The 72,089-nt window shown below is 40.2% G+C and overlaps 5 protein-coding genes across 5 annotated transcripts; all 5 read right to left on the reverse strand.

Moving 5' to 3' along the window:
* Positions 1-175: 175 nt before the first annotated feature.
* Positions 176-2,503, reverse strand: LOC308413316 (PRAME family member 12-like; the record flags this gene model as incomplete). Its single annotated transcript, XM_080908243.1, has 3 exons — positions 176-749; positions 1,564-2,151; positions 2,475-2,503. The coding sequence occupies 3 exons, from the start codon at positions 2,501-2,503 to the stop codon at positions 176-178; spliced, it is 1,191 nt and encodes a 396-aa protein (XP_080764369.1).
* Positions 2,504-11,727: 9,224 nt separating this feature from the next.
* On the reverse strand, positions 11,728-14,051 carry LOC308413322 (PRAME family member 12-like; the record flags this gene model as incomplete). Its single annotated transcript, XM_080908251.1, has 3 exons — positions 11,728-12,301; positions 13,110-13,697; positions 14,023-14,051. The coding sequence occupies 3 exons, from the start codon at positions 14,049-14,051 to the stop codon at positions 11,728-11,730; spliced, it is 1,191 nt and encodes a 396-aa protein (XP_080764377.1).
* A 9,240-nt stretch (positions 14,052-23,291) lies between these two features.
* Positions 23,292-25,613, reverse strand: LOC308413323 (PRAME family member 12-like; the record flags this gene model as incomplete). The annotated part of the gene is made up of 3 exons (XM_080908252.1): positions 23,292-23,865; positions 24,674-25,261; positions 25,585-25,613. The coding sequence occupies 3 exons, from the start codon at positions 25,611-25,613 to the stop codon at positions 23,292-23,294; spliced, it is 1,191 nt and encodes a 396-aa protein (XP_080764378.1).
* A 9,222-nt stretch (positions 25,614-34,835) lies between these two features.
* Positions 34,836-37,157, reverse strand: LOC308413326 (PRAME family member 12-like; the record flags this gene model as incomplete). The annotated part of the gene is given in 4 exon segments (XM_080908259.1): positions 34,836-35,409; positions 36,218-36,316; positions 36,318-36,803; positions 37,129-37,157. Coding segments are annotated over 4 exon segments (1,188 nt in total).
* A 9,224-nt stretch (positions 37,158-46,381) lies between these two features.
* LOC308413328 (PRAME family member 12-like) lies at positions 46,382-48,704 on the reverse strand (the record flags this gene model as incomplete). Its single annotated transcript, XM_080908262.1, has 3 exons — positions 46,382-46,955; positions 47,764-48,351; positions 48,676-48,704. The coding sequence occupies 3 exons, from the start codon at positions 48,702-48,704 to the stop codon at positions 46,382-46,384; spliced, it is 1,191 nt and encodes a 396-aa protein (XP_080764388.1).
* Positions 48,705-72,089: the final 23,385 nt, after the last annotated feature.

Genomic DNA, 72,089 nt, shown 5'->3' on the forward strand with positions numbered 1-72,089 from the left:
AGTACTCAGTATTAAGAGGTCTCCATTAAGTCAGAAGAAGTTGATTGGAGATCAAATAGAAAGAAATAATCCTCTACCCATATACATCCAAAAAGTCCTGAATGCACATGGTGGATGCCTCTAATGAATCACATGAGGCCTACCTTCCATTAATAAGAGGCCAGAAATGCTCTCTTCATATTTCTTCCCAACAGTCACACAGTCTGGCCTTCAAATCATAGATAAAGTATTTACGACAATCTAAACATCTCTTACTCACAAAGTAGACCTGTTTTGGCTGCCTTATTTCCTTCAGTGTGTCCATAAGCTCAGAACAAAGTTGGACAAATCTCTGTGGAATAACATCACCAATGTCATCATAGACCTCGTCAGGGGCAGGGTACTTCTCCAGGGTCAGCTGTGTGAGGTTGGCTGTATGCTGCAACAGCTTCTTCAGGCTGCCCATGGATAAGAAGTTCTTCAGAAAATTGACTTCAGTGAGCTGAGAACACTGGCTGAGCCCAGGGAGGAAAGCACTGATTTGGAAGTCCATGATATCACAATGCTTCAATTTTAATGTCTGTAGGGTAGCTTTCAGTCTTTCTAGTAGGCTTCCTAGAAACGGATGACCTAAATTATTAAATGTGACACTACTCAGGTCCAGGTGTTTGAGCTGATGGATGCATGGACACTGGGACAAATACTCCATATCTGAGAGTGACAAAAGGCAGTCTGTTATAGCAAGGGTCTCTAATGGACTCTCCAAGCACCTAGAGAGAGAAATGAGAGAGAAAGTTACTTTAGTCAACTTCAATATTTATTTGAAGAGAAAGTCTGTAACTTCAAAGTAGCAGAGCGAACACTGGCCCAAGGTCATTTTCAAGTTATTATTTTGGTCAAGCCTTTGGTGCTCCCTATGGGAGACCTAACAATACCTATGGCTGCTACTGCCTAAGCTCTACAGTGCCCTCTGAACTAGTAAGCAGAAAACATATGGGGGGACACATACTGTATGGAGGGAAACCCAACAGGAACACTGCGAACCACTTAGGAACATTCCCAGGTCTGCCAACATTTAATTCAACAGGTTCCAGCTTCCACACATATCCACTCTTTTGAACATGAGACATCATTTTGACCACAAGCATCCACTCATATGTCATCTATTAAACCCCTTCATGTGCCTATATTTCCTTTGAACCACGGAAAGACAGAGGCAGATGGAACCTGCTTCCATAGTTGAGGTAAGTGTTGACATGAGATTATAGGTCCTGTAAGGTCTCACACACTCTGTACATTTATTTTCCCTTCATCTGGGTTTCTCAAGACACCTACTGTAAATCATGTAAGCATATGACAGTCTAAATTTACTAAGGTGACTAGTCATGGTGTCACAGCAGCATGAATTTCTCTAGTAATCAATCTATGCTCACATCTATGTAACATTAAAAATGGCTGGGAAATCACTGTATACACTAATACTTAATGCAAACCAGAACAAAAACTACAACAACAACAACAACAACAACAACAAACAAAAGGTTCTTTTCTCACTAATGGATAAAGATCTCTGTCCTTTCTTACCCCAGCACTTGTTCTAGGCTGTCCTCCACGAAGCAGACTCCATTCAAATAGAGATGCTGGAGCTTATGCAGTTTGGAGAAGTGGGGAAGAATCTTTGAATGAGACCAGGCTATAATCTCTTTGGTCCAACGCCATACCAAAGGTACAGAGATTTCTTTGAAAATGAGTTTCTCGAGGCTTTTCATCTGGCCCAGGCCTGGGGCTAGCCTTATAAGGGTAGGCATATCCCAGCATGTTTTGATTTCCAGTTCCTGGATTGAGCTTGGATCAAAAACCTCCAACAAATACAGGGGGTCATATGCAGGAACGGCATGAAAAGTCAACTTTGGAGAGATCACACGGATCACATCTTTTCGCTGCTTGGCCCAATGATAAAAATACCTTAGGTATTTGGAGGGCCTGTGGGACAAGATGGAAAGGTTTAACAATATAGTCAGGGCACCTTTCTCCTCAGGAATGGGGCAATTCTCCGATGGCTTGCTCATGCAGATGACATCCGGAGAGCAGACAACATGCTGCATTCCAGCACAGCCATTCCAGAAGTCATGGTAGACATCTCTTAAATCAAGCTCTTGTAGCTTCCAACTCCTGTGGGGAAACAGAAGGACATCTAGATGAGGAGATACAATTTGTAATCTGCATGACCTCACAATTCATCTTCCCTTCAGTCTATTCCTTGGACAAATCTTCCAATTTTAGTGACAGGCAAAAAAGCATGGACTGACTCAATGTATATGTACCCTTTCTGCTCTAAGCAATGCTAGACACAATACTGGACTGATTTTTTTTTTATTCTTGAAGACACTGAGCCATAAAATCAAAAGCCTCCTATTAACCTTGAAACCACTGTGGTTACTCGATTCACCAGTCCATCCACATACATTCCTCCAGGCTATCTTGGTCTAACTTACCTAGGTCTATTCTTCTTTGTCATCAGCATGTCAAGGCCATTTAGCACAGCTTTCAGGACTTTAAGGCTAAGAGATTGCCCCAGACCTCCCAGAGGAAGGCATGGGAAGGGCCATGCTGCTACCATGTGCCTAAGGAGGTTAAGTTGTTTGCTATTGAATGCATCTTTGAACAGTGGTGGAAAATTTTGCTTGGGCAGGTGTGGCAGAGCAGAGATGGTCAAGGCTTCATCTTTCAGCAGGCTTCTTCTTGCCAGTAGCTGGAGTGTGGGTGGGTTTTTCAAGTTCATCATGGCTTTTAGAGATGCAGATGCTCTAGGAATATCTAAAAAATGGAAATAATCCATTTAAGTTTATTTTAGCCCATCTCTTCAAGCTGCCAAACCGCACTAATCACATACACCAGACAGGGTCTCAATTACTGGTCTGGTGACATTGAAATATTTTTATATCTGGTGACATGGTTTCTGTCTCTCTCATTTCCATAGTTTATTCAAGTTCCTCCTTCAATTAAAGAGGGCCCATTTCAACAGACCTCCCCTATTACTTTGCCCAATCTGATCCAATTTAACCTGTGATTTCTACTCTTCTCACAAAGAAGAGCTTCAGATATAATTCAGACCAATTTGTGTGAAAACATTAAGCATATTCTACCATCAATGGAGCAACGTATTTCATGAAATAGATACAAATTTTACTTCTTTAAGGTTTAGAAGTAGGAGCAATGTTGAATTCTGTTCTTTAAGAGAGTGAATATATTAGGCCTGAGCAGCTTGTTATTGAAGGATTTTTTTTTATTCTTTCCAGAATCTTTCTATCCACCTTCCTCATATCTGCTGAGCCTGAACCATACAGACCACCTTTTATTCCCTACAGTTTTCCTGGTTCATTTAGTCCTGCCAGGCATACCAATGTGCCCCGTGGGCCTTGTATCCCCTTTCTAAATGCAATCTTCTTCACCCCTCAGCAGGTCTGTAGATCACTACAAGCTCCCAAAAAGAATAGAAGCTACACAGGAAAAACATCACAGTCAAGTAATATAAGCAATGGATATCTCAGAGACTGAACCATCATCAAAAGAAGATGGAATGAGTAGACCCAGGGCTCCCCCACACAATGTACCCTTGATGCAGCTTGGTTGCACATGGGCCAAAACAAACAGAGAAAGTGTCTATCCAAAAGCCATAGCCTGTGTGTGGGACAAGTCTTCTGCCTTGTAGGATTACAGTAGGGAAGGAAACACCTAATCATTCAGACTTTATGTACCAGAATGGGGAGATACACAGATGGCACACCCATTCTAAAAACAAAAAGGCAAAAGGAGTGGAAGAAAGCCTTTGGAATATGGTAAATGGGAGGAGAATTGAGCAGGTGTTAGTAAATAAAAAACCAATCAACAAATAAAACAGAAATCTGAATGCTCTGATTGTTTGAAGTTTCCTTGAACTCATACCCAAGAGTCCTCTACATACAATTTTCTTACTTGTCATTTTATAATTCTATATTCACTTTGAATTAAAATTTTAAGGTAGATTAGAGTATATAAGAATAAATCAAGTTCTTCAGTGTGCCCGAGTCCTTGAATATTTCCTTCATAGCCCACTGTAAACCAGCAGGGAAAGGCTGCTTCAGAACTAAGGAGGTAGAGACTGAATATTCAGTGTCTCATGACACTTGACCACCTATGGATTTCTGGCTAACTTGGGCTAAATGAAGTTTCCTGCTTCAAAATAACCAGGTTAAGAAATCAAGCAAGGAAGCAAGCAAAGAAACACCCACATACAAAAACAAATTAAGATTAAACGGATGCTGTCCAGCAAAGGATGAGAATAAATGACTTCCCTGTTTTGGACACTGCTCTCAGAAGTTTTATTCTCAGCATTCTAGTTACTCTCTTGAAACTCCAAGTCTCAGACTGTCTGTTATAGCCAATCCCTTCCTTTAATACTCTTTCACCATTACACATTCTCTTCCTAGCCACACCTCTCAGGCCAATAAGCTACCTCATAGGAACATGAATTCTTTCCCCATTTTATCCTGTTTAGACTTCCCTGTAGTCAATCCGATCCTCAATTGCAAATGTATAAACCATGGGATTATGGTCATGATTGAAACGCATCCATGATATTTCTCAAACTCTGAGTCCTGGCATGGTTTTATTCTTCCGTATTACTTTTCAGCCTATTTATCAGATTCCTCTGGTAAAATTAGAGAACCTGAGCTGACAGTTAGGTCTTGGGCATTAACTGAGTGTGCTTGAATGAGATAGGGTGTGTCTAGTATGATTTAATCTCCTGGCAGGAAAATGAGTATTCATAATTTTTTTTATTCTTAAAGCTTTTACCAGACCATACTCAACCCTGCTCCCCCTGTTTAACCTACCTCCCACATCTCATCCTCTGCCGCTCCTATATCTCTAATAGGATTTTATCATCCCTCTAACCCACAAGACTTTCCGACATTCTTATTCAAAAATTCTCTCAAATATTAGCTTCAGCTGTTCTGTTGTGGAGTCCTTTGTTTGGGAGCTCATTTCCTTTGTGCATGCTGCCTAATAGATACTCAGTGTCTGACAGATCCCAGGAGTCCAGGTTAGGTGAGGTTTCTGGTTTTCTTATAGTGTAGCACTTTGTATTAGTCAGGGTTCTCTAGAGTCACAGAATTTATGAATAGTCTCTATGTAGCAAGGAGGTACTTATGGGAGACTTACAGTCTGTAGTGCAATCCCTGAAAATGTCCGGCAGCAGCTGCGAAGTCAAAGATATAGCAGATGCTCAATCCCACAGGGCAAGTAGTCAGAGCTCCACTAGGCAGGCAGGAATAGTCCCTGTAGGCAGGCAGGCAGGAATACTCCCTGTAGGCAGGCAGGCAGGCAGGCAGGCTGAGAGTGAGCCTTCCTTATTCCAAAGTCCTTATATAGGTCTCCAACTGAAGGTGTGTCCCAGATTAAAGGTGTGTGCTACCACACCTGGATCTGGGATTTGCTTGTCCCAGATGACCTTCAGCTCAGTGATCCCCTTGCCTTAGTTTCCTAAGTTTCTTGGCCTCTATGCCTCAAGATCTCTGGCTCAAGATCTCTGCAGTGAGATTGTCAGTGGCTTCCTACCAGGTGTCATTTCATTTTATTGTCTTCATGGAGATCTAAACAAAGTGAGCAGAGTATTATATAACACTGTCTTAAGGCAGAAAAATTACTGAAACATACAGGTTTGCATAGGCTACAGGGTGAGTTGCAGATAGATCTAATGTATGCTGTTAGATTTTACATAGTGAAAAAAAGTCTAAAAGCAAACCTGGCTCAATGCAGCAGATGGGAAAGTTCAGTACAAGGCTGTTAACTACACACATGAAAATAAAAATGAATGATTCCACACCACTAAAATTTAATCACACATACACATGCTAGCACCAACAATGTACATTCTCCTGTGAACACAAATGTATTTCTGAAGTGGACTTGAGAGGGTCAGGATGTTAAGAATACATTCCTACTGTAACAATAAAGAAGAAAAAAAGATGACAGCAGATGTTGTCACGGTTGTGGAGAAAGAGGAACACTTCTCTACTCTTGGTGGGGTTGTAAACTGATACAACCACTCTGGAAATCAGTCTGGCCATTCCTCAGAAAATTGGACATAGTACTACCTGAAGATCCAGCTATTCCACTTCTGGGCATATAACCCAGAGACACTCCAATATACAACAAAGATACACGTACCACAATGTTCATAGCAGCTCTATTTATAATAGCCAGAAGCTGGAAAGAACCCAGATGTCCTTCAGTAGATGAATGGAACAAAACTTGTGGTACATTTACACAGTAGAGTACTACTCAGCTATCAGAAACAATGACTTAACCAAATTCTTATGAAAATGGTTGCAGCTAGAGAATATCATCCTGAGTGAGATAACACAATCACAAAAGCACAGACATAATATGCAGTCACTGACAGTGGGATGCTAACCCCAGAGGCTCGGACTGCCCCAGAAACAACTCACAGACTGTGTGAAGTTCAAGAAAAAAAAAAAAAAAGAAAAGAAAACAAACAAACAAAAAAAAAACAAAAACCCCATTATGCTCAATCCTTACACACCAAGAAAACGTTGACTAATTCCGGGTTACATCCTGTTTTACATGTACATTTGCTCATTGTAACTAGTAAGACCTTAATGCACAGTGTCAAACCTTAAAAAAAAAAAAAAAATAGCCAAGCAATGCAATTTCAAAAAGGTATTTGTATACAATTATGCAAAAATGTTTAAATTTTTTTCTTTTATCTTTGTTTTTTAAAATAAAGTTTAAAAAAACAAAAAAGAAAAAGAATATTTATTTATATGTTGTCACTAAATCTGTAATTTTTAATACCGAATAAAATTTCCTCAGCTGTTTAAATACAGAGAAAAACTTCACTTTAATAACAAACATCAGAGCTCAGGACAGGTAGAGAAAAAAAACAAACTCTAAAAAAGAACTTAATTAAATGGAACACAGAAACTTAGGGATGACATGATAACTCTACTCCCCTTCACTCTATACCCAAATCCGTATACCTCTTGACAGAAGTTATAACAAACGCAGATGACTGCTAATTATTTAAGAATTTTGAGGGTGTCGAACAGCTCACACATCGATTTGGGAAACATTATGCTTTCCAAAAATCATGTCAACCTCTAGGTCTCCACCAACCTTAAAGCAGAAATTGGGTGCTAGTCACAAGGGCTTCACTAAAGGGGTCCCTGTAGAATAGAGTGACAGCATGTTCAACCACACATCGATTTGCACTTGAAGATGACCATAGCCTGTAGGAGTAGAATTCAGCTTCAAGATTAACTCCTGTTTCCCAATGATGGGCCCCTAATCATGCATCAGTCACATCATAAAACATAGTCCTGTTTCTACCCATGTTCATGAAGCTAGAGGAATTCTAATTAGAGGTGGAAGAGGTGGTGGTAAGAGAGGAGATTCCAAAGCTTTTAGATCAGATCCATTTTAGATGAACTGTCCTACATTTGAAAACCTGTATACCAACAGGCTGGTAAGTAGCATTAGTTTCCAAGTTGCCCACCAACATAACCATAGCCTAGCTCCAGTCTCTAGGATAACTGCAAGAATACAAGGGTTACCATGTTACACCTTCAACAAGAACAGTGTTCCCAGGTTATTTTCTCAACAAACATTCATCCCCATGTTACAAGCCCATGCACTTTCTAATGACCATAATGCAGAGGAGAGCAGAAATTCCTTTATGATATGGTGTCTAACATTAGCTCATTGTGTTATAGGTTCCAGCAGCTTTCCAATTAGATGCTTGCACACATACACCCTGACTGATTCTCACAATAGTGCTTTTCTCCATAGACACTCAGGGCTGACAACCACCCAGAACTGTCCCTTGTCAAAGTGGTGCATGAGCAGAGAAAGAGGTATCTAAAATAAATTCACAACACTGTGGTGAGTTACATCTGATTTGCTCCTGTCCGTTTTGGGGAGATCACTAACATTATGCTGGCACAAATATCTGACCCAAAACACCATTGGATTAGCATTGTGCGTGGCACCACCCAAAGCCTCATTTAGTAGGGAAAGGAGCAGAATGGTATCAATGAAGGAGAGGTACTCATCAGATGGAACACAGATTCTTTGCAAGCCAGGACAACTCTGACTTCAGGCTTGCAGACAGTTTCTTCTCTGGCTCTACTGAAGCTTTAACAATTTACTACTCAGCCTCCCCTTCACAGCTGGAACTCTCCACATAAATTGCTATAGCTGAGGAAACATTTGAATCTCAACCAGGAAAACCTGGTCAGGAGGTTTTGTTTGCCTTGTGTTAAAAAACTAAAAGGGAAACAAAATATTCAAGAATAAATTTCAAGTTAATTTCAAAATGTTTGATAATTCAGGCCCCCAAACCTGACGCTTCTCAGGGAGTGGGCAATTCCTTAAATCCAAATGAAGGATGAAGCCACGGAAAGGATTTAGTCTGTTTTCCTTTCTGAGAAGAAAAACAAACAAAACAAAAAACAATAAACAAAATAAACCCTACTGTATCAGAAATACCAGATATGGTGGCACTTGCCTGTACCACAACACTTGGGATGAGAAAGGTAGAGGAGGAGAAGATTGAGAAGTGCCTGAGCTTCATGGTAAGAGGCCAGCCTTGGTAAATGCAAAGCTGTCTCAAATACTGATCCAATCAGATGGCATACTGGGTACATAAACTCTATGCATAGCCTAATTACTCAAGTTAGAGTCACATGGTTAAAAAGAGAAAAGACACACACAGAGAGACAAACACAAAACAAATGAAAAAAAAACTTACTTGCCTTTAATATCAATAGGGTTGAGTAATTTCTTGGAGTTTAATAGAACTTACTGCTCATGTATAAGACCCAGTTACAAATCCTACTACTCATCTGGCTACCTCTAGTTCCACAGGAACAATGCTCTCTTCTGTAGACACACACAAAACACACTCACACATCCATACACACGAAAAAAGACATACAAAATAAAATAAATCTAAATAACAATGATAATAACACTGCATTTTTCAATATTATTGTTTGATAAAATAGGAAAAAAATACTCCATAGAGGAACAGTTCTATGAAGAAAGCTATGACTTCATGGCTTCACTCCTCAGAAAGGTGTCCAGTAGCCAGTGTCAGCTGTATCATGGTTTTATTTTGTTCAGAAAGGACAATATTATATGCAGACTTGCATTTGTGGTTGGACCTAAGAAACTGTGACTGGGATGAGAATGTTTGTGTGTGGATCTCAAAGGTGTTGGCTTTTCTTTAGGACTAACCTATTAGTTTTGCAGGCATATTGGCTGGCACCGGAACAGAAGAGCTATTTCCAATTCTCTGTTATCTCATAGTATAGTATGACTATTTCTTAGGTGACAGTGTAAATGGTGTAGCTATCCCTAACATCTGATGCAGTTATTGCATTTTCTGACTTTGTCTTTATTTCTTTTTGTTTCAACTGTTCAGTGTAGAGCAGCATCACAGGCATTCCGATTGGACCAATCAGGGGGTTGGTTGATGTGTGAATTCAAGGCCACCCTAGTTATGTAGTCTATATAATAAATTCCAACCTGCCTACATAGTGATGCCATTCAGTGTCTGGCTTACCTCACTCACTATCATGCTTTACACTTGAATACTTTTACTTTCAAAATTCCTGGTATCAATGACTATTTGCTGGATATTAGTCTATTTTATGGATGTACAAAATTTTGCTTATCCATTTTACCTGAGGAAAATCTAGGTTGTTTTCAATTACTAATAGAAATAAACATGCTCAGAATATTGTTAGGATGCGTGCTTGTGGTGTAATGAGACATTTCTGGGAACAAGGCTCAGAAGTGAAATATCTGCACTTAGCATAGAAATCATCCAATTTTTCAATTTTTTCAAAAGTAATTAGTTTCTAACCCAATTATGTCTCAGAATGTTGATAAGCTTCAAACATACCTACTCATTGACATCCCCAAAAAAACGTTGGCTTCCACCTTGGGGACTTTTACACATTCTTTCTTTACTTTCCTGTTTCATAGTTCTGATCCAGCACCCAGGAATTAAAGTGGCCTAGGCAACATCTATTCTGCAATATGTATTAGTATATACCTTTAATCCCCATGCTCATATTGCTTGTGGATCTTATGACTTGGAAGCTAAACTTCGCACCACAGTGACTCCAAACAGCCAGAGATACATCCCTAACACTCACACAAACCGGCGAGTGCACACAGACACATGAACACAGTGAGGGAGTTGAATAGTTGAGAGGAGGAAGAGAAGAAGAAGAAAGAGGGAAAGGAGCTGGGAGAAGGAAAAAACCTAAGTGATAGAGAGAGAAAGACAGAGAAACAGAAAGTAAGAAGAAAACCTGCCCTGGAAGCTTTGTCTCCCCAGACACTCCAGATGGCAGGAACTGGGAAGAGAGTTCTGAGAATGAGCTGCCATTTCTCAAGAGTAAAACCTTGAATTCTGCATTCTAAAACCCCCAAAAGTATTCTTTCCTTATGGAGAACATCCTAAAATCCACAAAAACATTTTCCAGATATAGCAGAATCTTGGTATGAGAAGGCAAAAAGGCAAAGAGAGCCAGCCCTCCTTCTTCTGATGTCCTCAAGTAGGTCTCCACCTGAAGGTTTGTCCCAGATTAAAGGTGTTTAGCACCACACTTGGATCTTAGACTTGCTTTGTCCCAAATGAGCTTGAGCTCAGTGATCTCCTCGCCTTAGTGTCCTAAGATTCATAGCCACTATGTGTCAAGATCAGGATCAAAGATGGGTCTCCCAAATATGGATTGTGGTTTATTCCAGATATAGTCAACTGGACAAACAGAAATAGCCACTACACAATTCAACATGTGCACTGGCAATACAACAGCTCTCCTCAAGGTGAGTAGCAACCATTCTTAAACACTGGTTCATGTCACTAATGGAATCCATACAGCATTTTAATAGGGTCTCTTGAAGCATAAGATTATAAAGTTTCTGCAAGGAAATAACATGGTAAGGTTTAAAGGACTCTGAAAACTCTAGGAGGAGGAGGGGGAAGAGACAAGGGTACCCAATTCTATCGGTTTAGGATATGTTCAATGAACAAGTTTCACATAAGAGTATTCAGCAAAGAAGAAACAAAGCATGTTCTCATTCAAAAGTGATTTATTGGAACCTATGAGAAAGTATAATGCTACGTGATTACAGATGATAATATAAGGCTTCAGAGCCTTCCAATTAACAGATAGATACAAAATAACAGGGATAGGAGTCTCATACAGTACTTATGTTTTCAGCCAATCTTCTACTTCAAAAACAATTATATGTATACTGTACAGAACAGTATGTGAGGGGCAGCCAAAAGTGGATGTCATCCAGAGGACAAATGACACAGAGCCCTCCTAAACCAGTCCATTATCCTCTTCGTGATGTCGTGTCCCTTTCCTTCCTTCACATTCCCGATGGTTTCTCATACGTGAAGTTGGTGGGATGCAGGCTGTCAAATTGTCAAATATCACTGCTGTCCTAGGGTGTGTGTGCTATACACAATAGGATGAAATTAAGTTCATAGTACTCAGTATTAAGAGGTCTCCATTAAGTCAGAAGAAGTTGATTGGAGATCAAATAGAAAGAAATAATCCTCTACCCATATACATCCAAAAAGTCCTGAATGCACATGGTGGATGCCTCTAATGAATCACATGAGGCCTACCTTCCATTAATAAGAGGCCAGAAATGCTCTCTTCATATTTCTTCCCAACAGTCACACAGTCTGGCCTTCAAATCATAGATAAAGTATTTACGACAATCTAAACATCTCTTACTCACAAAGTAGACCTGTTTTGGCTGCCTTATTTCCTTCAGTGTGTCCATAAGCTCAGAACAAAGTTGGACAAATCTCTGTGGAATAACATCACCAATGTCATCATAGACCTCGTCAGGGGCAGGGTACTTCTCCAGGGTCAGCTGTGTGAGGTTGGCTGTATGCTGCAACAGCTTCTTCAGGCTGCCCATGGATAAGAAGTTCTTCAGAAAATTGACTTCAGTGAGCTGAGAACACTGGCTGAGCCCAGGGAGGAAAGCACTGATTTGGAAGTCCATGATATCACAATGCTTCAATTTTAATGTCTGTAGGGTAGCTTTCAGTCTTTCTAGTAGGCTTCCTAGAAACGGATGACCTAAATTATTAAATGTGACACTACTCAGGTCCAGGTGTTTGAGCTGATGGATGCATGGACACTGGGACAAATACTCCATATCTGAGAGTGACAAAAGGCAGTCTGTTATAGCAAGGGTCTCTAATGGACTCTCCAAGCACCTAGAGAGAGAAATGAGAGAGAAAGTTACTTTAGTCAACTTCAATATTTATTTGAAGAGAAAGTCTGTAACTTCAAAGTAGCAGAGCGAACACTGGCCCAAGGTCATTTTCAAGTTATTATTTTGGTCAAGCCTTTGGTGCTCCCTATGGGAGACCTAACAATACCTATGGCTGCTACTGCCTAAGCTCTACAGTGCCCTCTGAACTAGTAAGCAGAAAACATATGGGGGGACACATACTGTATGGAGGGAAACCCAACAGGAACACTGCGAACCACTTAGGAACATTCCCAGGTCTGCCAACATTTAATTCAACAGGTTCCAGCTTCCACACATATCCACTCTTTTGAACATGAGACATCATTTTGACCACAAGCATCCACTCATATGTCATCTATTAAACCCCTTCATGTGCCTATATTTCCTTTGAACCACGGAAAGACAGAGGCAGATGGAACCTGCTTCCATAGTTGAGGTAAGTGTTGACATGAGATTATAGGTCCTGTAAGGTCTCACACACTCTGTACATTTATTTTCCCTTCATCTGGGTTTCTCAAGACACCTACTGTAAATCATGTAAGCATATGACAGTCTAAATTTACTAAGGTGACTAGTCATGGTGTTACCTCAGCATGAATTTCACTAGTAATCAATCTATGCTCACATCTATGTAACATTAAAAATGGCTGGGAAATCACTGTATACACTAATACTTAATGCAAACCAGAACAAAAACTACAACAACAACAACAACAACAAACAAAAGGTTCTTTTCTCACTAATGGATAAAGATCTCTGTCCTTTCTTACCCCAGCACTTGTTCTAGGCTGTCCTCCACGAAGCAGACTCCATTCAAATAGAGATGCTGGAGCTTATGCAGTTTGGAGAAGTGGGGAAGAATCTTTGAATGAGACCAGGCTATAATCTCTTTGGTCCAACGCCATACCAAAGGTACAGAGATTTCTTTGAAAATGAGTTTCTCGAGGCTTTTCATCTGGCCCAGGCCTGGGGCTAGCCTTATAAGGGTAGGCATATCCCAGCATGTTTTGATTTCCAGTTCCTGGATTGAGCTTGGATCAAAAACCTCCAACAAATACAGGGGGTCATATGCAGGAACGGCATGAAAAGTCAACTTTGGAGAGATCACACGGATCACATCTTTTCGCTGCTTGGCCCAATGATAAAAATACCTTAGGTATTTGGAGGGCCTGTGGGACAAGATGGAAAGGTTTAACAATATAGTCAGGGCACCTTTCTCCTCAGGAATGGGGCAATTCTCCGATGGCTTGCTCATGCAGATGACATCCGGAGAGCAGACAACATGCTGCATTCCAGCACAGCCATTCCAGAAGTCATGGTAGACATCTCTTAAATCAAGCTCTTGTAGCTTCCAACTCCTGTGGGTAAAACAGAAGGACATCTAGATGAGGAGATACAATTTGTAATCTGCATGACCTCACAATTCATCTTCCCTTCAGTCTATTCCTTGGACAAATCTTCCAATTTTAGTGACAGGCAAAAAAGCATGGACTGACTCAATGTATATGTACCCTTTCTGCTCTAAGCAATGCTAGACACAATACTGGACTGATTTTTTTTTTTATTCTTGAAGACACTGAGCCACAAAATCAAAAGCCTCCAATTAACCTTGAAACCACTGTGGTTACTCGATTCACCAGTCCATCCACATACATTCCTCCAGGCTATCTTGGTCTAACTTACCTAGGTCTATTCTTCTTTGTCATCAGCATGTCAAGGCCATTTAGCACAGCTTTCAGGACTTTAAGGCTAAGAGATTGTCCCAGACCTCCCAGAGGAAGGCATGGGAAGGGCCATGCTGCCACCATGTGCCTAAGGAGGTTAAGTTGTTTGCTATTGAATGCATCTTTGAACAGTGGTGGAAAATTTTGCTTGGGCAGGTGTGGCAGAGCAGAGATGGTCAAGGCTTCATCTTTCAGCAGGCTTCTTCTTGCCAGTAGCTGGAGTGTGGGTGGGTTTTTCAAGTTCATCATGGCTTTTAGAGATGCAGATGCTCTAGGAATATCTAAAAAATGGAAATAATCCATTTAAGTTTATTTTAGCCCATCTCTTCAAGCTGCCAAACCGCACTAATCACATACACCAGACAGGGTCTCAATTACTGGTCTGGTGACATTGAAATATTTTGATATCTGGTGACATGGTTTCTGTCTCTCTCATTTCCATAGTTTATTCAAGTTCCTCCTGCAATTAGAAGAGGGCCCATTTCAACAGACCTTCCCTATTACTTTGCCCAATCTGATCCAATTTAACCTGTGATTTCTACTCTTCTCACAAAGAAGAGCTTCAGATATAATTCAGACCAATTTGTGTGAAAACATTAAGCATATTCTACCATCAATGGAGCAACGTATTTCATGAAATAGATACAAATTTTACTTCTTTAAGGTTTAGAAGTAGGAGCAATGTTGAATTCTGTTCTTTAAGAGAGTGAATATATTAGGCCTGAGCAGCTTGTTATTGAAGGATTTTTTTTATTCTTTCCAGAATCTTTCTATCCACCTTCCTCATATCTGCTGAGCCTGAACCATACAGACCACCTTTTATTCCCTACAGTTTTCCTGGTTCATTTAGTTCTGCCAGGCATACCAATGTGCCCCGTGGGCCTTGTATCCCCTTTCTAAATGCAATCTTCTTCACCCCTCAGCAGGTCTGTAGATCACTACAAGCTCCCAAAAAGAATAGAAGCTACACAGGAAAAACATCACAGTCGAGTAATATAAGCAATGGATATCTCAGAGACTGAACCATCATCAAAAGAAGATGGAATGAGTAGACCCAGGGCTCCCCCACACAATGTACCCTTGATGCAGCTTGGTTGCACATGGGCCAAAACAAACAGAGAAAGTGTCTATCCAAAAGCCATAGCCTGTGTGTGGGACAAGTCTTCTGCCTTGTAGGATTACAGTAGGGAAGGAAACACCTAATCATTCAGACTTTATGTACCAGAATGGGGAGATACACAGATGGCACACCCATTCTAAAAACAAAAAGGCAAAAGGAGTGGAAGAAAGCCTTTGGAATATGGTAAATGGGAGGAGAATTGAGCAGGTGTTAGTAAATAAAAAACCAATCAACAAATAAAACAGAAATCTGAATGCTCTGATTGTTTGAAGTTTCCTTGAACTCATACCCAAGAGTCCTCTACATACAATTTTCTTACTTGTCATTTTATAATTCTATATTCACTTTGAATTAAAATTTTAAGGTAGATTAGAGTATATAAGAATAAATCAAGTTCTTCAGTGTGCCCGAGTCCTTGAATATTTCCTTCATAGCCCACTGTAAACCAGCAGGGAAAGGCTGCTTCAGAACTAAGGAGGTAGAGACTGAATATTCAGTGTCTCATGACACTTGACCACCTATGGATTTCTGGCTAACTTGGGCTAAATGAAGTTTCCTGCTTCAAAATAACCAGGTTAAGAAATCAAGCAAGGAAGCAAGCAAAGAAACACCCACATACAAAAACAAATTAAGATTAAACGGATGCTGTCCAGCAAAGGATGAGAATAAATGACTTCCCTGTTTTGGACACTGCTCTCAGAAGTTTTATTCTCAGCATTCTAGTTACTCTCTTGAAACTCCAAGTCTCAGACTGTCTGTTATAGCCAATCCCTTCCTTTAATACTCTTTCACCATTACACATTCTCTTCCTAGCCACACCTCTCAGGCCAATAAGCTACCTCATAGGAACATGAATTCTTTCCCCATTTTATCCTGTTTAGACTTCCCTGTAGTCAATCCGATCCTCAATTGCAAATGTATAAACCATGGGATTATGGTCATGATTGAAACGCATCCATGATATTTCTCAAACTCTGAGTCCTGGCATGGTTTTATTCTTCCGTATTACTTTTCAGCCTATTTATCAGATTCCTCTGGTAAAATTAGAGAACCTGAGCTGACAGTTAGGTCTTGGGCATTAACTGAGTGTGCTTGAATGAGATAGGGTGTGTCTAGTATGATTTAATCTCCTGGCAGGAAAATGAGTATTCATAATTTTTTTTATTCTTAAAGCTTTTACCAGACCATACTCAACCCTGCTCCCCCTGTTTAACCTACCTCCCACATCTCATCCTCTGCCCCTCCTATATCTCTAATAGGATTTTATCATCCCTCTAACCCACAAGACTTTCCGACATTCTTATTCAAAAATTCTCTCAAATATTAGCTTCAGCTGTTCTGTTGTGGAGTCCTTTGTTTGGGAGCTCATTTCCTTTGTGCATGCTGCCTAATAGATACTCAGTGTCTGACAGATCCCAGGAGTCCAGGTTAGGTGAGGTTTCTGGTTTTCTTATAGTGTAGCACTTTGTATTAGTCAGGGTTCTCTAGAGTCACAGAATTTATGAATAGTCTCTATGTAGCAAGGAGGTACTTATGGGAGACTTACAGTCTGTAGTGCAATCCCTGAAAATGTCCGGCAGCAGCTGCGAAGTCAAAGATATAGCAGATGCTCAATCCCACAGGGCAAGTAGTCAGAGCTCCACTAGGCAGGCAGGAATAGTCCCTGTAGGCAGGCAGGCAGGAATACTCCCTGTAGGCAGGCAGGCAGGCAGGCAGGCTGAGAGTGAGCCTTCCTTATTCCAAAGTCCTTATATAGGTCTCCAACTGAAGGTGTGTCCCAGATTAAAGGTGTGTGCTACCACACCTGGATCTGGGATTTGCTTGTCCCAGATGACCTTCAGCTCAGTGATCCCCTTGCCTTAGTTTCCTAAGTTTCTTGGCCTCTATGCCTCAAGATCTCTGGCTCAAGATCTCTGCAGTGAGATTGTCAGTGGCTTCCTACCAGGTGTCATTTCATTTGATTGTCTTCATGGAGATCTAAACAAAGTGAGCAGAGTATTATATAACACTGTCTTAAGGCAGAAAAATTACTGAAACATACAGGTTTGCATAGGCTACAGGGTGAGTTGCAGATAGATCTAATGTATGCTGTTAGATTTTACATAGTGAAAAAAAGTCTAAAAGCAAACCTGGCTCAATGCAGCAGATGGGAAAGTTCAGTACAAGGCTGTTAACTACACACATGAAAATAAAAATGAATGATTCCACACCACTAAAATTTAATCACACATACACATGCTAGCACCAACAATGTACATTCTCCTGTGAACACAAATGTATTTCTGAAGTGGACTTGAGAGGGTCAGGATGTTAAGAATACATTCCTACTGTAACAATAAAGAAGAAAAAAAGATGACAGCAGATGTTGTCACGGTTGTGGAGAAAGAGGAACACTTCTCTACTCTTGGTGGGGTTGTAAACTGATACAACCACTCTGGAAATCAGTCTGGCCATTCCTCAGAAAATTGGACATAGTACTACCTGAAGATCCAGCTATTCCACTTCTGGGCATATAACCCAGAGACACTCCAATATACAACAAAGATACACGTACCACAATGTTCATAGCAGCTCTATTTATAATAGCCAGAAGCTGGAAAGAACCCAGATGTCCTTCAGTAGATGAATGGAACAAAACTTGTGGTACATTTACACAGTAGAGTACTACTCAGCTATCAGAAACAATGACTTAACCAAATTCTTATGAAAATGGTTGCAGCTAGAGAATATCATCCTGAGTGAGATAACACAATCACAAAAGCACAGACAAAATATGCAGTCACTGACAGTGGGATGCTAACCCCAGAGGCTCGGACTGCCCCAGAAACAACTCACAGACTGTGTGAAGTTCAAGAAAAAAAAAAAAAAGAAAAGAAAACAAACAAAAAAAAAAAAAAAAAAAACAAAAAAAAACAAAAACCCCATTATTCTCAATCCTTACACACCAAGAAAACGTTGACTAATTCCGGGTTACATCCTGTTTTACATGTACATTTGCTCATTGTAACTAGTAAGACCTTAATGCACAGTGTCAAACTTAAAAAAAAGAAAAAAAAAGCCTAGCAATGCAATTTCAAAAAGGTATTTGTATACAATTATGCAAAAATGTTTAAATTTTTTTCTTTTATCTTTGTTTTTTAAAATAAAGTTTAAAAAAACAAAAAAGAAAAAGAATATTTATTTATATGTTGTCACTAAATCTGTAATTTTTAATACCGAATAAAATTTCCTCAGCTGTTTAAATACAGAGAAAAACTTCACTTTAATAACAAACATCAGAGCTCAGGACAGGTAGAGAAAAAAAAAAACAAACTCTAAAAAAGAACTTAATTAAATGGAACACAGAAACTTAGGGATGACATGATAACTCTACTCCCCTTCACTCTATACCCAAATCCGTATACCTCTTGACAGAAGTTATAACAAACGCAGATGACTGCTAATTATTAAAGAATTTTGAGGGTGTCGAACAGCTCACACATCGATTTGGGAAACATTATGCTTTCCAAAAATCATGTCTACCTCTAGGTCTCCACCAACCTTAAAGCAGAAATTGGGTGCTAGTCACAAGGGCTTCACTAAAGGGGTCCCTGTAGAATAGAGTGACAGCATGTTCAACCACACATCGATTTGCACTTGAAGATGACCATAGCCTGTAGGAGTAGAATTCAGCTTCAAGATTAATTCCTGTTTCCCAATGATGGGCCCCTAATCATGCATCAGTCACATCATAAAACATAGTCCTGTTTCTACCCATGTTCATGAAGCTAGAGGAATTCTAATTAGAGGTGGAAGAGGTGGTGGTAAGAGAGGAGATTCCAAAGCTTTTAGATCAGATCCATTTTAGATGAACTGTCCTACATTTGAAAACCTGTATACCAACAGGCTGGTAAGTAGCATTAGTTTCCAAGTTGCCCACCAACATAACCATAGCCTAGCTCCAGTCTCTAGGATAACTGCAAGAATACAAGGGTTACCATGTTACACCTTCAACAAGAACAGTGTTCCCAGGTTATTTTCTCAACAAACATTCATCCCCATGTTACAAGCCCATGCACTTTCTAATGACCATAATGCAGAGGAGAGCAGAAATTCCTTTATGATATGGTGTCTAACATTAGCTCATTGTGTTATAGGTTCCAGCAGCTTTCCAATTAGATGCTTGCACACATACACCCTGACTGATTCTCACAATAGTGCTTTTCTCCATAGACACTCAGGGCTGACAACCACCCAGAACTGTCCCTTGTCAAAGTGGTGCATGAGCAGAGAAAGAGGTATCTAAAATAAATTCACAACACTGTGGTGAGTTACATCTGATTTGCTCCTGTCCGTTTTGGGGAGATCACTAACATTATGCTGGCACAAATATCTGACCCAAAACACCATTGGATTAGCCTTGTGCGTGGCACCACCCAAAGCCTCATTTAGTAGGGAAAGGAGCAGAATGGTATCAATGAAGGAGAGGTACTCATCAGATGGAACACAGATTCTTTGCAAGCCAGGACAACTCTGACTTCAGGCTTGCAGACAGTTTCTTCTCTGGCTCTACTGAAGCTTTAACAATTTACTACTCAGCCTCCCCTTCACAGCTGGAACTCTCCACATAAATTGCTATAGCTGAGGAAACATTTGAATCTCAACCAGGAAAACCTGGTCAGGAGGTTTTGTTTGCCTTGTGTTAAAAAACTAAAAGGGAAACAAAATATTCAAGAATAAAATTCAAGTTAATTTCAAAATGTTTGATAATTCAGGCCCCCAAACCTGACGCTTCTCAGGGAGTGGGCAATTCCTTAAATCCAAATGAAGGATGAAGCCAGGGAAAGGATTTAGTCTGTTTTCCTTTCTGAGAAGAAAAACAAACAAAACAAAAAACAATAAACAAAATAAACCCTACTGTATCAGAAATACCAGATATGGTGGCACTTGCCTGTACCCCAACACTTGGGATGGGAAAGGTAGAGGAGGAGAAGATTGAGAAGTGCCTGAGCTTCATGGTAAGAGGCCAGCCTTGGTAAATGCAAAGCTGTCTCAAATACTGATCCAATCAGATGGCATACTGGGTACATAAACTCTATGCATAGCCTAATTACTCAAGTTAGAGTCACATAGTTAAAGAGAGAAAAGACACACACAGAGAGACAAACACAAAACAAATGAAAAAAACTTACTTGCCTTTAATATCAATAGGGTTGAGAAATTTCTTGGAGTTTAATAGAACTTACTGCTCATGTATAAGACCCAGTTACAAATCCTACTACTCATCTGGCTACCTCTAGTTCCACAGGAACAATGCTCTCTTCTGTAGACACACACAAAACACACTCACACATCCATACACACGAAAAAAGACATACAAAATAAAATAAATCTAAATAACAATGATAATAACACTGCATTTTTCAATATTATTGTTTGATAAAATAGGAAAAAAATACTCCATAGAGGAACAGTTCTATGAAGAGGGCTATGACTTCATGGCTTCACTCCTCAGAAAGGTGTCCAGTAGCCAGTGTCAGCTGTATCATGGTTTTATTTTGTTCAGAAAGGACAATATTATATGCAGACTTGCATTTGCGGTTGGACCTAAGAAACTGTGACTGGGATGAGAATGTTTGTGTGTGGATCTCAAAGGTGTTGGCTTTTCTTTAGGACTAACCTATTGGTTTTGCAGGCATATTGGCTGGCAACTGGAACAGAAGAGCTATTTCCAATTCTCTGTTATCTCATAGTGTAGTATGACTATTTCTTAGGTGACAGTGTAAATGGTGTAGCTATCCCTAACATCTGATGCAGTTATTGCATTTTCTGACTTTGTCTTTATTTCTTTTTGTTTCGACTGTTCAGTGTAGAGCAGCATCACAGGCATTCCGATTAGACCAATCAGGGGGTTGGTTGATGTGTGAATTCAAGGCCACCCTAGTTATGTAGTTTATATAATAAATTCCAACCTGCCTACATAGTGATGCCATTCAGTGTCTGGCTTACCTCACTCACTATCATGCTTTACACTTGAATACTTTTACTTTCAAAATTCCTGGTATCAATGACTATTTGCTGGATATTAGTCTATTTTATGGATGTACAAAATTTTGCTTATCCATTTTACCTGAGGAAAATCTAGGTTGTTTTCAATTACTAATAGAAATAAACATGCTCAGAATATTGTTAGGATGCGTGCTTGTGGTGTAATGAGACATTTCTGGGAACAAGGCTCAGAAGTGAAATATCTGCACTTAGCATAGAAATCATCCAATTTTTCAATTTTTTCAAAAGTAATTAGTTTCTAACCCAATTATGTCTCAGAATGTTGATAAGCTTCAAACATACCTACTCATTGACATCCCCAAAAAAAACGTTGGCTTCCACCTTGGGGACTTTTACACATTCTTTCTTTACTTTCCTGTTTCATAGTTCTGATCCAGCACCCAGGAATTAAAGTGGCCTAGGCAACATCTATTCTGCAATATGTATTAGTGTATACCTTTAATCCCCATGCTCATATTGCTTGTGGATCTTATGACTTGGAAGCTAAACTTCGCACCACAGTGACTCCAAACAGCCAGAGATACATCCCTAACACTCACACAAACCGGCGAGTGCACACAGACACATGAACACAGTGAGGGAGTTGAATAGTTGAGAGGAGGAAGAGAAGAAGAAGAAAGAGGGAAAGGAGCTGGGAGAAGGAAAAAACCTAAGTGATAGAGAGAGAAAGACAGAGAAACAGAAAGTAAGAAGAAAACCTGCCCTGGAAGCTTTGTCTCCCCAGACACTCCAGATGGCAGGAACTGGGAAGAGAGTTCTGAGAATGAGCTGCCATTTCTCAAGAGTAAAACCTTGAATTCTGCATTCTAAAACCCCCAAAAGTATTCTTTCCTTATGGAGAACATCCTAAAATCCACAAAAACATTTTCCAGATATAGCAGAATCTTGGTATGAGAAGGCAAAAAGGCAAAGAGAGCCAGCCCTCCTTCTTCTGATGTCCTCAAGTAGGTCTCCACCTGAAGGTTTGTCCCAGATTAAAGGTGTTTAGCACCACACTTGGATCTTAGACTTGCTTTGTCCCAAATGAGCTTGAGCTCAGTGATCTCCTCCCCTTAGTGTCCTAAGATTCATAGCCACTATGTGTCAAGATCAGGATCAAAGATGGGTCTCCCAAATATGGATTGTGGTTTATTCCAGATATAGTCAACTGGACAAACAGAAATAGCCACTACACAATTCAACATGTGCACTGGCAATACAACAGCTCTCCTCAAGGTGAGTAGCAACCATTCTTAAACACTGGTTCATGTCACTAATGGAATCCATACAGCATTTTAATAGGGTCTCTTGAAGCATAAGATTATAAAGTTTCTGCAAGGAAATAACATGGTAAGGTTTAAAGGACTCTGAAAACTCTAGGAGGAGGAGGGGGAAGAGACAAGGGTACCCAATTCTATCGGTTTAGGATATGTTCAATGAACAAGTTTCACATAAGAGTATTCAGCAAAGATAAAACAAAGCATGTTCTCATTCAAAAGTGATTTATTGGAACCTATGAGAAAGTATAATGCTACGTGATTACAGATGATAATATAAGCATCAGAGCCTTCCAATTAACAGATAGATACAAAATAACAGGGATAGGAGCCTCATACAGTACTTATGGTTTCAGCCAATCTTCTACTTCAAAAACAATTATATGTATACTGTACAGAACAGTATGTGAGGGGCAGCCAAAAGTGGATGTCATCCAGAGGACAAATGACACAGAGCCCTCCTAAACCAGTCCATTATCCTCTTCGTGATGTCGTGTCCCTTTCCTTCCTTCACATTCCCGATGGTCTCTCATACGTGAAGTTGGTGGGATGCAGGCTGTCAAATTGTCAAATATCACTGCTGTCCTAGGGTGTGTGTGCTATACACAATAGGATGAAATTAAGTTCATAGTACTCAGTATTAAGAGGTCTCCATTAAGTCAGAAGAAGTTGATTGGAGATCAAATAGAAAGAAATAATCCTCTACCCATATACATCCAAAAAGTCCTGAATGCACATGGTGGATGCCTCTAATGAATCACATGAGGCCTACCTTCCATTAATAAGAGGCCAGAAATGCTCTCTTCATATTTCTTCCCAACAGTCACACAGTCTGGCCTTCAAATCATAGATAAAGTATTTACGACAATCTAAACATCTCTTACTCACAAAGTAGACCTGTTTTGGCTGCCTTATTTCCTTCAGTGTGTCCATAAGCTCAGAACAAAGTTGGACAAATCTCTGTGGAATAACATCACCAATGTCATCATAGACCTCGTCAGGGGCAGGGTACTTCTCCAGGGTCAGCTGTGTGAGGTTGGCTGTATGCTGCAACAGCTTCTTCAGGCTGCCCATGGATAAGAAGTTCTTCAGAAAATTGACTTCAGTGAGCTGAGAACACTGGCTGAGCCCAGGGAGGAAAGCACTGATTTGGAAGTCCATGATATCACAACGCTTCAATTTTAATGTCTGTAGGGTAGCTTTCAGTCTTTCTAGCAGGCTTCCTAGAAACGGATGACCTAAATTATTAAATGTGACACTACTCAGGTCCAGGTGTTTGAGCTGATGGATGCATGGACACTGGGACAAATACTCCATATCTGAGAGTGACAAAAGGCAGTCTGTTATAGCAAGGGTCTCTAATGGACTCTCCAAGCACCTAGAGAGAGAAATGAGAGAGAAAGTTACTTTAGTCAACTTCAATATTTATTTGAAGAGAAAGTCTGTAACTTCAAAGTAGCAGAGCGAACACTGGCCCAAGGTCATTTTCAAGTTATTATTTTGGTCAAGCCTTTGGTGCTCCCTATGGGAGACCTAACAATACCTATGGCTGCTACTGCCTAAGCTCTACAGTGCCCTCTGAACTAGTAAGCAGAAAACATATGGGGGGACACATACTGTATGGAGGGAAACCCAACAGGAAAACTGCGAACCACTTAGGAACATTCCCAGGTCTGCCAACATTTAATTCAACAGGTTCCAGCTTCCACACATATCCACTCTTTTGAACATGAGACATCATTTTGACCACAAGCATCCACTCATATGTCATCTATTAAACCCCTTCATGTGCCTATATTTCCTTTGAACCACGGAAAGACAGAGGCAGATGGAACCTGCTTCCATAGTTGAGGTAAGTGTTGACATGAGATTATAGGTCCTGTAAGGTCTCACACACTCTGTACATTTATTTTCCCTTCATCTGGGTTTCTCAAGACACCTACTGTAAATCATGTAAGCATATGACAGTCTAAATTTACTAAGGTGACTAGTCATGGTGTTACCTCAGCATGAATTTCTCTAGTAATCAATCTATGCTCACATCTATGTAACATTAAAAATGGCTGGGAAATCACTGTATACACTAATACTTAATGCAAACCAGAACAAAAACTACAACAACAACAACAACAACAAACAAAAGGTTCTTTTCTCACTAATGGATAAAGATCTCTGTCCTTTCTTACCCCAGCACTTGTTCTAGGCTGTCCTCCACGAAGCAGACTCCATTCAAATAGAGATGCTGGAGCTTATGCAGTTTGGAGAAGTGGGGAAGAATCTTTGAGTGAGACCAGGCTATAATCTCTTTGGTCCAACGCCATACCAAAGGTACAGAGATTTCTTTGAAAATGAGTTTCTCGAGGCTTTTCATCTGGCCCAGGCCTGGGGCTAGCCTTATAAGGGTAGGCATATCCCAGCATGTTTTGATTTCCAGTTCCTGGATTGAGCTTGGATCAAAAACCTCCAACAAATACAGGGGGTCATATGCAGGAACGGCATGAAAAGTCAACTTTGGAGAGATCACACGGATCACATCTTTTCGCTGCTTGGCCCAATGATAAAAATACCTTAGGTATTTGGAGGGCCTGTGGGACAAGATGGAAAGGTTTAACAATATAGTCAGGGCACCTTTCTCCTCAGGAATGGGGCAATTCTCCGATGGCTTGCTCATGCAGATGACATCCGGAGAGCAGACAACATGCTGCATTCCAGCACAGCCATTCCAGAAGTCATGGTAGACATCTCTTAAATCAAGCTCTTGTAGCTTCCAACTCCTGTGGGGAAACAGAAGGACATCTAGATGAGGAGATACAATTTGTAATCTGCATGACCTCACAATTCATCTTCCCTTCAGTCTATTCCTTGGACAAATCTTCCAATTTTAGTGACAGGCAAAAAAGCATGGACTGACTCAATGTATATGTACCCTTTCTGCTCTAAGCAATGCTAGACACAATACTGGACTGATTTTTTTTTTATTCTTGAAGACACTGAGCCATAAAATCAAAAGCCTCCTATTAACCTTGAAACCACTGTGGTTACTCGATTCACCAGTCCATCCACATATATTCCTCCAGGCTATCTTGGTCTAACTTACCTAGGTCTATTCTTCTTTGTCATCAGCATGTCAAGGCCATTTAGCACAGCTTTCAGGACTTTAAGGCTAAGAGATTGTCCCAGACCTCCCAGAGGAAGGCATGGGAAGGGCCATGCTGCCACCATGTGCCTAAGGAGGTTAAGTTGTTTGCTATTGAATGCATCTTTGAACAGTGGTGGAAAATTTTGCTTGGGCAGGTGTGGCAGAGCAGAGATGGTCAAGGCTTCATCTTTCAGCAGGCTTCTTCTTGCCAGTAGCTGGAGTGTGGGTGGGTTTTTCAAGTTCATCATGGCTTTTAGAGATGCAGATGCTCTAGGAATATCTAAAAAATGGAAATAATCCATTTAAGTTTATTTTAGCCCATCTCTTCAAGCTGCCAAACCGCACTAATCACATACACCAGACAGGGTCTCAATTACTGGTCTGGTGACATTGAAATATTTTGATATCTGGTGACATGGTTTCTGTCTCTCTCATTTCCATAGTTTATTCAAGTTCCTCCTGCAATTAGAAGAGGGCCCATTTCAACAGACCTCCCCTATTACTTTGCCCAATCTGATCCAATTTAACCTGTGATTTCTACTCTTCTCACAAAGAAGAGCTTCAGATATAATTCAGACCAATTTGTGTGAAAACATTAAGCATATTCTACCATCAATGGAGCAACGTATTTCCTGAAATAGATACAAATTTTACTTCTTTAAGGTTTAGAAGTAGGAGCAATGTTGAATTCTGTTCTTTAAGAGAGTGAATATATTAGGCCTGAGCAGCTTGTTATTGAAGGATTTTTTTTTATTCTTTCCAGAATCTTTCTATCCACCTTCCTCATATCTGCTGAGCCTGAACCATACAGACCACCTTTTATTCCCTACAGTTTTCCTGGTTCATTTAGTCCTGCCAGGCATACCAATGTGCCCCGTGGGCCTTGTATCCCCTTTCTAAATGCAATCTTCTTCACCCCTCAGCAGGTCTGTAGATCACTACAAGCTCCCAAAAAGAATAGAAGCTACACAGGAAAAACATCACAGTCAAGTAATATAAGCAATGGATATCTCAGAGACTGAACCATCATCAAAAGAAGATGGAATGAGTAGACCCAGGGCTCCCCCACACAATGTACCCTTGATGCAGCTTGGTTGCACATGGGCCAAAACAAACAGAGAAAGTGTCTATCCAAAAGCCATAGCCTGTGCGTGGGACAAGTCTTCTGCCTTGTAGGATTACAGTAGGGAAGGAAACACCTAATCATTCAGACTTTATGTACCAGAATGGGGAGATACACAGATGGCACACCCATTCTAAAAACAAAAAGGCAAAAGGAGTGGAAGAAAGCCTTTGGAATATGGTAAATGGGAGGAGAATTGAGCAGGTGTTAGTAAATAAAAAACCAATCAACAAATAAAACAGAAATCTGAATGCTCTGATTGTTTGAAGTTTCCTTGAACTCATACCCAAGAGTCCTCTACATACAATTTTCTTACTTGTCATTTTATAATTCTATATTCACTTTGAATTAAAATTTTAAGGTAGATTAGAGTATATAAGAATAAATCAAGTTCTTCAGTGTGCCCGAGTCCTTGAATATTTCCTTCATAGCCCACTGTAAACCAGCAGGGAAAGGCTGCTTCAGAACTAAGGAGGTAGAGACTGAATATTCAGTGTCTCATGACACTTGACCACCTATGGATTTCTGGCTAACTTGGGCTAAATGAAGTTTCCTGCTTCAAAATAACCAGGTTAAGAAATCAAGCAAGGAAGCAAGCAAAGAAACACCCACATACAAAAACAAATTAAGATTAAACGGATGCTGTCCAGCAAAGGATGAGAATAAATGACTTCCCTGTTTTGGACACTGCTCTCAGAAGTTTTATTCTCAGCATTCTAGTTACTCTCTTGAAACTCCAAGTCTCAGACTGTCTGTTATAGCCAATCCCTTCCTTTAATACTCTTTCACCATTACACATTCTCTTCCTAGCCACACCTCTCAGGCCAATAAGCTACCTCATAGGAACATGAATTCTTTCCCCATTTTATCCTGTTTAGACTTCCCTGTAGTCAATCCGATCCTCAATTGCAAATGTATAAACCATGGGATTATGGTCATGATTGAAACGCATCCATGATATTTCTCAAACTCTGAGTCCTGGCATGGTTTTATTCTTCCGTATTACTTTTCAGCCTATTTATCAGATTCCTCTGGTAAAATTAGAGAACCTGAGCTGACAGTTAGGTCTTGGGCATTAACTGAGTGTGCTTGAATGAGATAGGGTGTGTCTAGTATGATTTAATCTCCTGGCAGGAAAATGAGTATTCATAATTTTTTTTATTCTTAAAGCTTTTACCAGACCATACTCAACCCTGCTCCCCCTGTTTAACCTACCTCCCACATCTCATCCTCTGCCCCTCCTATATCTCTAATAGGATTTTATCATCCCTCTAACCCACAAGACTTTCCGACATTCTTATTCAAAAATTCTCTCAAATATTAGCTTCAGCTGTTCTGTTGTGGAGTCCTTTGTTTGGGAGCTCATTTCCTTTGTGCATGCTGCCTAATAGATACTCAGTGTCTGACAGATCCCAGGAGTCCAGGTTAGGTGAGGTTTCTGGTTTTCTTATAGTGTAGCACTTTGTATTAGTCAGGGTTCTCTAGAGTCACAGAATTTATGAATAGTCTCTATGTAGCAAGGAGGTACTTATGGGAGACTTACAGTCTGTAGTGCAATCCCTGAAAATGTCCGGCAGCAGCTGCGAAGTCAAAGATATAGCAGATGCTCAATCCCACAGGGCAAGTAGTCAGAGCTCCACTAGGCAGGCAGGAATAGTCCCTGTAGGCAGGCAGGCAGGAATATTCCCTGTAGGCAGGCAGGCAGGCAGGCAGGCTGAGAGTGAGCCTTCCTTATTCCAAAGTCCTTATATAGGTCTCCAACTGAAGGTGTGTCCCAGATTAAAGGTGTGTGCTACCACACCTGGATCTGGGATTTGCTTGTCCCAGATGACCTTCAGCTCAGTGATCCCCTTGCCTTAGTTTCCTAAGTTTCTTGGCCTCTATGCCTCAAGATCTCTGGCTCAAGATCTCTGCAGTGAGATTGTCAGTGGCTTCCTACCAGGTGTCATTTCATTTTATTGTCTTCATGGAGATCTAAACAAAGTGAGCAGAGTATTATATAACACTGTCTTAAGGCAGAAAAATTACTGAAACATACAGGTTTGCATAGGCTACAGGGTGAGTTGCAGATAGATCTAATGTATGCTGTTAGATTTTACATAGTGAAAAAAAGTCTAAAAGCAAACCTGGCTCAATGCAGCAGATGGGAAAGTTCAGTACAAGGCTGTTAACTACACACATGAAAATAAAAATGAATGATTCCACACCACTAAAATTTAATCACACATACACATGCTAGCACCAACAATGTACATTCTCCTGTGAACACAAATGTATTTCTGAAGTGGACTTGAGAGGGTCAGGATGTTAAGAATACATTCCTACTGTAACAATAAAGAAGAAAAAAAGATGACAGCAGATGTTGTCACGGTTGTGGAGAAAGAGGAACACTTCTCTACTCTTGGTGGGGTTGTAAACTGATACAACCACTCTGGAAATCAGTCTGGCCATTCCTCAGAAAATTGGACATAGTACTACCTGAAGATCCAGCTATTCCACTTCTGGGCATATAACCCAGAGACACTCCAATATACAACAAAGATACACGTACCACAATGTTCATAGCAGCTCTATTTATAATAGCCAGAAGCTGGAAAGAACCCAGATGTCCTTCAGTAGATGAATGGAACAAAACTTGTGGTACATTTACACAGTAGAGTACTACTCAGCTATCAGAAACAATGACTTAACCAAATTCTTATGAAAATGGTTGCAGCTAGAGAATATCATCCTGAGTGAGATAACACAATCACAAAAGCACAGACATAATATGCAGTCACTGACAGTGGGATGCTAACCCCAGAGGCTCGGACTGCCCCAGAAACAACTCACAGACTGTGTGAAGTTCAAGAAAAAAAAAAAAGAAAAGAAAACAAACAAACAAAAAAAAACAAAAACCCCATTATGCTCAATCCTTACACACCAAGAAAACGTTGACTAATTCCGGGTTACATCCTGTTTTACATGTACATTTGCTCATTGTAACTAGTAAGACCTTAATGCACAGTGTCAAACTTAAAAAAAAGAAAAAAAAAAGCCAAGCAATGCAATTTCAAAAAGGTATTTGTATACAATTATGCAAAAATGTTTAATTTTTTTTCTTTTATCTTTGTTTTTTAAAATAAAGTTTAAAAAAACAAAAAAGAAAAAGAATATTTATTTATATGTTGTCACTAAATCTGTAATTTTTAATACCGAATAAAATTTCCTCAGCTGTTTAAATACAGAGAAAAACTTCACTTTAATAACAAACATCAGAGCTCAGGACAGGTAGAGAAAAAAAAAACAAACTCTAAAAAAGAACTTAATTAAATGGAACACAGAAACTTAGGGATGACATGATAACTCTACTCCCCTTCACTCTATACCCAAATCCGTATACCTCTTGACAGAAGTTATAACAAACGCAGATGACTGCTAATTATTAAAGAATTTTGAGGGTGTCGAACAGCTCACACATCGATTTGGGAAACATTATGCTTTCCAAAAATCATGTCTACCTCTAGGTCTCCACCAACCTTAAAGCAGAAATTGGGTGCTAGTCACAAGGGCTTCACTAAAGGGGTCCCTGTAGAATAGAGTGACAGCATGTTCAACCACACATCGATTTGCACTTGAAGATGACCATAGCCTGTAGGAGTAGAATTCAGCTTCAAGATTAACTCCTGTTTCCCAATGATGGGCCCCTAATCATGCATCAGTCACATCATAAAACATAGCCCTGTTTCTACCCATGTTCATGAAGCTAGAGGAATTCTAATTAGAGGTGGAAGAGGTGGTGGTAAGAGAGGAGATTCCAAAGCTTTTAGATCAGATCCATTTTAGATGAACTGTCCTACATTTGAAAACCTGTATACCAACAGGCTGGTAAGTAGCATTAGTTTCCAAGTTGCCCACCAACATAACCATAGCCTAGCTCCAGTCTCTAGGATAACTGCAAGAATACAAGGGTTACCATGTTACACCTTCAACAAGAACAGTGTTCCCAGGTTATTTTCTCAACAAACATTCATCCCCATGTTACAAGCCCATGCACTTTCTAATGACCATAATGCAGAGGAGAGCAGAAATTCCTTTATGATATGGTGTCTAACATTAGCTCATTGTGTTATAGGTTCCAGCAGCTTTCCAATTAGATGCTTGCACACATACACCCTGACTGATTCTCACAATAGTGCTTTTCTCCATAGACACTCAGGGCTGACAACCACCCAGAACTGTCCCTTGTCAAAGTGGTGCATGAGCAGAGAAAGAGGTATCTAAAATAAATTCACAACACTGTGGTGAGTTACATCTGATTTGCTCCTGTCCGTTTTGGGGAGATCACTAACATTATGCTGGCACAAATATCTGACCCAAAACACCATTGGATTAGCCTTGTGCGTGGCACCACCCAAAGCCTCATTTAGTAGGGAAAGGAGCAGAATGGTATCAATGAAGGAGAGGTACTCATCAGATGGAACACAGATTCTTTGCAAGCCAGGACAACTCTGACTTCAGGCTTGCAGACAGTTTCTTCTCTGGCTCTACTGAAGCTTTAACAATTTACTACTCAGCCTCCCCTTCACAGCTGGAACTCTCCACATAAATTGCTATAGCTGAGGAAACATTTGAATCTCAACCAGGAAAACCTGGTCAGGAGGTTTTGTTTGCCTTGTGTTAAAAAACTAAAAGGGAAACAAAATATTCAAGAATAAAATTCAAGTTAATTTCAAAATGTTTGATAATTCAGGCCCCCAAACCTGACGCTTCTCAGGGAGTGGGCAATTCCTTAAATCCAAATGAAGGATGAAGCCAGGGAAAGGATTTAGTCTGTTTTCCTTTCTGAGAAGAAAAACAAACAAAACAAAAAACAATAAACAAAATAAACCCTACTGTATCAGAAATACCAGATATGGTGGCACTTGCCTGTACCCCAACACTTGGGATGGGAAAGGTAGAGGAGGAGAAGATTGAGAAGTGCCTGAGCTTCATGGTAAGAGGCCAGCCTTGGTAAATGCAAAGCTGTCTCAAATACTGATCCAATCAGATGGCATACTGGGTACATAAACTCTATGCATAGCCTAATTACTCAAGTTAGAGTCACATAGTTAAAGAGAGAAAAGACACACACAGAGAGACAAACACAAAACAAATGAAAAAAACTTACTTGCCTTTAATATCAATAGGGTTGAGAAATTTCTTGGAGTTTAATAGAACTTACTGCTCATGTATAAGACCCAGTTACAAATCCTACTACTCATCTGGCTACCTCTAGTTCCACAGGAACAATGCTCTCTTCTGTAGACACACACAAAACACACTCACACATCCATACACACGAAAAAAGACATACAAAATAAAATAAATCTAAATAACAATGATAATAACACTGCATTTTTCAATATTATTGTTTGATAAAATAGGAAAAAAATACTCCATAGAGGAACAGTTCTATGAAGAGGGCTATGACTTCATGGCTTCACTCCTCAGAAAGGTGTCCAGTAGCCAGTGTCAGCTGTATCATGGTTTTATTTTGTTCAGAAAGGACAATATTATATGCAGACTTGCATTTGCGGTTGGACCTAAGAAACTGTGACTGGGATGAGAATGTTTGTGTGTGGATCTCAAAGGTGTTGGCTTTTCTTTAGGACTAACCTATTGGTTTTGCAGGCATATTGGCTGGCAACTGGAACAGAAGAGCTATTTCCAATTCTCTGTTATCTCATAGTGTAGTATGACTATTTCTTAGGTGACAGTGTAAATGGTGTAGCTATCCCTAACATCTGATGCAGTTATTGCATTTTCTGACTTTGTCTTTATTTCTTTTTGTTTCGACTGTTCAGTGTAGAGCAGCATCACAGGCATTCCGATTGGACCAATCAGGGGGTTGGTTGATGTGTGAATTCAAGGCCACCCTAGTTATGTAGTTTATATAATAAATTCCAACCTGCCTACATAGTGATGCCATTCAGTGTCTGGCTTACCTCACTCACTATCATGCTTTACACTTGAATACTTTTACTTTCAAAATTCCTGGTATCAATGACTATTTGCTGGATATTAGTCTATTTTATGGATGTACAAAATTTTGCTTATCCATTTTACCTGAGGAATATCTAGGTTGTTTTCAATTACTAATAGAAATAAACATGCTCAGAATATTGTTAGGATGCGTGCTTGTGGTGTAATGAGACATTTCTGGGAACAAGGCTCAGAAGTGAAATATCTGCACTTAGCATAGAAATCATCCAATTTTTCAATTTTTTCAAAAGTAATTAGTTTCTAACCCAATTATGTCTCAGAATGTTGATAAGCTTCAAACATACCTACTCATTGACATCCCCAAAAAAACGTTGGCTTCCACCTTGGGGACTTTTACACATTCTTTCTTTACTTTCCTGTTTCATAGTTCTGATCCAGCACCCAGGAATTAAAGTGGCCTAGGCAACATCTAATCTGCAATATGTATTAGTGTATACCTTTAATCCCCATGCTCATATTGCTTGTGGATCTTATGACTTGGAAGCTAAACTTCGCACCACAGTGACTCCCAACAGCCAGAGATACATCCCTAACACTCACACAAACCGGCGAGTGCACACAGACACATGAACACAATGAGGGAGTTGAATAGTTGAGAGGAGGAAGAGAAGAAGAAGAAAGAGGGAAAGGAGCTGGGAGAAGGAAAAAACCTAAGTGATAGAGAGAGAAAGACAGAGAAACAGAAAGTAAGAAGAAAACCTGCCCTGGAAGCTTTGTCTCCCCAGACACTCCAGATGGCAGGAACTGGGAAGAGAGTTCTGAGAATGAGCTGCCATTTCTCAAGAGTAAAACCTTGAATTCTGCATTCTAAAACCCCCAAAAGTATTCTTTCCTTATGGAGAACATCCTAAAATCCACAAAAACATTTTCCAGATATAGCAGAATCTTGGTATGAGAAGGCAAAAAGGCAAAGAGAGCCAGCCCTCCTTCTTCTGATGTCCTCAAGTAGGTCTCCACCTGAAGGTTTGTCCCAGATTAAAGGTGTTTAGCACCACACTTGGATCTTAGACTTGCTTTGTCCCAAATGAGCTTGAGCTCAGTGATCTCCTCCCCTTAGTGTCCTAAGATTCATAGCCACTATGTGTCAAGATCAGGATCAAAGATGGGTCTCCCAAATATGGATTGTGGTTTATTCCAGATATAGTCAACTGGACAAACAGAAATAGCCACTACACAATTCAACATGTGCACTGGCAATACAACAGCTCTCCTCAAGGTGAGTAGCAACCATTCTTAAACACTGGTTCATGTCACTAATGGAATCCATACAGCATTTTAATAGGGTCTCTTGAAGCATAAGATTATAAAGTTTCTGCAAGGAAATAACATGGTAAGGTTTAAAGGACTCTGAAAACTCTAGGAGGAGGAGGGGGAAGAGACAAGGATACCCAATTCTATCGGTTTAGGATATGTTCAATGAACAAGTTTCACATAAGAGTATTCAGCAAAGAAGAAACAAAGCATGTTCTCATTCAAAAGTGATTTATTGGAACCTATGAGAAAGTATAATGCTACGTGATTACAGATGATAATATAAGGCTTCAGAGCCTTCCAATTAACAGATAGATACAAAATAACAGGGATAGGAGTCTCATACAGTACTTATGTTTTCAGCCAATCTTCTACTTCAAAAACAATTATATGTATACTGTACAGAACAGTATGTGAGGGGCAGCCAAAAGTGGATGTCATCCAGAGGACAAATGACACAGAGCCCTCCTAAACCAGTCCATTATCCTCTTCGTGATGTCGTGTCCCTTTCCTTCCTTCACATTCCCGATGGTTTCTCATACGTGAAGTTGGTGGGATGCAGGCTGTCAAATTGTCAAATATCACTGCTGTCCTAGGGCGTGTGTGCTATACACAATAGGATGAAATTAAGTTCATAGTACTCAGTATTAAGAGGTCTCCATTAAGTCAGAAGAAGTTGATTGGAGATCAAATAGAAAGAAATAATCCTCTACCCATATACATCCAAAAAGTCCTGAATGCACATGGTGGATGCCTCTAATGAATCACATGAGGCCTACCTTCCATTAATAAGAGGCCAGAAATGCTCTCTTCATATTTCTTCCCAACAGTCACACAGTCTGGCCTTCAAATCATAGATAAAGTATTTACGACAATCTAAACATCTCTTACTCACAAAGTAGACCTGTTTTGGCTGCCTTATTTCCTTCAGTGTGTCCATAAGCTCAGAACAAAGTTGGACAAATCTCTGTGGAATAACATCACCAATGTCATCATAGACCTCGTCAGGGGCAGGGTACTTCTCCAGGGTCAGCTGTGTGAGGTTGGCTGTATGCTGCAACAGCTTCTTCAGGCTGCCCATGGATAAGAAGTTCTTCAGAAAATTGACTTCAGTGAGCTGAGAACACTGGCTGAGCCCAGGGAGGAAAGCACTGATTTGGAAGTCCATGATATCACAACGCTTCAATTTTAATGTCTGTAGGGTAGCTTTCAGTCTTTCTAGCAGGCTTCCTAGAAACGGATGACCTAAATTATTAAATGTGACACTACTCAGGTCCAGGTGTTTGAGCTGATGGATGCATGGACACTGGGACAAATACTCCATATCTGAGAGTGACAAAAGGCAGTCTGTTATAGCAAGGGTCTCTAATGGACTCTCCAAGCACCTAGAGAGAGAAATGAGAGAGAAAGTTACTTTAGTCAACTTCAATATTTATTTGAAGAGAAAGTCTGTAACTTCAAAGTAGCAGAGCGAACACTGGCCCAAGGTCATTTTCAAGTTATTATTTTGGTCAAGCCTTTGGTGCTCCCTATGGGAGACCTAACAATACCTATGGCTGCTACTGCCTAAGCTCTACAGTGCCCTCTGAACTAGTAAGCAGAAAACATATGGGGGGACACATACTGTATGGAGGGAAACCCAACAGGAAAACTGCGAACCACTTAGGAACATTCCCAGGTCTGCCAACATTTAATTCAACAGGTTCCAGCTTCCACACATATCCACTCTTTTGAACATGAGACATCATTTTGACCACAAGCATCCACTCATATGTCATCTATTAAACCCCTTCATGTGCCTATATTTCCTTTGAACCACGGAAAGACAGAGGCAGATGGAACCTGCTTCCATAGTTGAGGTAAGTGTTGACATGAGATTATAGGTCCTGTAAGGTCTCACACACTCTGTACATTTATTTTCCCTTCATCTGGGTTTCTCAAGACACCTACTGTAAATCATGTAAGCATATGACAGTCTAAATTTACTAAGGTGACTAGTCATGGTGTTACCTCAGCATGAATTTCACTAGTAATCAATCTATGCTCACATCTATGTAACATTAAAAATGGCTGGGAAATCACTGTATACACTAATACTTAATGCAAACCAGAACAAAAACTACAACAACAACAACAACAACAAACAAAAGGTTCTTTTCTCACTAATGGATAAAGATCTCTGTCCTTTCTTACCCCAGCACTTGTTCTAGGCTGTCCTCCACGAAGCAGACTCCATTCAAATAGAGATGCTGGAGCTTATGCAGTTTGGAGAAGTGGGGAAGAATCTTTGAATGACCAGGCTATAATCTCTTTGGTCCAACGCCATACCAAAGGTACAGAGATTTCTTTGAAAATGAGTTTCTCGAGGCTTTTCATCTGGCCCAGGCCTGGGGCTAGCCTTATAAGGGTAGGCATATCCCAGCATGTTTTGATTTCCAGTTCCTGGATTGAGCTTGGATCAAAAACCTCCAACAAATACAGGGGGTCATATGCAGGAACGACATGAAAAGTCAACTTTGGAGAGATCACACGGATCACATCTTTTCGCTGCTTGGCCCAATGATAAAAATACCTTAGGTATTTGGAGGGCCTGTGGGACAAGATGGAAAGGTTTAACAATATAGTCAGGGCACCTTTCTCCTCAGGAATGGGGCAATTCTCCGATGGCTTGCTCATGCAGATGACATCCGGAGAGCAGACAACATGCTGCATTCCAGCACAGCCATTCCAGAAGTCATGGTAGACATCTCTTAAATCAAGCTCTTGTAGCTTCCAACTCCTGTGGGTAAAACAGAAGGACATCTAGATGAGGAGATACAATTTGTAATCTGCATGACCTCACAATTCATCTTCCCTTCAGTCTATTCCTTGGACAAATCTTCCAATTTTAGTGACAGGCAAAAAAGCATGGACTGACTCAATGTATATGTACCCTTTCTGCTCTAAGCAATGCTAGACACAATACTGGACTGGTTTTTTTTTTTATTCTTGAAGACACTGAGCCACAAAATCAAAAGCCTCCAATTAACCTTGAAACCACTGTGGTTACTCGATTCACCAGTCCATCCACATACATTCCTCCAGGCTATCTTGGTCTAACTTACCTAGGTCTATTCTTCTTTGTCATCAGCATGTCAAGGCCATTTAGCACAGCTTTCAGGACTTTAAGGCTAAGAGATTGTCCCAGACCTCCCAGAGGAAGGCATGGGAAGGGCCATGCTGCCACCATGTGCCTAAGGAGGTTAAGTTGTTTGCTATTGAATGCATCTTTGAACAGTGGTGGAAAATTTTGCTTGGGCAGGTGTGGCAGAGCAGAGATGGTCAAGGCTTCATCTTTCAGCAGGCTTCTTCTTGCCAGTAGCTGGAGTGTGGGTGGGTTTTTCAAGTTCATCATGGCTTTTAGAGATGCAGATGCTCTAGGAATATCTAAAAAATGGAAATAATCCATTTAAGTTTATTTTAGCCCATCTCTTCAAGCTGCCAAACCGCACTAATCACATACACCAGACAGGGTCTCAATTACTGGTCTGGTGACATTGAAATATTTTGATATCTGGTGACATGGTTTCTGTCTCTCTCATTTCCATAGTTTATTCAAGTTCCTCCTGCAATTAGAAGAGGGCCCATTTCAACAGACCTTCCCTATTACTTTGCCCAATCTGATCCAATTTAACCTGTGATTTCTACTCTTCTCACAAAGAAGAGCTTCAGATATAATTCAGACCAATTTGTGTGAAAACATTAAGCATATTCTACCATCAATGGAGCAACGTATTTCCTGAAATAGATGCAAATTTTACTTCTTTAAGGTTTAGAAGTAGGAGCAATGTTGAATTCTGTTCTTTAAGAGAGTGAATATATTAGGCCTGAGCAGCTTGTTATTGAAGGAATTTTTTTTATTCTTTCCAGAATCTTTCTATCCACCTTCCTCATATCTGCTGAGCCTGAACCATACAGACCACCTTTTATTCCCTACAGTTTTCCTGGTTCATTTAGTCCTGCCAGGCATACCAATGTGCCCCGTGGGCCTTGTATCCCCTTTCTAAATGCAATCTTCTTCACCCCTCAGCAGGTCTGTAGATCACTACAAGCTCCCAAAAAGAATAGAAGCTACACAGGAAAAACATCACAGTCAAGTAATATAAGCAATGGATATCTCAGAGACTGAACCATCATCAAAAGAAGATGGAATGAGTAGACCCAGGGCTCCCCCACACAATGTACCCTTGATGCAGCTTGGTTGCACATGGGCCAAAACAAACAGAGAAAGTGTCTATCCAAAAGCCATAGCCTGTGCGTGGGACAAGTCTTCTGCCTTGTAGGATTACAGTAGGGAAGGAAACACCTAATCATTCAGACTTTATGTACCAGAATGGGGAGATACACAGATGGCACACCCATTCTAAAAACAAAAAGGCAAAAGGAGTGGAAGAAAGCCTTTGGAATATGGTAAATGGGAGGAGAATTGAGCAGGTGTTAGTAAATAAAAAACCAATCAACAAATAAAACAGAAATCTGAATGCTCTGATTGTTTGAAGTTTCCTTGAACTCATACCCAAGAGTCCTCTACATACAATTTTCTTACTTGTCATTTTATAATTCTATATTCACTTTGAATTAAAATTTTAAGGTAGATTAGAGTATATAAGAATAAATCAAGTTCTTCAGTGTGCCCGAGTCCTTGAATATTTCCTTCATAGCCCACTGTAAACCAGCAGGGAAAGGCTGCTTCAGAACTAAGGAGGTAGAGACTGAATATTCAGTGTCTCATGACACTTGACCACCTATGGATTTCTGGCTAACTTGGGCTAAATGAAGTTTCCTGCTTCAAAATAACCAGGTTAAGAAATCAAGCAAGGAAGCAAGCAAAGAAACACCCACATACAAAAACAAATTAAGATTAAACGGATGCTGTCCAGCAAAGGATGAGAATAAATGACTTCCCTGTTTTGGACACTGCTCTCAGAAGTTTTATTCTCAGCATTCTAGTTACTCTCTTGAAACTCCAAGTCTCAGACTGTCTGTTATAGCCAATCCCTTCCTTTAATACTCTTTCACCATTACACATTCTCTTCCTAGCCACACCTCTCAGGCCAATAAGCTACCTCATAGAAACATGAATTCTTTCCCCATTTTATCCTGTTTAGACTTCCCTGTAGTCAATCCGATCCTCAATTGCAAATGTATAAACCATGGGATTATGGTCATGATTGAAACGCATCCATGATATTTCTCAAACTCTGAGTCCTGGCATGGTTTTATTCTTCCGTATTACTTTTCAGCCTATTTATCAGATTCCTCTGGTAAAATTAGAGAACCTGAGCTGACAGTTAGGTCTTGGGCATTAACTGAGTGTGCTTGAATGAGATAGGGTGTGTCTAGTATGATTTAATCTCCTGGCAGGAAAATGAGTATTCATAATTTTTTTTATTCTTAAAGCTTTTACCAGACCATACTCAACCCTGCTCCCCCTGTTTAACCTACCTCCCACATCTCATCCTCTGCCGCTCCTATATCTCTAATAGGATTTTATCATCCCTCTAACCCACAAGACTTTCCGACATTCTTATTCAAAAATTCTCTCAAATATTAGCTTCAGCTGTTCTGTTGTGGAGTCCTTTGTTTGGGAGCTCATTTCCTTTGTGCATGCTGCCTAATAGATACTCAGTGTCTGACAGATCCCAGGAGTCCAGGTTAGGTGAGGTTTCTGGTTTTCTTATAGTGTAGCACTTTGTATTAGTCAGGGTTCTCTAGAGTCACAGAATTTATGAATAGTCTCTATGTAGCAAGGAGGTACTTATGGGAGACTTACAGTCTGTAGTGCAATCCCTGAAAATGTCCGGCAGCAGCTGCGAAGTCAAAGATATAGCAGATGCTCAATCCCACAGGGCAAGTAGTCAGAGCTCCACTAGGCAGGCAGGAATAGTCCCTGTAGGCAGGCAGGCAGGAATATTCCCTGTAGGCAGGCAGGCAGGCAGGCAGGCTGAGAGTGAGCCTTCCTTATTCCAAAGTCCTTATATAGGTCTCCAACTGAAGGTGTGTCCCAGATTAAAGGTGTGTGCTACCACACCTGGATCTGGGATTTGCTTGTCCCAGATGACCTTCAGCTCAGTGATCCCCTTGCCTTAGTTTCCTAAGTTTCTTGGCCTCTATGCCTCAAGATCTCTGGCTCAAGATCTCTGCAGTGAGATTGTCAGTGGCTTCCTACCAGGTGTCATTTCATTTGATTGTCTTCATGGAGATCTAAACAAAGTGAGCAGAGTATTATATAACACTGTCTTAAGGCAGAAAAATTACTGAAACATACAGGTTTGCATAGGCTACAGGGTGAGTTGCAGATAGATCTAATGTATGCTGTTAGATTTTACATAGTGAAAAAAAGTCTAAAAGCAAACCTGGCTCAATGCAGCAGATGGGAAAGTTCAGTACAAGGCTGTTAACTACACACATGAAAATAAAAATGAATGATTCCACACCACTAAAATTTAATCACACATACACATGCTAGCACCAACAATGTACATTCTCCTGTGAACACAAATGTATTTCTGAAGTGGACTTGAGAGGGTCAGGATGTTAAGAATACATTCCTACTGTAACAATAAAGAAGAAAAAAAGATGACAGCAGATGTTGTCACGGTTGTGGAGAAAGAGGAACACTTCTCTACTCTTGGTGGGGTTGTAAACTGATACAACCACTCTGGAAATCAGTCTGGCCATTCCTCAGAAAATTGGACATAGTACTACCTGAAGATCCAGCTATTCCACTTCTGGGCATATAACCCAGAGACACTCCAATATACAACAAAGATACACGTACCACAATGTTCATAGCAGCTCTATTTATAATAGCCAGAAGCTGGAAAGAACCCAGATGTCCTTCAGTAGATGAATGGAACAAAACTTGTGGTACATTTACACAGTAGAGTACTACTCAGCTATCAGAAACAATGACTTAACCAAATTCTTATGAAAATGGTTGCAGCTAGAGAATATCATCCTGAGTGAGATAACACAATCACAAAAGCACAGACATAATATGCAGTCACTGACAGTGGGATGCTAACCCCAGAGGCTCGGACTGCCCCAGAAACAACTCACAGACTGTGTGAAGTTCAAGAAAAAAAAAAAAAAGAAAAGAAAACAAACAAACAAAAAAAACCAAAAACCCCATTATGCTCAATCCTTACACACCAAGAAAACGTTGACTAATTCCGGGTTACATCCTGTTATACATGTACATTTGCTCATTGTAACTAGTAAGACCTTAATGCACAGTGTCAAACTTAAAAAAAAGAAAAAAAAAAGCCAAGCAATGCAATTTCAAAAAGGTATTTGTATACAATTATGCAAAAATGTTTAAATTTTTTTCTTTTATCTTTGTTTTTTAAAATAAAGTTTAAAAAAACAAAAAAGAAAAAGAATATTTATTTATATGTTGTCACTAAATCTGTAATTTTTAATACCGAATAAAATTTCCTCAGCTGTTTAAATACAGAGAAAAACTTCACTTTAATAACAAACATCAGAGCTCAGGACAGGTAGAGAAAAAAAAAACAAACTCTAAAAAAGAACTTAATTAAATGGAACACAGAAACTTAGGGATGACATGATAACTCTACTCCCCTTCACTCTATACCCAAATCCGTATACCTCTTGACAGAAGTTATAACAAACGCAGATGACTGCTAATTATTAAAGAATTTTGAGGGTGTCGAACAGCTCACACATCGATTTGGGAAACATTATGCTTTCCAAAAATCATGTCTACCTCTAGGTCTCCACCAACCTTAAAGCAGAAATTGGGTGCTAGTCACAAGGGCTTCACTAAAGGGGTCCCTGTAGAATAGAGTGACAGCATGTTCAACCACACATCGATTTGCACTTGAAGATGACCATAGCCTGTAGGAGTAGAATTCAGCTTCAAGATTAACTCCTGTTTCCCAATGATGGGCCCCTAATCATGCATCAGTCACATCATAAAACATAGCCCTGTTTCTACCCATGTTCATGAAGCTAGAGGAATTCTAATTAGAGGTGGAAGAGGTGGTGGTAAGAGAGGAGATTCCAAAGCTTTTAGATCAGATCCATTTTAGATGAACTGTCCTACATTTGAAAACCTGTATACCAACAGGCTGGTAAGTAGCATTAGTTTCCAAGTTGCCCACCAACATAACCATAGCCTAGCTCCAGTCTCTAGGATAACTGCAAGAATACAAGGGTTACCATGTTACACCTTCAACAAGAACAGTTTTCCCAGGTTATTTTCTCAACAAACATTCATCCCCATGTTACAAGCCCATGCACTTTCTAATGACCATAATGCAGAGGAGAGCAGAAATTCCTTTATGATATGGTGTCTAACATTAGCTCATTGTGTTATAGGTTCCAGCAGCTTTCCAATTAGATGCTTGCACACATACACCCTGACTGATTCTCACAATAGTGCTTTTCTCCATAGACACTCAGGGCTGACAACCACCCAGAACTGTCCCTTGTCAAAGTGGTGCATGAGCAGAGAAAGAGGTATCTAAAATAAATTCACAACACTGTGGTGAGTTACATCTGATTTGCTCCTGTCCGTTTTTGGGAGATCACTAACATTATGCTGGCACAAATATCTGACCCAAAACACCATTGGATTAGCCTTGTGCGTGGCACCACCCAAAGCCTCATTTAGTAGGGAAAGGAGCAGAATGGTATCAATGAAGGAGAGGTACTCATCAGATGGAACACAGATTCTTTGCAAGCCAGGACAACTCTGACTTCAGGCTTGCAGACAGTTTCTTCTCTGGCTCTACTGAAGCTTTAACAATTTACTACTCAGCCTCCCCTTCACAGCTGGAACTCTCCACATAAATTGCTATAGCTGAGGAAACATTTGAATCTCAACCAGGAAAACCTGGTCAGGAGGTTTTGTTTGCCTTGTGTTAAAAAACTAAAAGGGAAACAAAATATTCAAGAATAAAATTCAAGTTAATTTCAAAATGTTTGATAATTCAGGCCCCCAAACCTGACGCTTCTAAGGGAGTGGGCAATTCCTTAAATCCAAATGAAGGATGAAGCCAGGGAAAGGATTTAGTCTGTTTTCCTTTCTGAGAAGAAAAACAAACAAAACAAAAAACAATAAACAAAATAAACCCTACTGTATCAGAAATACCAGATATGGTGGCACTTGCCTGTACCCCAACACTTGGGATGGGAAAGGTAGAGGAGGAGAAGATTGAGAAGTGCCTGAGCTTCATGGTAAGAGGCCAGCCTTGGTAAATGCAAAGCTGTCTCAAATACTGATCCAATCAGATGGCATACTGGGTACATAAACTCTATGCATAGCCTAATTACTCAAGTTAGAGTCACATAGTTAAAGAGAGAAAAGACACACACAGAGAGACAAACACAAAACAAATGAAAAAAACTTACTTGCCTTTAATATCAATAGGGTTGAGAAATTTCTTGGAGTTTAATAGAACTTACTGCTCATGTATAAGACCCAGTTACAAATCCTACTACTCATCTGGCTACCTCTAGTTCCACAGGAACAATGCTCTCTTCTGTAGACACACACAAGACACACTCACACATCCATACACACGAAAAAAGACATACAAAATAAAATAAATCTAAATAACAATGATAATAACACTGCATTTTTCAATATTATTGTTTGATAAAATAGGAAAAAAATACTCCATAGAGGAACAGTTCTATGAAGAGGGCTATGACTTCATGGCTTCACTCCTCAGAAAGGTGTCCAGTAGCCAGTGTCAGCTGTATCATGGTTTTATTTTGTTCAGAAAGGACAATATTATATGCAGACTTGCATTTGCGGTTGGACCTAAGAAACTGTGACTGGGATGAGAATGTTTGTGTGTGGATCTCAAAGGTGTTGGCTTTTCTTTAGGACTAACCTATTGGTTTTGCAGGCATATTGGCTCGCACCTGGAACAGAAGAGCTATTTCCAATTCTCTGTTATCTCATAGTGTAGTATGACTATTTCTTAGGTGACAGTGTAAATGGTGTAGCTATCCCTAACATCTGATGCAGTTATTGCATTTTCTGACTTTGTCTTTATTTCTTTTTGTTTCGACTGTTCAGTGTAGAGCAGCATCACAGGCATTCCGATTGGACCAATCAGGGGGTTGGTTGATGTGTGAATTCAAGGCCACCCTAGTTATGTAGTTTATATAATAAATTCCAACCTGCCTACATAGTGATGCCATTCAGTGTCTGGCTTACCTCACTCACTATCATGCTTTACACTTGAATACTTTTACTTTCAAAATTCCTGGTATCAATGACTATTTGCTGGATATTAGTCTATTTTATGGATGTACAAAATTTTGCTTATCCATTTTACCTGAGGAAAATCTAGGTTGTTTTCAATTACTAATAGAAATAAACATGCTCAGAATATTGTTAGGATGCGTGCTTGTGGTGTAATGAGACATTTCTGGGAACAAGGATCAGAAGTGAAATATCTGCACTTAGCATAGAAATCATCCAATTTTTCAATTTTTTCAAAAGTAATTAGTTTCTAACCCAATTATGTCTCAGAATGTTGATAAGCTTCAAACATACCTACTCATTGACATCCCCAAAAAAACGTTGGCTTCCACCTTAAGGACTTTTACACATTCTTTCTTTACTTTCCTGTTTCATAGTTCTGATCCAGCACCCAGGAATTAAAGTGGCCTAGGCAACATCTATTCTGCAATATGTATTAGTGTATACCTTTAATCCCCATGTTCATATTGCTTGTGGATCTTATGACTTGGAAGCTAAACTTCGCACCACAGTGACTCCAAACAGCCAGAGATACATCCCTAAAACTCACACAAACCGGCGAGTGCACACAGACACATGAACACAGTGAGGGAGTTGAATAGTTGAGAGGAGGAAGAGAAGAAGAAGAAAGAGGGAAAGGAGCTGGGAGAAGGAAAAAACCTAAGTGATAGAGAGAGAAAGACAGAGAAACAGAAAGTAAGAAGAAAACCTGCCCTGGAAGCTTTGTCTCCCCAGACACTCCAGATGGCAGGAACTGGGAAGAGAGTTCTGAGAATGAGCTGCCATTTCTCAAGAGTAAAACCTTGAATTCTGCATTCTAAAACCCCCAAAAGTATTCTTTCCTTATGGAGAACATCCTAAAATCCACAAAAACATTTTCCAGATATAGCAGAATCTTGGTATGAGAAGGCAAAAAGGCAAAGAGAGCCAGCCCTCCTTCTTCTGATGTCCTCAAGTAGGTCTCCACCTGAAGGTTTGTCCCAGATTAAAGGTGTTTAGCACCACACTTGGATCTTAGACTTGCTTTGTCCCAAATGAGCTTGAGCTCAGTGATCTCCTCGCCTTAGTGTCCTAAGATTCATAGCCACTATATGTCAAGATCAGGATCAAAGATGGGTCTCCCAAATATGGATTGTGGTTTATTCCAGATATAGTCAACTGGACAAACAGAAATAGCCACTACACAATTCAACATGTGCACTGGCAATACAACAGCTCTCCTCAAGGTGAGTAGCAACCATTCTTAAACACTGGTTCATGTCACTAATGGAATCCATACAGCATTTTAATAGGGTCTCTTGAAGCATAAGATTATAAAGTTTCTGCAAGGAAATAACATGGTAAGGTTTAAAGGACTCTGAAAACTCTAGGAGGAGGAGGGGGAAGAGACAAGGGTACCCAATTCTATCGGTTTAGGATATGTTCAATGAACAAGTTTCACATAAGAGTATTCAGCAAAGGAAAAACAAAGCATGTTCTCATTCAAAAGTGATTTATTGGAACCTATGAGAAAGTATAATGCTACGTGATTACAGATGATAATATAAGGCTTCAGAGCCTTCCAATTAACAGATAGATACAAAATAACAGGGATAGGAGCCTCATACAGTACTTATGTTTTCAGCCAATCTTCTACTTCAAAAACAATTATATGTATACTGTACAGAACAGTATGTGAGGGGCAGCCAAAAGTGGATGTCATCCAGAGGACAAATGACACAGAGCCCTCCTAAACCAGTCCATTATCCTCTTCGTGATGTCGTGTCCCTTTCCTTCCTTCACATTCCCTATGGTCTCTCATACGTGAAGTTGGTGGGATGCAGGCTGTCAAATTGTCAAATATCATTGCTGTCCTAGGGTGTGTGTGCTATACACAATAGGATGAAATTAAGTTCATAGTACTCAGTATCAAGAGGTCTCCATTAAGTCAGAAGAAGTTGATTGGAGATCAAATAGAAAGAAATAATCCTCTACCCATATACATCCAAAAAGTCCTGAATGCACATGGTGGATGCCTCTAATGAATCACATGAGGCCTACCTTCCATTAATAAGAGGCCAGAAATGCTCTCTTCATATTTCTTCCCAACAGTCACACAGTCTGGCCTTCAAATCATAGATAAAGTATTTACGACAATCTAAACATCTCTTACTCACAAAGTAGACCTGTTTTGGCTGCCTTATTTCCTTCAGTGTGTCCATAAGCTCAGAACAAAGTTGGACAAATCTCTGTGGAATAACATCACCAATGTCATCATAGACCTCGTCAGGGGCAGGGTACTTCTCCAGGGTCAGCTGTGTGAGGTTGGCTGTATGCTGCAACAGCTTCTTCAGGCTGCCCATGGATAAGAAGTTCTTCAGAAAATTGACTTCAGTGAGCTGAGAACACTGGCTGAGCCCAGGGAGGAAAGCACTGATTTGGAAGTCCATGATATCACAACGCTTCAATTTTAATGTCTGTAGGGTAGCTTTCAGTCTTTCTAGTAGGCTTCCTAGAAACGGATGACCTAAATTATTAAATGTGACACTACTCAGGTCCAGGTGTTTGAGCTGATGGATGCATGGACACTGGGACAAATACTCCATATCTGAGAGTGACAAAAGGCAGTCTGTTATAGCAAGGGTCTCTAATGGACTCTCCAAGCACCTAGAGAGAGAAATGAGAGAGAAAGTTACTTTAGTCAACTTCAATATTTATTTGAAGAGAAAGTCTGTAACTTCAAAGTAGCAGAGCGAACACTGGCCCAAGGTCATTTTCAAGTTATTATTTTGGTCAAGCCTTTGGTGCTCCCTATGGGAGACCTAACAATACCTATGGCTGCTACTGCCTAAGCTCTACAGTGCCCTCTGAACTAGTAAGCAGAAAACATATGGGGGGACACATACTGTATGGAGGGAAACCCAACAGGAAAACTGCGAACCACTTAGGAACATTCCCAGGTCTGCCAACATTTAATTCAACAGGTTCCAGCTTCCACACATATCCACTCTTTTGAACATGAGACATCATTTTGACCACAAGCATCCACTCATATGTCATCTATTAAACCCCTTCATGTGCCTATATTTCCTTTGAACCACGGAAAGACAGAGGCAGATGGAACCTGCTTCCATAGTTGAGGTAAGTGTTGACATGAGATTATAGGTCCTGTAAGGTCTCACACACTCTGTACATTTATTTTCCCTTCATCTGGGTTTCTCAAGACACCTACTGTAAATCATGTAAGCATATGACAGTCTAAATTTACTAAGGTGACTAGTCATGGTGTTACCTCAGCATGAATTTCTCTAGTAATCAATCTATGCTCACATCTATGTAACATTAAAAATGGCTGGGAAATCACTGTATACACTAATACTTAATGCAAACCAGAACAAAAACTACAACAACAACAACAACAACAAACAAAAGGTTCTTTTCTCACTAATGGATAAAGATCTCTGTCCTTTCTTACCCCAGCACTTGTTCTAGGCTGTCCTCCACGAAGCAGACTCCATTCAAATAGAGATGCTGGAGCTTATGCAGTTTGGAGAAGTGGGGAAGAATCTTTGAATGAGACCAGGCTATAATCTCTTTGGTCCAACGCCATACCAAAGGTACAGAGATTTCTTTGAAAATGAGTTTCTCGAGGCTTTTCATCTGGCCCAGGCCTGGGGCTAGCCTTATAAGGGTAGGCATATCCCAGCATGTTTTGATTTCCAGTTCCTGGATTGAGCTTGGATCAAAAACCTCCAACAAATACAGGGGGTCATATGCAGGAACGGCATGAAAAGTCAACTTTGGAGAGATCACACGGATCACATCTTTTCGCTGCTTGGCCCAATGATAAAAATACCTTAGGTATTTGGAGGGCCTGTGGGACAAGATGGAAAGGTTTAACAATATAGTCAGGGCACCTTTCTCCTCAGGAATGGGGCAATTCTCCGATGGCTTGCTCATGCAGATGACATCCGGAGAGCAGACAACATGCTGCATTCCAGCACAGCCATTCCAGAAGTCATGGTAGACATCTCTTAAATCAAGCTCTTGTAGCTTCCAACTCCTGTGGGTAAAACAGAAGGACATCTAGATGAGGAGATACAATTTGTAATCTGCATGACCTCACAATTCATCTTCCCTTCAGTCTATTCCTTGGACAAATCTTCCAATTTTAGTGACAGGCAAAAAAGCATGGACTGACTCAATGTATATGTACCCTTTCTGCTCTAAGCAATGCTAGACACAATACTGGACTGATTTTTTTTTTATTCTTGAAGACACTGAGCCACAAAATCAAAAGCCTCCAATTAACCTTGAAACCACTGTGGTTACTCGATTCACCAGTCCATCCACATACATTCCTCCAGCCTATCTTGGTCTAACTTACCTAGGTCTATTCTTCTTTGTCATCAGCATGTCAAGGCCATTTAGCACAGCTTTCAGGACTTTAAGGCTAAGAGATTGTCCCAGACCTCCCAGAGGAAGGCATGGGAAGGGCCATGCTGCCACCATGTGCCTAAGGAGGTTAAGTTGTTTGCTATTGAATGCATCTTTGAACAGTGGTGGAAAATTTTGCTTGGGCAGGTGTGGCAGAGCAGAGATGGTCAAGGCTTCATCTTTCAGCAGGCTTCTTCTTGCCAGTAGCTGGAGTGTGGGTGGGTTTTTCAAGTTCATCATGGCTTTTAGAGATGCAGATGCTCTAGGAATATCTAAAAAATGGAAATAATCCATTTAAGTTTATTTTAGCCCATCTCTTCAAGCTGCCAAACCGCACTAATCACATACACCAGACAGGGTCTCAATTACTGGTCTGGTGACATTGAAATATTTTGATATCTGGTGACATGGTTTCTGTCTCTCTCATTTCCATAGTTTATTCAAGTTCCTCCTGCAATTAGAAGAGGGCCCATTTCAACAGACCTTCCCTATTACTTTGCCCAATCTGATCCAATTTAACCTGTGATTTCTACTCTTCTCACAAAGAAGAGCTTCAGATATAATTCAGACCAATTTGTGTGAAAACATTAAGCATATTCTACCATCAATGGAGCAACGTATTTCCTGAAATAGATGCAAATTTTACTTCTTTAAGGTTTAGAAGTAGGAGCAATGTTGAATTCTGTTCTTTAAGAGAGTGAATATATTAGGCCTGAGCAGCTTGTTATTGAAGGATTTTTTTTTATTCTTTCCAGAATCTTTCTATCCACCTTCCTCATATCTGCTGAGCCTGAACCATACAGACCACCTTTTATTCCCTACAGTTTTCCTGGTTCATTTAGTCCTGCCAGGCATACCAATGTGCCCCGTGGGCCTTGTATCCCCTTTCTAAATGCAATCTTCTTCACCCCTCAGCAGGTCTGTAGATCACTACAAGCTCCCAAAAAGAATAGAAGCTACACAGGAAAAACATCACAGTCAAGTAATATAAGCAATGGATATCTCAGAGACTGAACCATCATCAAAAGAAGATGGAATGAGTAGACCCAGGGCTCCCCCACACAATGTACCCTTGATGCAGCTTGGTTGCACATGGGCCAAAACAAACAGAGAAAGTGTCTATCCAAAAGCCATAGCCTGTGCGTGGGACAAGTCTTCTGCCTTGTAGGATTACAGTAGGGAAGGAAACACCTAATCATTCAGACTTTATGTACCAGAATGGGGAGATACACAGATGGCACACCCATTCTAAAAACAAAAAGGCAAAAGGAGTGGAAGAAAGCCTTTGGAATATGGTAAATGGGAGGAGAATTGAGCAGGTGTTAGTAAATAAAAAACCAATCAACAAATAAAACAGAAATCTGAATGCTCTGATTGTTTGAAGTTTCCTTGAACTCATACCCAAGAGTCCTCTACATACAATTTTCTTACTTGTCATTTTATAATTCTATATTCACTTTGAATTAAAATTTTAAGGTAGATTAGAGTATATAAGAATAAATCAAGTTCTTCAGTGTGCCCGAGTCCTTGAATATTTCCTTCATAGCCCACTGTAAACCAGCAGGGAAAGGCTGCTTCAGAACTAAGGAGGTAGAGACTGAATATTCAGTGTCTCATGACACTTGACCACCTATGGATTTCTGGCTAACTTGGGCTAAATGAAGTTTCCTGCTTCAAAATAACCAGGTTAAGAAATCAAGCAAGGAAGCAAGCAAAGAAACACCCACATACAAAAACAAATTAAGATTAAACGGATGCTGTCCAGCAAAGGATGAGAATAAATGACTTCCCTGTTTTGGACACTGCTCTCAGAAGTTTTATTCTCAGCATTCTAGTTACTCTCTTGAAACTCCAAGTCTCAGACTGTCTGTTATAGCCAATCCCTTCCTTTAATACTCTTTCACCATTACACATTCTCTTCCTAGCCACACCTCTCAGGCCAATAAGCTACCTCATAGGAACATGAATTCTTTCCCCATTTTATCCTGTTTAGACTTCCCTGTAGTCAATCCGATCCTCAATTGCAAATGTATAAACCATGGGATTATGGTCATGATTGAAACGCATCCATGATATTTCTCAAACTCTGAGTCCTGGCATGGTTTTATTCTTCCGTATTACTTTTCAGCCTATTTATCAGATTCCTCTGGTAAAATTAGAGAACCTGAGCTGACAGTTAGGTCTTGGGCATTAACTGAGTGTGCTTGAATGAGATAGGGTGTGTCTAGTATGATTTAATCTCCTGGCAGGAAAATGAGTATTCATAATTTTTTTTATTCTTAAAGCTTTTACCAGACCATACTCAACCCTGCTCCCCCTGTTTAACCTACCTCCCACATCTCATCCTCTGCCCCTCCTATATCTCTAATAGGATTTTATCATCCCTCTAACCCACAAGACTTTCCGACATTCTTATTCAAAAATTCTCTCAAATATTAGCTTCAGCTGTTCTGTTGTGGAGTCCTTTGTTTGGGAGCTCATTTCCTTTGTGCATGCTGCCTAATAGATACTCAGTGTCTGACAGATCCCAGGAGTCCAGGTTAGGTGAGGTTTCTGGTTTTCTTATAGTGTAGCACTTTGTATTAGTCAGGGTTCTCTAGAGTCACAGAATTTATGAATAGTCTCTATGTAGCAAGGAGGTACTTATGGGAGACTTACAGTCTGTAGTGCAATCCCTGAAAATGTCCGGCAGCAGCTGCGAAGTCAAAGATATAGCAGATGCTCAATCCCACAGGGCAAGTAGTCAGAGCTCCACTAGGCAGGCAGGAATAGTCCCTGTAGGCAGGCAGGCAGGAATATTCCCTGTAGGCAGGCAGGCAGGCAGGCAGGCTGAGAGTGAGCCTTCCTTATTCCAAAGTCCTTATATAGGTCTCCAACTGAAGGTGTGTCCCAGATTAAAGGTGTGTGCTACCACACCTGGATCTGGGATTTGCTTGTCCCAGATGACCTTCAGCTCAGTGATCCCCTTGCCTTAGTTTCCTAAGTTTCTTGGCCTCTATGCCTCAAGATCTCTGGCTCAAGATCTCTGCAGTGAGATTGTCAGTGGCTTCCTACCAGGTGTCATTTCATTTTATTGTCTTCATGGAGATCTAAACAAAGTGAGCAGAGTATTATATAACACTGTCTTAAGGCAGAAAAATTACTGAAACATACAGGTTTGCATAGGCTACAGGGTGAGTTGCAGATAGATCTAATGTATGCTGTTAGATTTTACATAGTGAAAAAAAGTCTAAAAGCAAACCTGGCTCAATGCAGCAGATGGGAAAGTTCAGTACAAGGCTGTTAACTACACACATGAAAATAAAAATGAATGATTCCACACCACTAAAATTTAATCACACATACACATGCTAGCACCAACAATGTACATTCTCCTGTGAACACAAATGTATTTCTGAAGTGGACTTGAGAGGGTCAGGATGTTAAGAATACATTCCTACTGTAACAATAAAGAAGAAAAAAAGATGACAGCAGATGTTGTCACGGTTGTGGAGAAAGAGGAACACTTCTCTACTCTTGGTGGGGTTGTAAACTGATACAACCACTCTGGAAATCAGTCTGGCCATTCCTCAGAAAATTGGACATAGTACTACCTGAAGATCCAGCTATTCCACTTCTGGGCATATAACCCAGAGACACTCCAATATACAACAAAGATACACGTACCACAATGTTCATAGCAGCTCTATTTATAATAGCCAGAAGCTGGAAAGAACCCAGATGTCCTTCAGTAGATGAATGGAACAAAACTTGTGGTACATTTACACAGTAGAGTACTACTCAGCTATCAGAAACAATGACTTAACCAAATTCTTATGAAAATGGTTGCAGCTAGAGAATATCATCCTGAGTGAGATAACACAATCACAAAAGCACAGACATAATATGCAGTCACTGACAGTGGGATGCTAACCCCAGAGGCTCGGACTGCCCCAGAAACAACTCACAGACTGTGTGAAGTTCAAGAAAAAAAAAAAAAAGAAAAGAAAACAAACAAACAAAAAAAAACAAAAACCCCATTATGCTCAATCCTTACACACCAAGAAAACGTTGACTAATTCCGGGTTACATCCTGTTATACATGTACATTTGCTCATTGTAACTAGTAAGACCTTAATGCACAGTGTCAAACTTAAAAAAAAGAAAAAAAAAAGCCAAGCAATGCAATTTCAAAAAGCTATTTGTATACAATTATGCAAAAATGTTTAAATTTTTTTCTTTTATCTTTGTTTTTTAAAATAAAGTTTAAAAAAACAAAAAAGAAAAAGAATATTTATTTATATGTTGTCACTAAATCTGTAATTTTTAATACCGAATAAAATTTCCTCAGCTGTTTAAATACAGAGAAAAACTTCACTTTAATAACAAACATCAGAGCTCAGGACAGGTAGAGAAAAAAAAAACAAACTCTAAAAAAGAACTTAATTAAATGGAACACAGAAACTTAGGGATGACATGATAACTCTACTCCCCTTCACTCTATACCCAAATCCGTATACCTCTTGACAGAAGTTATAACAAACGCAGATGACTGCTAATTATTAAAGAATTTTGAGGGTGTCGAACAGCTCACACATCGATTTGGGAAACATTATGCTTTCCAAAAATCATGTCTACCTCTAGGTCTCCACCAACCTTAAAGCAGAAATTGGGTGCTAGTCACAAGGGCTTCACTAAAGGGGTCCCTGTAGAATAGAGTGACAGCATGTTCAACCACACATCGATTTGCACTTGAAGATGACCATAGCCTGTAGGAGTAGAATTCAGCTTCAAGATTAACTCCTGTTTCCCAATGATGGGCCCCTAATCATGCATCAGTCACATCATAAAACATAGCCCTGTTTCTACCCATGTTCATGAAGCTAGAGGAATTCTAATTAGAGGTGGAAGAGGTGGTGGTAAGAGAGGAGATTCCAAAGCTTTTAGATCAGATCCATTTTAGATGAACTGTCCTACATTTGAAAACCTGTATACCAACAGGCTGGTAAGTAGCATTAGTTTCCAAGTTGCCCACCAACATAACCATAGCCTAGCTCCAGTCTCTAGGATAACTGCAAGAATACAAGGGTTACCATGTTACACCTTCAACAAGAACAGTGTTCCCAGGTTATTTTCTCAACAAACATTCATCCCCATGTTACAAGCCCATGCACTTTCTAATGACCATAATGCAGAGGAGAGCAGAAATTCCTTTATGATATGGTGTCTAACATTAGCTCATTGTGTTATAGGTTCCAGCAGCTTTCCAATTAGATGCTTGCACACATACACCCTGACTGATTCTCACAATAGTGCTTTTCTCCATAGACACTCAGGGCTGACAACCACCCAGAACTGTCCCTTGTCAAAGTGGTGCATGAGCAGAGAAAGAGGTATCTAAAATAAATTCACAACACTGTGGTGAGTTACATCTGATTTGCTCCTGTCCGTTTTGGGGAGATCACTAACATTATGCTGGCACAAATATCTGACCCAAAACACCATTGGATTAGCCTTGTGCGTGGCACCACCCAAAGCCTCATTTAGTAGGGAAAGGAGCAGAATGGTATCAATGAAGGAGAGGTACTCATCAGATGGAACACAGATTCTTTGCAAGCCAGGACAACTCTGACTTCAGGCTTGCAGACAGTTTCTTCTCTGGCTCTACTGAAGCTTTAACAATTTACTACTCAGCCTCCCCTTCACAGCTGGAACTCTCCACATAAATTGCTATAGCTGAGGAAACATTTGAATCTCAACCAGGAAAACCTGGTCAGGAGGTTTTGTTTGCCTTGTGTTAAAAAACTAAAAGGGAAACAAAATATTCAAGAATAAAATTCAAGTTAATTTCAAAATGTTTGATAATTCAGGCCCCCAAACCTGACGCTTCTCAGGGAGTGGGCAATTCCTTAAATCCAAATGAAGGATGAAGCCAGGGAAAGGATTTAGTCTGTTTTCCTTTCTGAGAAGAAAAACAAACAAAACAAAAAACAATAAACAAAATAAACCCTACTGTATCAGAAATACCAGATATGGTGGCACTTGCCTGTACCCCAACACTTGGGATGGGAAAGGTAGAGGAGGAGAAGATTGAGAAGTGCCTGAGCTTCATGGTAAGAGGCCAGCCTTGGTAAATGCAAAGCTGTCTCAAATACTGATCCAATCAGATGGCATACTGGGTACATAAACTCTATGCATAGCCTAATTACTCAAGTTAGAGTCACATAGTTAAAGAGAGAAAAGACACACACAGAGAGACAAACACAAAACAAATGAAAAAAACTTACTTGCCTTTAATATCAATAGGGTTGAGAAATTTCTTGGAGTTTAATAGAACTTACTGCTCATGTATAAGACCCAGTTACAAATCCTACTACTCATCTGGCTACCTCTAGTTCCACAGGAACAATGCTCTCTTCTGTAGACACACACAAAACACACTCACACATCCATACACACGAAAAAAGACATACAAAATAAAATAAATCTAAATAACAATGATAATAACACTGCATTTTTCAATATTATTGTTTGATAAAATAGGAAAAAAATACTCCATAGAGGAACAGTTCTATGAAGAGGGCTATGACTTCATGGCTTCACTCCTCAGAAAGGTGTCCAGTAGCCAGTGTCAGCTGTATCATGGTTTTATTTTGTTCAGAAAGGACAATATTATATGCAGACTTGCATTTGCGGTTGGACCTAAGAAACTGTGACTGGGATGAGAATGTTTGTGTGTGGATCTCAAAGGTGTTGGCTTTTCTTTAGGACTAACCTATTGGTTTTGCAGGCATATTGGCTGGCAACTGGAACAGAAGAGCTATTTCCAATTCTCTGTTATCTCATAGTGTAGTATGACTATTTCTTAGGTGACAGTGTAAATGGTGTAGCTATCCCTAACATCTGATGCAGTTATTGCATTTTCTGACTTTGTCTTTATTTCTTTTTGTTTCGACTGTTCAGTGTAGAGCAGCATCACAGGCATTCCGATTGGACCAATCAGGGGGTTGGTTGATGTGTGAATTCAAGGCCACCCTAGTTATGTAGTTTATATAATAAATTCCAACCTGCCTACATAGTGATGCCATTCAGTGTCTGGCTTACCTCACTCACTATCATGCTTTACACTTGAATACTTTTACTTTCAAAATTCCTGGTATCAATGACTATTTGCTGGATATTAGTCTATTTTATGGATGTACAAAATTTTGCTTATCCATTTTACCTGAGGAAAATCTAGGTTGTTTTCAATTACTAATAGAAATAAACATGCTCAGAATATTGTTAGGATGCGTGCTTGTGGTGTAATGAGACATTTCTGGGAACAAGGCTCAGAAGTGAAATATCTGCACTTATCATAGAAATCATCCAATTTTTCAATTTTTTCAAAAGTAATTAGTTTCTAACCCAATTATGTCTCAGAATGTTGATAAGCTTCAAACATACCTACTCATTGACATTCCCAAAAAAAACGTTGGCTTCCACCTTGGGGACTTTTACACATTCTTTCTTTACTTTCCTGTTTCATAGTTCTGATCCAGCACCCAGGAATTAAAGTGGCCTAGGCAACATCTATTCTGCAATATGTATTAGTGTATACCTTTAATCCCCATGCTCATATTGCTTGTGGATCTTATGACTTGGAAGCTAAACTTCGCACCACAGTGACTCCAAACAGCCAGAGATACATCCCTAACACTCACACAAACCGGCGAGTGCACACAGACACATGAACACAGTGAGGGAGTTGAATAGTTGAGAGGAGGAAGAGAAGAAGAAGAAAGAGGGAAAGGAGCTGGGAGAAGGAAAAAACCTAAGTGATAGAGAGAGAAAGACAGAGAAACAGAAAGTAAGAAGAAAACCTGCCCTGGAAGCTTTGTCTCCCCAGACACTCCAGATGGCAGGAACTGGGAAGAGAGTTCTGAGAATGAGCTGCCATTTCTCAAGAGTAAAACCTTGAATTCTGCATTCTAAAACCCCCAAAAGTATTCTTTCCTTATGGAGAACATCCTAAAATCCACAAAAACATTTTCCAGATATAGCAGAATCTTGGTATGAGAAGGCAAAAAGGCAAAGAGAGCCAGCCCTCCTTCTTCTGATGTCCTCAAGTAGGTCTCCACCTGAAGGTTTGTCCCAGATTAAAGGTGTTTAGCACCACACTTGGATCTTAGACTTGCTTTGTCCCAAATGAGCTTGAGCTCAGTGATCTCCTCCCCTTAGTGTCCTAAGATTCATAGCCACTATGTGTCAAGATCAGGATCAAAGATGGGTCTCCCAAATATGGATTGTGGTTTATTCCAGATATAGTCAACTGGACAAACAGAAATAGCCACTACACAATTCAACATGTGCACTGGCAATACAACAGCTCTCCTCAAGGTGAGTAGCAACCATTCTTAAACACTGGTTCATGTCACTAATGGAATCCATACAGCATTTTAATAGGGTCTCTTGAAGCATAAGATTATAAAGTTTCTGCAAGGAAATAACATGGTAAGGTTTAAAGGACTCTGAAAACTCTAGGAGGAGGAGGGGGAAGAGACAAGGGTACCCAATTCTATCGGTTTAGGATATGTTCAATGAACAAGTTTCACATAAGAGTATTCAGCAAAGATAAAACAAAGCATGTTCTCATTCAAAAGTGATTTATTGGAACCTATGAGAAAGTATAATGCTACGTGATTACAGATGATAATATAAGGCATCAGAGCCTTCCAATTAACAGATAGATACAAAATAACAGGGATAGGAGCCTCATACAGTACTTATGGTTTCAGCCAATCTTCTACTTCAAAAACAATTATATGTATACTGTACAGAACAGTATGTGAGGGGCAGCCAAAAGTGGATGTCATCCAGAGGACAAATGACACAGAGCCCTCCTAAACCAGTCCATTATCCTCTTCGTGATGTCGTGTCCCTTTCCTTCCTTCACATTCCCGATGGTCTCTCATACGTGAAGTTGGTGGGATGCAGGCTGTCAAATTGTCAAATATCACTGCTGTCCTAGGGTGTGTGTGCTATACACAATAGGATGAAATTAAGTTCATAGTACTCAGTATTAAGAGGTCTCCATTAAGTCAGAAGAAGTTGATTGGAGATCAAATAGAAAGAAATAATCCTCTACCCATATACATCCAAAAAGTCCTGAATGCACATGGTGGATGCCTCTAATGAATCACATGAGGCCTACCTTCCATTAATAAGAGGCCAGAAATGCTCTCTTCATATTTCTTCCCAACAGTCACACAGTCTGGCCTTCAAATCATAGATAAAGTATTTACGACAATCTAAACATCTCTTACTCACAAAGTAGACCTGTTTTGGCTGCCTTATTTCCTTCAGTGTGTCCATAAGCTCAGAACAAAGTTGGACAAATCTCTGTGGAATAACATCACCAATGTCATCATAGACCTCGTCAGGGGCAGGGTACTTCTCCAGGGTCAGCTGTGTGAGGTTGGCTGTATGCTGCAACAGCTTCTTCAGGCTGCCCATGGATAAGAAGTTCTTCAGAAAATTGACTTCAGTGAGCTGAGAACACTGGCTGAGCCCAGGGAGGAAAGCACTGATTTGGAAGTCCATGATATCACAACGCTTCAATTTTAATGTCTGTAGGGTAGCTTTCAGTCTTTCTAGCAGGCTTCCTAGAAACGGATGACCTAAATTATTAAATGTGACACTACTCAGGTCCAGGTGTTTGAGCTGATGGATGCATGGACACTGGGACAAATACTCCATATCTGAGAGTGACAAAAGGCAGTCTGTTATAGCAAGGGTCTCTAATGGACTCTCCAAGCACCTAGAGAGAGAAATGAGAGAGAAAGTTACTTTAGTCAACTTCAATATTTATTTGAAGAGAAAGTCTGTAACTTCAAAGTAGCAGAGCGAACACTGGCCCAAGGTCATTTTCAAGTTATTATTTTGGTCAAGCCTTTGGTGCTCCCTATGGGAGACCTAACAATACCTATGGCTGCTACTGCCTAAGCTCTACAGTGCCCTCTGAACTAGTAAGCAGAAAACATATGGGGGGACACATACTGTATGGAGGGAAACCCAACAGGAACACTGCGAACCACTTAGGAACATTCCCAGGTCTGCCAACATTTAATTCAACAGGTTCCAGCTTCCACACATATCCACTCTTTTGAACATGAGACATCATTTTGACCACAAGCATCCACTCATATGTCATCTATTAAACCCCTTCATGTGCCTATATTTCCTTTGAACCACGGAAAGACAGAGGCAGATGGAACCTGCTTCCATAGTTGAGGTAAGTGTTGACATGAGATTATAGGTCCTGTAAGGTCTCACACACTCTGTACATTTATTTTCCCTTCATCTGGGTTTCTCAAGACACCTACTGTAAATCATGTAAGCATATGACAGTCTAAATTTACTAAGGTGACTAGTCATGGTGTCACAGCAGCATGAATTTCTCTAGTAATCAATCTATGCTCACATCTATGTAACATTAAAAATGGCTGGGAAATCACTGTATACACTAATACTTAATGCAAACCAGAACAAAAACTACAACAACAACAACAACAACAAACAAAAGGTTCTTTTCTCACTAATGGATAAAGACCTCTGTCCTTTCTTACCCCAGCACTTGTTCTAGGCTGTCCTCCACGAAGCAGACTCCATTCAAATAGAGATGCTGGAGCTTATGCAGTTTGGAGAAGTGGGGAAGAATCTTTGAATGAGACCAGGCTATAATCTCTTTGGTCCAACGCCATACCAAAGGTACAGAGATTTCTTTGAAAATGAGTTTCTCGAGGCTTTTCATCTGGCCCAGGCCTGGGGCTAGCCTTATAAGGGTAGGCATATCCCAGCATGTTTTGATTTCCAGTTCCTGGATTGAGCTTGGATCAAAAACCTCCAACAAATACAGGGGGTCATATGCAGGAACGGCATGAAAAGTCAACTTTGGAGAGATCACACGGATCACATCTTTTCGCTGCTTGGCCCAATGATAAAAATACCTTAGGTATTTGGAGGGCCTGTGGGACAAGATGGAAAGGTTTAACAATATAGTCAGGGCACCTTTCTCCTCAGGAATGGGGCAATTCTCCGATGGCTTGCTCATGCAGATGACATCCGGAGAGCAGACAACATGCTGCATTCCAGCACAGCCATTCCAGAAGTCATGGTAGACATCTCTTAAATCAAGCTCTTGTAGCTTCCAACTCCTGTGGGTAAAACAGAAGGACATCTAGATGAGGAGATACAATTTGTAATCTGCATGACCTCACAATTCATCTTCCCTTCAGTCTATTCCTTGGACAAATCTTCCAATTTTAGTGACAGGCAAAAAAGCATGGACTGACTCAATGTATATGTACCCTTTCTGCTCTAAGCAATGCTAGACACAATACTGGACTGATTTTTTTTTTATTCTTGAAGACACTGAGCCACAAAATCAAAAGCCTCCAATTAACCTTGAAACCACTGTGGTTACTCGATTCACCAGTCCATCCACATACATTCCTCCAGGCTATCTTGGTCTAACTTACCTAGGTCTATTCTTCTTTGTCATCAGCATGTCAAGGCCATTTAGCACAGCTTTCAGGACTTTAAGGCTAAGAGATTGTCCCAGACCTCCCAGAGGAAGGCATGGGAAGGGCCATGCTGCCACCATGTGCCTAAGGAGGTTAAGTTGTTTGCTATTGAATGCATCTTTGAACAGTGGTGGAAAATTTTGCTTGGGCAGGTGTGGCAGAGCAGAGATGGTCAAGGCTTCATCTTTCAGCAGGCTTCTTCTTGCCAGTAGCTGGAGTGTGGGTGGGTTTTTCAAGTTCATCATGGCTTTTAGAGATGCAGATGCTCTAGGAATATCTAAAAAATGGAAATAATCCATTTAAGTTTATTTTAGCCCATCTCTTCAAGCTGCCAAACCGCACTAATCACATACACCAGACAGGGTCTCAATTACTGGTCTGGTGACATTGAAATATTTTGATATCTGGTGACATGGTTTCTGTCTCTCTCATTTCCATAGTTTATTCAAGTTCCTCCTGCAATTAGAAGAGGGCCCATTTCAACAGACCTCCCCTATTACTTTGCCCAATCTGATCCAATTTAACCTGTGATTTCTACTCTTCTCACAAAGAAGAGCTTCAGATATAATTCAGACCAATTTGTGTGAAAACATTAAGCATATTCTACCATCAATGGAGCAACGTATTTCCTGAAATAGATACAAATTTTACTTCTTTAAGGTTTAGAAGTAGGAGCAATGTTGAATTCTGTTCTTTAAGAGAGTGAATATATTAGGCCTGAGCAGCTTGTTATTGAAGGATTTTTTTTTATTCTTTCCAGAATCTTTCTATCCACCTTCCTCATATCTGCTGAGCCTGAACCATACAGACCACCTTTTATTCCCTACAGTTTTCCTGGTTCATTTAGTCCTGCCAGGCATACCAATGTGCCCCGTGGGCCTTGTATCCCCTTTCTAAATGCAATCTTCTTCACCCCTCAGCAGGTCTGTAGATCACTACAAGCTCCCAAGAAGAATAGAAGCTACACAGGAAAAACATCACAGTCAAGTAATATAAGCAATGGATATCTCAGAGACTGAACCATCATCAAAAGAAGATGGAATGAGTAGACCCAGGTCTCCCCCACACAATGTACCCTTGATGCAGCTTGGTTGCACATGGGCCAAAACAAACAGAGAAAGTGTCTATCAAAAAGCCATAGCCTGTGTGTGGGACAAGTCTTCTGCCTTGTAGGATTACAGTAGGGAAGGAAACACCTAATCATTCAGACTTTATGTACCAGAATGGGGAGATACACAGATGGCACACCCATTCTAAAAACAAAAAGGCAAAAGGAGTGGAAGAGAGCCTTTGGAATATGGTAAATGGGAGGAGAATTGAGCAGGTGTTAGTAAATAAAAAACCAATCAACAAATAAAACAGAAATCTGAATGCTCTGATTGTTTGAAGTTTCCTTGAACTCATACCCAAGAGTCCTCTACATACAATTTTCTTACTTGTCATTTTATAATTCTATATTCACTTTGAATTAAAATTTTAAGGTAGATTAGAGTATATAAGAATAAATCAAGTTCTTCAGTGTGCCCGAGTCCTTGAATATTTCCTTCATAGCCCACTGTAAACCAGCAGGGAAAGGCTGCATCAGAACTAAGGAGGTAGAGACTGAATATTCAGTGTCTCATGACACTTGACCACCTATGGATTTCTGGCTAACTTGGGCTAAAGGAAGTTTCCTGCTTCAAAATAACCAGGTTAAGAAATCAAGCAAGGAAGCAAGCAAAGAAACACCCACATACAAAAACAAATTAAGATTAAAGGATGCTGTCCAGCAAAGGATGAGAATAAATGACTTCCCAGTTTTTGACACTGCTCTCAGAAGTTTTATTCTCAGCATTCTAGTTACTCTCTTGAAACTCCAAGTCTCAGACTGTCTGTTATAGCCAATCCCTTCCTTTAATACTCTTTCACCATTACACATTCTCTTCCTAGCCACACCTCTCAGGCCAATAAGCTACCTCATAGGAAAATGAATTCTTTCCCCATTTTATCCTGTTTAGACTTCCCTGTAGTCAATCCGATCCTCAATTGCAAATGTATAAACCATGGGATTATGGTCATGATTGAAACGCATCCATGATATTTCTCAAACTCTGAGTCCTGGCATGGTTTTATTCTTCCGTATTACTTTTCAGCCTATTTATCAGATTCCTCTGGTAAAATTAGAGAACCTGAGCTGACAGTTAGGTCTTGGGCATTAGCTGAGTGTGCTTGAATGAGATAGGGTGTGTCTAGTATGATTTAATCTCCTGGCAGGAAAATGAGTATTCATAATTTTTTTTATTCTTAAAGCTTTTACCAGACCATACTCAACCCTGCTCCCCCTGTTTAACCTACCTCCCACATCTCATCCTCTGCCGCTCCTATATCTCTAATAGGATTTTATCATCCCTCTAACCCACAAGACTTTCCGACATTCTTATTCAAAAATTCTCTCAAATATTAGCTTCAGCTGTTCTGTTGTGGAGTCCTTTGTTTGGGAGCTCATTTCCTTTGTGCATGCTGCCTAATAGATACTCAGTGTCTGACAGATCCCAGGAGTCCAGGTTAGGTGAGGTTTCTGGTTTTCTTATAGTGTAGCACTTTGTATTAGTCAGGGTTCTCTAGAGTCACAGAATTTATGAATAGTCTCTATGTAGCAAGGAGGTACTTATGGGAGACTTACAGTCTGTAGTGCAATCCCTGAAAATGTCCGGCAGCAGCTGCGAAGTCAAAGATATAGCAGATGCTCAATCCCACAGGGCAAGTAGTCAGAGCTCCACTAGGCAGGCAGGAATAGTCCCTGTAGGCAGGCAGGCAGGCAGGAATAGTCCCTGTAGGCAGGCAGGCAGGCAGGCAGGCTGAGAGTGAGCCTTCCTTATTCCAAAGTCCTTATATAGGTCTCCAACTGAAGGTGTGTCCCAGATTAAAGGTGTGTGCTACCACACCTGGATCTGGGATTTGCTTGTCCCAGATGACCTTCAGCTCAGTGATCCCCTTGCCTTAGTTTCCTAAGTTTCTTGGCCTCTATGCCTCAAGATCTCTGGCTCAAGATCTCTGCAGTGAGATTGTCAGTGGCTTCCTACCAGGTGTCATTTCATTTTATTGTCTTCATGGAGATCTAAACAAAGTGAGCAGAGTATTATATAACACTGTCTTAAGGCAGAAAAATTACTGAAACATACAGGTTTGCATAGGCTACAGGGTGAGTTGCAGATAGATCTAATGTATGCTGTTAGATTTTACATAGTGAAAAAAAGTCTAAAAGCAAACCTGGCTCAATGCAGCAGATGGGAAAGTTCAGTACAAGGCTGTTAACTACACACATGAAAATAAAAATGAATGATTCCACACCACTAAAATTTAATCACACATACACATGCTAGCACCAACAATGTACATTCTCCTGTGAACACAAATGTATTTCTGAAGTGGACTTGAGAGGGTCAGGATGTTAAGAATACATTCCTACTGTGACAATAAAGAAGAAAAAAAGATGACAGCAGATGTTGTCACGGTTGTGGAGAAAGAGGAACACTTCTCTACTCTTGGTGGGGTTGTAAACTGATACAACCACTCTGGAAATCAGTCTGGCCATTCCTCAGAAAATTGGACATAGTACTACCTGAAGATCCAGCTATTCCACTTCTGGGCATATAACCCAGAGACACTCCAATATACAACAAAGATACACGTACCACAATGTTCATAGCAGCTCTATTTATAATAGCCAGAAGCTGGAAAGAACCCAGATGTCCTTCAGTAGATGAATGGAACAAAACTTGTGGTACATTTACACAGTAGAGTACTACTCAGCTATCAGAAACAATGACTTAACCAAATTCTTATGAAAATGGTTGCAGCTAGAGAATATCATCCTGAGTGAGATAACACAATCACAAAAGCACAGACGTAATATGCAGTCACTGACAGTGGGATGCTAACCCCAGAGGCTCGGACTGCCCCAGAAACAACTCACAGACTGTGTGAAGTTCAAGAAAAAAAAAAAAAAAGAAAAGAAAACAAACAAACAAAAAAAACCAAAAACCCCATTATGCTCAATCCTTGCACACCAAGAAAACGTTGACTAATTCCGGGTTACATCCTGTTATACATGTACATTTGCTCATTGTAACTAGTAAGACCTTAATGCACAGTGTCAAACTTAAAAAAAAGAAAAAAAAAAGCCAAGCAATGCAATTTCAAAAAGGTATTTGTATACAATTATGCAAAAATGTTTAAATTTTTTTCTTTTATCTTTGTTTTTTAAAATAAAGTTTAAAAAAACAAAAAAGAAAAAGAATATTTATTTATATGTTGTCACTAAATCTGTAATTTTTAATACCGAATAAAATTTCCTCAGCTGTTTAAATACAGAGAAAAACTTCACTTTAATAACAAACATCAGAGCTCAGGACAGGTAGAGAAAAAAAAAACAAACTCTAAAAAAGAACTTAATTAAATGGAACACAGAAACTTAGGGATGACATGATAACTCTACTCCCCTTCACTCTATACCCAAATCCGTATACCTCTTGACAGAAGTTATAACAAACGCAGATGACTGCTAATTATTAAAGAATTTTGAGGGTGTCGAACAGCTCACACATCGATTTGGGAAACATTATGCTTTCCAAAAATCATGTCTACCTCTAGGTCTCCACCAACCTTAAAGCAGAAATTGGGTGCTAGTCACAAGGGCTTCACTAAAGGGGTCCCTGTAGAATAGAGTGACAGCATGTTCAACCACACATCGATTTGCACTTGAAGATGACCATAGCCTGTAGGAGTAGAATTCAGCTTCAAGATTAACTCCTGTTTCCCAATGATGGGCCCCTAATCATGCATCAGTCACATCATAAAACATAGCCCTGTTTCTACCCATGTTCATGAAGCTAGAGGAATTCTAATTAGAGGTGGAAGAGGTGGTGGTAAGAGAGGAGATTCCAAAGCTTTTAGATCAGATCCATTTTAGATGAACTGTCCTACATTTGAAAACCTGTATACCAACAGGCTGGTAAGTAGCATTAGTTTCCAAGTTGCCCACCAACATAACCATAGCCTAGCTCCAGTCTCTAGGATAACTGCAAGAATACAAGGGTTACCATGTTACACCTTCAACAAGAACAGTGTTCCCAGGTTATTTTCTCAACAAACATTCATCCCCATGTTACAAGCCCATGCACTTTCTAATGACCATAATGCAGAGGAGAGCAGAAATTCCTTTATGATATGGTGTCTAACATTAGCTCATTGTGTTATAGGTTCCAGCAGCTTTCCAATTAGATGCTTGCACACATACACCCTGACTGATTCTCACAATAGTGCTTTTCTCCATAGACACTCAGGGCTGACAACCACCCAGAACTGTCCCTTGTCAAAGTGGTGCATGAGCAGAGAAAGAGGTATCTAAAATAAATTCACAACACTGTGGTGAGTTACATCTGATTTGCTCCTGTCCGTTTTGGGGAGATCACTAACATTATGCTGGCACAAATATCTGACCCAAAACACCATTGGATTAGCCTTGTGCGTGGCACCACCCAAAGCCTCATTTAGTAGGGAAAGGAGCAGAATGGTATCAATGAAGGAGAGGTACTCATCAGATGGAACACAGATTCTTTGCAAGCCAGGACAACTCTGACTTCAGGCTTGCAGACAGTTTCTTCTCTGGCTCTACTGAAGCTTTAACAATTTACTACTCAGCCTCCCCTTCACAGCTGGAACTCTCCACATAAATTGCTATAGCTGAGGAAACATTTGAATCTCAACCAGGAAAACCTGGTCAGGAGGTTTTGTTTGCCTTGTGTTAAAAAACTAAAAGGGAAACAAAATATTCAAGAATAAAATTCAAGTTAATTTCAAAATGTTTGATAATTCAGGCCCCCAAACCTGACGCTTCTCAGGGAGTGGGCAATTCCTTAAATCCAAATGAAGGATGAAGCCAGGGAAAGGATTTAGTCTGTTTTCCTTTCTGAGAAGAAAAACAAACAAAACAAAAAACAATAAACAAAATAAACCCTACTGTATCAGAAATACCAGATATGGTGGCACTTGCCTGTACCCCAACACTTGGGATGGGAAAGGTAGAGGAGGAGAAGATTGAGAAGTGCCTGAGCTTCATGGTAAGAGGCCAGCCTTGGTAAATGCAAAGCTGTCTCAAATACTGATCCAATCAGATGGCATACTGGGTACATAAACTCTATGCATAGCCTAATTACTCAAGTTAGAGTCACATGGTTAAAAAGAGAAAAGACACACACAGAGAGACAAACACAAAACAAATGAAAAAAAACTTACTTGCCTTTAATATCAATAGGGTTGAGAAATTTCTTGGAGTTTAATAGAACTTACTGCTCATGTATAAGACCCAGTTACAAATCCTACTACTCATCTGGCTACCTCTAGTTCCACAGGAACAATGCTCTCTTCTGTAGACACACACAAAACACACTCACACATCCATACACACGAAAAAAGACATACAAAATAAAATAAATCTAAATAACAATGATAATAACACTCCATTTTTCAATATTATTGTTTGATAAAATAGGAAAAAAATACTCCATAGAGGAACAGTTCTATGAAGAGGGCTATGACTTCATGGCTTCACTCCTCAAAAAGGTGTCCAGTAGCCAGTGTCAGCTGTATCATGGTTTTATTTTGTTCAGAAAGGACAATATTATATGCAGACTTGCATTTGCGGTTGGACCTAAGAAACTGTGACTGGGATGAGAATGTTTGTGTGTGGATCTCAAAGGTGTTGGCTTTTCTTTAGGACTAACCTATTAGTTTTGCAGGCATATTGGCTGGCACCTGGAACAGAAGAGCTATTTCCAATTCTCTGTTATCTCATAGTGTAGTATGACTATTTCTTAGGTGACAGTGTAAATGGTGTAGCTATCCCTAACATCTGATGCAGTTATTGCATTTTCTGACTTTGTCTTTATTTCTTTTTGTTTCAACTGTTCAGTGTAGAGCAGCATCATAGGCATTCCGATTGGACCAATCAGGGGGTTGGTTGATGTGTGAATTCAAGGCCACCCTAGTTATGTAGTTTATATAATAAATTCCAACCTGCCTACATAGTGATGCCATTCAGTGTCTGGCTTACCTCACTCACTATCATGCTTTACACTTGAATACTTTTACTTTCAAAATTCCTGGTATCAATGACTATTTGCTGGATATTAGTCTATTTAATGGATGTACAAAATTTTGCTTATCCATTTTACCTGAGGAAAATCTAGGTTGTTTTCAATTACTAATAGAAATAAACATGCTCAGAATATTGTTAGGATGCGTGCTTGTGGTGTAATGAGACATTTCTGGGAACAAGGCTCAGAAGTGAAATATCTGCACTTAGCATAGAAATCATCCAATTTTTCAATTTTTTCAAAAGTAATTAGTTTCTAACCCAATTATGTCTCAGAATGTTGATAAGCTTCAAACATACCTACTCATTGACATCCCCAAAAAAAACGTTGGCTTCCAACTTGGGGACTTTTACACATTCTTTCTTTACTTTCCTGTTTCATAGTTCTGATCCAGCACCCAGGAATTAAAGTGGCCTAGGCAACATCTATTCTGCAATATGTATTAGTGTATACCTTTAATCCCCATGCTCATATTGCTTGTGGATCTTATGACTTGGAAGCTAAACTTCGCACCACAGTGACTCCAAACAGCCAGAGATACATCCCTAACACTCACACAAACCGGCGAGTGCACACAGACACATGAACACAGTGAGGGAGTTGAATAGTTGAGAGGAGGAAGAGAAGAAGAAGAAAGAGGGAAAGGAGCTGGGAGAAGGAAAAAACCTAAGTGATAGAGAGAGAAAGACAGAGAAACAGAAAGTAAGAAGAAAACCTGCCCTGGAAGCTTTGTCTCCCCAGACACTCCAGATGGCAGGAACTGGGAAGAGAGTTCTGAGAATGAGCTGCCATTTCTCAAGAGTAAAACCTTGAATTCTGCATTCTAAAACCCCCAAAAGTATTCTTTCCTTATGGAGAACATCCTAAAATCCACAAAAACATTTTCCAGATATAGCAGAATCTTGGTATGAGAAGGCAAAAAGGCAAAGAGAGCCAGCCCTCCTTCTTCTGATGTCCTCAAGTAGGTCTCCACCTGAATGTTTGTCCCAGATTAAAGGTGTTTAGCACCACACTTGCATCTTAGACTTGCTTTGTCCCAAACGAGCTTGAGCTCAGTGATCTCCTCGCCTTAGTGTCCTAAGATTCATAGCCTCTATGTGTCAAGATCAGGATCAAAGATGGGTCTCCCAAATATGGATTGTGGTTTATTCCAGATATAGTCAACCGGACAAACAGAAATAGTCACTACACAATTCAACATGTGCACTGGCAATACAACAGCTCTCCTCGAGGTGAGTAGCAACCATTCTTAAACACTGGTTCATGTCACTAATGGAATCCATACAGCATTTTAATAGGGTCTCTTGAAGCATAAGATTATAAAGTTTCTGCAAGGAAATAACATGGTAAGGTTTAAAGGACTCTGAAAACTCTAGGAGGAGGAGGGGGAAGAGACAAGGGTACCCAATTCTATCAGTTTAGGATATGTTCAATGAACAAGTTTCACATAAGAGTATTCAGCAAAGAAAAAACAAAGCATGTTCTCATTCAAAAGTGATTTATTGGAACCTATGAGAAAGTATAATGCTACGTGATTACAGATGATAATATAAGGCTTCAGAGCCTTCCAATTAACAGATAGATACAAAATAACAGGGATAGGAGTCTCATACAGTACTTATGTTTTCAGCCAATCTTCTACTTCAAAAACAATTATATGTATACTATACAGAACAGTATGTGAGGGGCAGCCAAAAGTGGATGTCATCCAGAGGACAAATGACACAGAGCCCTCCTAAACCAGTCCATTATCCTCTTCGTGATGTCGTGTCCCTTTCCTTCCTTCACATTCCCTATGGTCTCTCATACGTGAAGTTGGTGGGATGCAGGCTGTCAAATTGTCAAATATCACTGCTGTCCTAGGGTGTGTGTGCTATACACAATAGGATGAAATTAAGTTCATAGTACTCAGTATTAAGAGGTCTCCATTAAGTCAGAAGAAGTTGATTGGAGATCAAATAGAAAGAAAGAATCCTCTACCCATATACATCCAAAAAGTCCTGAATGCACATGGTGGATGCCTCTAATGAATCACATGAGGCCTACCTTCCATTAATAAGAGGCCAGAAATGCTCTCTTCATATTTCTTCCCAACAGTCACACAGTCTGGCCTTCAAATCATAGATAAAGTATTTACGACAATCTAAACATCTCTTACTCACAAAGTAGACCTGTTTTGGCTGCCTTATTTCCTTCAGTGTGTCCATAAGCTCAGAACAAAGTTGGACAAATCTCTGTGGAATAACATCACCAATGTCATCATAGACCTCGTCAGGGGCAGGGTACTTCTCCAGGGTCAGCTGTGTGAGGTTGGCTGTATGCTGCAACAGCTTCTTCAGGCTGCCCATGGATAAGAAGTTCTTCAGAAAATTGACTTCAGTGAGCTGAGAACACTGGCTGAGCCCAGGGAGGAAAGCACTGATTTGGAAGTCCATGATATCACAACGCTTCAATTTTAATGTCTGTAGGGTAGCTTTCAGTCTTTCTAGTAGGCTTCCTAGAAACGGATGACCTAAATTATTAAATGTGACACTACTCAGGTCCAGGTGTTTGAGCTGATGGATGCATGGACACTGGGACAAATACTCCATATCTGAGAGTGACAAAAGGCAGTCTGTTATAGCAAGGGTCTCTAATGGACTCTCCAAGCACCTAGAGAGAGAAATGAGAGAGAAAGTTACTTTAGTCAACTTCAATATTTATTTGAAGAGAAAGTCTGTAACTTCAAAGTAGCAGAGCGAACACTGGCCCAAGGTCATTTTCAAGTTATTATTTTGGTCAAGCCTTTGGTGCTCCCTATGGGAGACCTAACAATACCTATGGCTGCTACTGCCTAAGCTCTACAGTGCCCTCTGAACTAGTAAGCAGAAAACATATGGGGGGACACATACTGTATGGAGGGAAACCCAACAGGAAAACTGCGAACCACTTAGGAACATTCCCAGGTCTGCCAACATTTAATTCAACAGGTTCCAGCTTCCACAAATATCCACTCTTTTGAACATGAGACATCATTTTGACCACAAGCATCCACTCATATGTCATCTATTAAACCCCTTCATGTGCCTATATTTCCTTTGAACCACGGAAAGACAGAGGCAGATGGAACCTGCTTCCATAGTTGAGGTAAGTGTTGACATGAGATTATAGGTCCTGTAAGGTCTCACACACTCTGTACATTTATTTTCCCTTCATCTGGGTTTCTCAAGACACCTACTGTAAATCATGTAAACATATGACAGTCTAAATTTACTAAGGTGACTAGTCATGGTGTTACAGCAGCATGAATTTCTCTAGTAATCAATCTATGCTCACATCTATGTAACATTAAAAATGGCTGGAAATCACTGTATACACTAATACTTAATGCAAACCAGAACAAAAACTACAACAACAACAACAACAACAAACAAAAGGTTCTTTTCTCACTAATGGATAAAGATCTCTGTCCTTTCTTACCCCAGCACTTGTTCTAGGCTGTCCTCCACGAAGCAGACTCCATTCAAATAGAGATGCTGGAGCTTATGCAGTTTGGAGAAGTGGGGAAGAATCTTTGAGTGAGACCAGGCTATAATCTCTTTGGTCCAACGCCATACCAAAGGTACAGAGATTTCTTTGAAAATGAGTTTCTCGAGGCTTTTCATCTGGCCCAGGCCTGGGGCTAGCCTTATAAGGGTAGGCATATCCCAGCATGTTTTGATTTCCAGTTCCTGGATTGAGCTTGGATCAAAAACCTCCAACAAATACAGGGGGTCATATGCAGGAACGGCATGAAAAGTCAACTTTGGAGAGATCACACGGATCACATCTTTTCGCTGCTTGGCCCAATGATAAAAATACCTTAGGTATTTGCAGGGCCTGTGGGACAAGATGGAAAGGTTTAACAATATAGTCAGGGCACCTTTCTCCTCAGGAATGGGGCAATTCTGAGCTGGCTTGCTCATGCAGATGACATCCAGAGAGCAGACAACATGCTGCATTCCAGCACAGCCATTCCAGAAGTCATGGTAGACATCTCTTAAATCAAGCTCTTGTAGCTTCCAACTCCTGTGGGTAAAACAGAAGGACATCTAGATGAGGAGATACAATTTGTAATCTGCAGGACCTCACAATTCATCTTCCCTTCAGTCTATTCCTTGGACAAATCTTCCAATTTTAGTGACAGGCAAAAAAGCATGTACTGACTCAATGTATATGTACCCTTTCTGCTCTAAGCAATGCTAGACACAATACTGGACTGATTTTTTTTTTATTCTTGAAGACACTGAGCCATAAAATCAAAAGCCTCCAATTAACCTTGAAACCACTGTGGTTACTCGATTCACCAGTCCATCCACATACATTCCTCCAGCCTATCTTGGTCTAACTTACCTAGGTCTATTCTTCTTTGTAATCAGCATGTCAAGGCCATTTAGCACAGCTTTCAGGACTTTAAGGCTAAGAGATTGTCCCAGACCTCCCAGAGGAAGGCATGGGAAGGGCCATGCTGCCACCATGTGCCTAAGGAGGTTAAGTTGTTTGCTATTGAATGCATCTTTGAACAGTGGTGGAAAATTTTGCTTGGGCAGGTGTGGCAGAGCAGAGATGGTCAAGGCTTCATCTTTCAGCAGGCTTCTTCTTGCCAGTAGCTGGAGTGTGGGTGGGTTTTTCAAGTTCATCATGGCTTTTAGAGATGCAGATGCTCT

This window comes from Micromys minutus (genome assembly GCF_963924665.1).
Source record: "Micromys minutus genome assembly, chromosome: 32".
NCBI classification, from domain to species: domain Eukaryota; kingdom Metazoa; phylum Chordata; class Mammalia; order Rodentia; family Muridae; genus Micromys; species Micromys minutus.